At 43.2% G+C, this 64,405-nt stretch overlaps 3 protein-coding genes across 9 annotated transcripts; 1 reads left to right on the forward strand and 2 right to left on the reverse strand.

The window, feature by feature from the left end:
* The first annotated feature begins 4,968 nt into the window (after positions 1-4,968).
* CCND1 (cyclin D1) lies at positions 4,969-22,829 on the forward strand. 3 transcript variants are annotated; one of them, XM_013102661.5, is made up of 6 exons: positions 4,969-5,118; positions 5,551-5,910; positions 7,455-7,670; positions 8,184-8,343; positions 13,743-13,891; positions 19,384-22,829. In XM_013102661.5, exons 2-6 carry the CDS (start codon positions 5,713-5,715, stop codon positions 19,537-19,539), a joined length of 879 nt encoding a protein of 292 aa, XP_012958115.1. In that variant the 5' UTR covers positions 4,969-5,118; positions 5,551-5,712; the 3' UTR covers positions 19,540-22,829. The 3 variants fall into 3 exon arrangements, with proteins under 3 accessions (XP_012958115.1, XP_038036380.1, XP_038036381.1); XM_038180452.2 differs by lacking the exons at positions 4,969-5,118; positions 5,551-5,910 and adding an exon at positions 6,586-7,279; XM_038180453.2 differs by lacking the exons at positions 4,969-5,118; positions 5,551-5,910 and adding an exon at positions 6,586-7,279 and having other exon boundaries at positions 21,262-22,829.
* LTO1 (LTO1 maturation factor of ABCE1) lies at positions 16,484-38,524 on the reverse strand. 4 transcript variants are annotated; one of them, XR_011809772.1, is made up of 8 exons: positions 38,366-38,524; positions 38,172-38,277; positions 36,035-36,105; positions 34,599-34,716; positions 34,114-34,219; positions 31,318-31,460; positions 25,202-25,924; positions 16,484-17,488 (listed from the first exon to the last, which is right to left on the reverse strand). XR_011809772.1 is itself a non-coding variant. In XM_027459137.2 (5 exons), the coding sequence occupies exons 1-5, from the start codon at positions 38,431-38,433 to the stop codon at positions 34,229-34,231; spliced, it is 432 nt and encodes a 143-aa protein (XP_027314938.1). In that variant the 5' UTR covers positions 38,434-38,524; the 3' UTR covers positions 31,758-34,228. The 4 variants fall into 4 exon arrangements, 1 of the variants encoding a protein (XP_027314938.1); XR_011809773.1 differs by lacking the exon at positions 16,484-17,488 and having other exon boundaries at positions 21,363-25,924; positions 34,114-34,297; XR_011809774.1 differs by lacking the exons at positions 16,484-17,488; positions 31,318-31,460 and having other exon boundaries at positions 21,363-25,924; positions 34,114-34,297.
* Positions 38,525-41,281: 2,757 nt separating this feature from the next.
* FGF19 (fibroblast growth factor 19) lies at positions 41,282-58,309 on the reverse strand. 2 transcript variants are annotated; one of them, XM_038180520.2, is made up of 5 exons: positions 58,135-58,309; positions 48,167-48,251; positions 46,957-47,998; positions 46,764-46,867; positions 41,282-43,563 (listed from the first exon to the last, which is right to left on the reverse strand). In XM_038180520.2, the coding sequence occupies exons 3-5, from the start codon at positions 47,198-47,200 to the stop codon at positions 43,231-43,233; spliced, it is 681 nt and encodes a 226-aa protein (XP_038036448.1). In that variant the 5' UTR covers positions 47,201-47,998; positions 48,167-48,251; positions 58,135-58,309; the 3' UTR covers positions 41,282-43,230. The 2 variants fall into 2 exon arrangements, with proteins under 2 accessions (XP_038036448.1, XP_027315033.1); XM_027459232.3 differs by lacking the exon at positions 48,167-48,251.
* Positions 58,310-64,405: the final 6,096 nt, after the last annotated feature.

A 64,405-nucleotide genomic window follows, 5' to 3' on the forward strand; every position in this document is an offset into this window, starting at 1 on the left:
AACACCAGCGAAACAGAGCCGGGTGCATGGCAGGAACAAGGATACACGAGGCTGTGTGTCGAAGGCTGGATTGTCACCGAGCATCTGTAATCTGGTGGGTACAATCTATTAAAGCAAATGGAAACATTTGATTAGAAGTATGATGGAGTTTTGTAGGCAGCAGAGTGCTTGCTTGCAGCACAAACAACAGGAATCTGCAGGGCCCAGTCTTCTTCCTTCCACAAAAGTTTGCAAGAAGGATGTACTCCACTGCTTTTAAGTGTTTGTGTGAAGACACTCAGGTCTGACCACCCTAAAAAATGCAGAGAACTCCACAAGCACAATCTCACCAAGCCCACGACTTCCAGAGAACTGGTCCAGGAAGCCCCGACCTTCCCAAGGGCCCACCTTTGTGTCAGGCCCTCTGAACAGCCGTGAGTCTCATTCAGTCCAGAAAAAATTCTGTTGGTTTGCCAGGAGATAATGTGGTCCTCCTGCTCGCAGCAAAACCTTCATGGAGGGCCAAAGAGAAGTGGCAAAATCCTAATCTTTCTGTGCTTGTTTCAGTGAGGCCAAGAGCCCACCAGTGATGCTGCTGGGCCTACAATGTCCTCTGCCTCCTACCTTGAAGGAGAAGCACCTCAAAACACACTGTCTCTTCTTGCTGGTGTTGCAGCCATCTGGATTCTGGTGACATTCTTGGTTTTCTGCTTCCTCACCCCTTGCTATTGACAGGAGGATGTGGGAGCCCATAAGTGAAAGAAATAAATACATCTTAGCCAGCCTAGGAATGGTTCCTCTTAGCTCTTTCTCAAGCAGGCTGCAGCTTGTGAAATCAAATATGGACTACATGTTAGTACAGATGTCGACTCCAGCATATCTCCACTGATTTTTAGTATTAACTAAGACTTGTATTTTCCTGAGAAGATGAATACTTTTCAAAGTCACTGAGGAAGCAACCAGTGCTGTGAGGCACCAACACCACTTGACTCCAGCATGAGCCGCTTCAGAAAAGCAAACTAGAAGACTAATAAATGCTGGCAACAGATATCATCTAGACTAGTTCAACTTCAAACTGTACTCTCAGACTCTAGTTCGACAATGTGTTTAAATATGTATTTAATTTTTAAGCATATGGGTAGTTCTGGTGTTCTCATATTTTGATTTAAGCATGTGTTTAAATCTTTTACTGAAAGAGCTTCTAAATCATTTGCAATCCAGCCTCATTTCCATCTCTGAAAATCACAGTATTACATCACTGGATTGCTCCAGAAGTAGGAAAAAGTATTCTCAGTATTTCTCGAGACAGTTTTCCTGGTGTTATCCTACCATTTTGCTAGGATTCAGCTTCTCTAACCAACTCCAGCCCCAGCCTGAATTCAAAGCTGGTATTTGATGAAATGCCTTGGTTGTGGACAAAATATGCTCAAACTCTATACAGACTTTAAAGGGAAGATAAGGTTGGGGCTTTATTGTGCGTTTCAAGAAAAGATGTAGCCATTCCCCTTTTCCAGATCCTCCTGTTCTCACCACAATATTCCAGGAAATTGCCTGCCCATTTCAAGACATGCCACAATTAGTGCTTGTGCCATGGTACCCATGCACAGAACACAACTTGTGCCTAACGGAGATTCTGGGTGTATTTTGGGTTGGAAATAAATAGTAAGGTTTATTTCCCCACCCCTTCCCTCCCTTCAGGCATTTACAGTCTTGCTTTTGCCTGCTGTACCATTTTCCAGTGGAGAATGTGTCAGACGATCTCAACCTCACTGCGTCCATCCATACGTCTTCTTAGCCCAATGCAAGTGTAACTAGGGGATCCCGTAAGAACCAAAGTTTCAGCAACATGCCATTTCCCTGCCATCAAGTGCATGGAGGTGTTACACATGCTGAGTGACCCTTACCATTTGCTGAGTGACTGGTGGCCCTACCAACAGAGAGCTGCAGAGTTGGCACTTAGGTAAAACCACTTGGCTCTCCAACCAGGAATCAAGAAAATGCAAAGGACAGAGGCAATTTAGAGCGGAGTGCCATCACACTGTGATTTTGATTGTTCTTTACCTTAAAAGTGAGCAGTGGTGCTGCTACCTTTGTACAACCACTAGGCCAAGATAACGTTAATACCATAGGAAATTTTATATGCAGGAAACAAAGCATCTCTGATGCAGCAGCTAGTCAGTCATGTTGTATTTTGGCTTTTCACTTGAATCCCTCTGAAATGTAACCCATGGTCAGAATGACAATTCCTCCCCCAAAAGGACCAAGAAGAAGCATCCACAATTTAAGGTTGTAAATCTGAGCAATTTACTAAGTGATGTAAACCCAAATGAAAATTAGCCAACAAAAGACATTCAGTTGAGTTCAGTGGGAGGCTGTTATCATACCTTGCATTCTCTGCCTGTCGCTAGTGGGACAGGTAAGAAGTAACCACAGGGGACACACAGCTACCCTACAGATGGTAAATATAAGATAAATAGCACACAGAGATGTAACTGTAGGAGTGTGTGTTTCACGGAGTATCCCATATTCTTTTATTTTAAAATAAGCACGTACAGAATACCAGCTACCACAAGGAGATCAAATTAGGCATGAATATTCCTTAAGTGTTTGATAGGGCCATAATCTCATCTGTCAGGGCTTTCAGTTCTTCACTTCCCCTGCTGATTTATGGAAACACGCAGACGGGGTTCCCCGCGGCCTGTCGCCCCATGTTGGTGTCTGCATTTCTGTATTTTCCGCCGGGTTGGTGCAAAATGGCAGCACCCTGCATCCACCACAGAAAGGTGCTCACACGAGGCAAAAGGTAGCAGAGACCCAGGCGCTGCGGGTTTGTTTGGTTGTAGCCACTAGTTCGGTGTTACAGGCCCGATCCTGCTGCCTTTGGTGGTGGAGGTAATGCTCCCACTGAATTCGGGAAAAAAAAAAAAAGCCTGAGTTTTGCGAATTTATCATTTTGTCATCTGTGCTTCGGGTCAGAACTATCAGAACTACAACCCAGAATTACAGCCCTTGGGTCAGGGCCAAGCGATCCCTACGGGCTCCAGGAGCGCCCGCCCGCCCCTCGCAGCAGCGCCGGCCCCGGCGGTGCCGCCCGCCGGCAGGTGCGCGGGCCGGGAGGCGAAGCGCGCTCCCGGGGGCGAGGGGCGCGCGCCCGCGGCCCGGCGGCACGCCAGGAATGCGCGCGCCCGCGGCTTTGTCAGCGGCGGCGGCGGCGCGCGGGGCGGGGTGACGTCATGAGAAAGTGCCGGCGGGGGCGGGGCTGGGGAGGAGCGGGGCGGGGGCACCGGGACCGGCACCGGCACCGGCAGCGGGAGGGGGGCGGCACGGCACGGAGGGCACAGACTGACAGACAGACGGACAGACTGACTGACTGACGGACTGACTGACTGACTGACGGGCAGCCCCGGGCTCGGTCCCCCGGACCGGCCCCTGGCCGTTAAGAGGCCGTTAAGGGCCGTTAAGAGCCGTTAGAAAGCCGTTAAGAGGCCGTTAAGGCGCCGCCCCCGCCCCCCCCGGCAGGTAGCGGCGGGGCGGGCCCCGGCCGGGCAGGTGCGGGGCGGCTCCGTGCTGGGACGCGCCCCGGGGGCCGCCGAGCCCCTTGGGGGTCTCCCCCCCGTGTCCGGTGCCCTTTGTGCCGGCGGGCGCGGGCGGCCAGATCTGCCCGGTAACAGCGCGGCGCCGCCATTGGCCCGCGCTAATGGGCGCTTCCTGCGGCCGCGCCGCCCCGCAACGCGCCGGGGGCTCCCCCGGGCCCCGCGCCAGCGCCGCGCCCCGGCCCCGGCCCCGGCCCCGCTCCCGCCCCGCGTGCGAGCGCAGCGCCGGCACCTGAGGGGCGGCGGGGGGCTGGCAGCGGGAGCGCGCCCCGGGGCCGCCCCTCCCGGCTCCCCCAGCCGGCCGCTCCCCCAGTTGGGCCTCGTGTCTGCGGCTGCAGGGTCCCCACGTGCTGCCCGGCCTCGCTGCGCTGGGAGAGCACCAGGCAGGGGCACGGGCACGGGCATGGGCACGGGGAGCGGCCTCCTCGCCGAGAAGCCCTCCCTGGGCAGCCCCCCGGGCTGCTGAGCACAAGGGTTGCCGAGCTCCACGGGCGTCGCGTGCCCCGCGTGGGTGAAGACAAAATGGAGGCGAGCGGCCAGGCACGGCGCGGAGCTGGGCGTGCTGCGTGCGGGGAGGTTACGCAAGCACGCAGCCCTGCACCGACATGCCCTGAGAGCCCTGGCACCGCTCCCCCGAGGTCACGCACCAGGGATGCTGCGCGGCCCTGCAGCGAGCGTGCTGCGGCCACGAGACCCCGACACCAGCACTGCTTCGGCGATCCCATCCCGAGCTGGGAGCGGGCTGCAGCTGGTGGCTGTGCTCAGGGTGGGCCCACACGAGGCAGCGCCAGCCCTGCTGCTCGTGGCCTTCCCGCTCCGCTTCGGGCCCAGGCGTTTCTCCCGCGGAGCAGCCGCGTTGGCTTCGCCTCTGGTATTTTCCAGTGGGCCCCAAGCTCCCCTATCAGCCCGCGGAAAAGCGAGGAGTAGTTTAAAGGAGGCTTTCTACCAGAAACAAAGCCAAGCCGGGCGTTCTCAGGTACAGGCAGCCCGGCGGGGCTGGGGGCCGGGAGTTATTTACGGCAGGGCCGTGCGGCCACATGTCAGCGTGGACGGGCTGCCCTCGCCGCATGGCACCGTGCAGCACGGGTGGATGCTGGCACCTCCCCCGGCTCATCTCCCCGTAGGTGCGGGAGGAAGCCCTGGCCACCATTTTGCTGCTCTGCGGGGAGATTTTCCGCTGGGTGGCTGTGCGGTGGGGGCGGGGTGCTGAGGGCGGCCTGCCCGGCCTGCGCTGCCACTCGCCGTCGTGTCCCCCACCACCCCAGTGCCCCTTCGGGAGGGTAAAGCCTTGAAAGTGAAAGGGGAGGCGTGAAGGAAGGAAGGGAGGGAGATGCACCGTCTTTGCAGGAAGGGGGGGGGGACCCCAACTCTTTTACGTTTCTGTCCTGCAGCAAAATCATTGAGGGGCTGTGGAGTTAAAAAAAAAAAAAAAAAAAAGGAAAAAAAAAAGAATGAGGAAATGGGAGAAAGCTGCTCCCTTGGGATCGACTACAAAGGCTGCACGTCCAGGTCGGGAGCACGTGTGTTTAAAGGACAGATCTTCCAGGTACGCATCGCGGAGGGCAGGCACGGTAATTGATAAGGGAGAGCGAGGCGCTGGTGCTGCCCGGCTCCCCCTCCTTGGCGCCCCCAGTAAAATAATACCAACCGCGTCTCCCTGTATTTATATCCATGTGTGCCTGTGTGTGGCCTAGCCCCATTCATCATTTGGCTCCCACTGCAGAACTCTCTCCATTTTTAAAATTATGCATGATACACTGAAGAGACAATTTGGGTTTCCCCCACCTCTCCCTTGCCCTTGAAGAAAGCAAGCCCTTGTCTCATTTGCATTTGCATTAAACCCCTGCTCTCTATAAGCTAAGCAAAGGGGAAGGACTTGAAGCCTATGGGATGGCTTTAGGGCTCTGCCCCTTGCTTTTGGCTCTCTCTCTCTCTCTTTCTCATTCTCTCTCGTGCTTTGATCTCTGCTTAACAACAGTAACGTCACAGTTTTGTTGGAAGTTAGAAAGTTTTGCAGCCTCCAGAGGGCTGTAGCGGCAGTAGCAGAAGCAGCATCCAAGGGACTCCTGGAAGGGGAAGAGAGAGAGCGAGAGACTGACTCAGTCCTTGAGAAAACTGACTCGAGACGAAGGAGGCAGACATGGAACATCAGCTGCTGTGCTGCGAGGTGGAGACCATCCGACGAGCCTACCTGGATGCCAACCTCCTCAACGACAGGGTGCTGCAGACAATGCTCAAGGCGGAGGAGACCTGCTCGCCCTCGGTGTCCTACTTCAAGTGCGTGCAGAAGGAAATCTTGCCATATATGAGGAAAATAGTTGCCACTTGGATGCTGGAGGTCTGTATGCTCCGGGGGGTTCCGCGCCGCTCCCTCGCCCCCCGCGCTCAGCCCCGGCGCTGCCCGCCCGGCCCCGGCTCCGGCTGCGGCTGCGGGGCCGGGGCTGCCCGGAGCGGCCCCGGGCCCCCCCCCCCGGCGGGGCGGCCGCGCACCCCCTGCCCGCGAGGGCCCCGCTCCGGCGGCGGCCGTGCGAGGGGAGCCGGGGGCTGAGCGCGGCCGGAGGCGGCCCCCGCCCGGCTCCCTCCCGGCCCCGCCGGGCAGCCCCGGGCCGGCCCCGCCGCGCAGCCCCCGGGCGGCTGAGCGCTGCCGGGGGGTTTCTTTAAAATTAATATCCCTGTACACGTATGCAAGCGCTGCCCGTGCCAGTATTACGCGCCATCTTTGTTCTTTTATTGCAGAGCAAAAAAAAAAAAAAAAAAAAGTGTTTATTAATCGGCAGAAAATTAGAAAGTCCCGGGGAGCGCGCCAAGGGCGGCCGGGCGGGCGGGGGGGAGCGGGGCCGGGGCCGGGGGAGCGGGGCCGGGGGCCGGGGGGAGCCCGGCGGGGCTGCGGGCAGGGGCACGGCCGGAGGGGCTGCGGCGGCCCCCGGGGAGCGGCGGGGTGAAAGTTTCTTTGTTCGGCGCCGAGGGCGGCCGGAGCCGCGGTGCCCCCTCCGCGCCGCGCCTGTGCCGCGGCGGCGAGCCCGGCGGCGAGCCCGGCCGGGCAAAGCGAGGGGGAAAGGGCCTCGGGCAGGGGCGCGACGCGGCCGGGGGGGCTCCCGGCTGGAGCCCCAGAAGCCGGGCTACATTTTCGTGCCTTTTGGGCGGCCCTGGGCGCCCGCGATCTATTTTTAATTAATTTTTGAAAGCGCAGTGCCCTGCCTCGCTCTGCGAAGCGTCGCGCCCGGCCGCGCTGCGGGGCGGGAGAGGGAGGCGGTGGATTTCACTTCGGGGAGCCCCCCCGGAGCCCCCCCGGCGGACCCCCGGCACCGGGCTCGGTAAAGGACCCCCGCCGCTTCGTTTCGGCTTTTTTTCGGAGCCCGGGGGATTTTTTAAATATTTTTAAATATTTTTTGAAAAGATGACGTCTGGGGAAATGAGGCTGGACGCCACCTTTGTGTCTCGACCGGAGAGGGGGAATCGGCGGCACAAGGGCGAAGGGGATGGCGAACCCCACGCCGAATAAACGGGGCCGGGGGCCAGCCCTGCCCCGCAGCCCGCTGCCAGCCGGGGGGGCTCCCCTCGCCCTGCCCGAGCCCGTTTCTCCCTTTTTTCGTTGTTCCTTGCAGGGGCCGCCGAGACGGGGCCAAACCTCCCCGGCGCTTCCCCCCCTTTTTACCACGCATCGCCCGCGGCTTTCTATCGCCGCGTTTCCCCCCGCTTTGTCCCCGGTGACTTTCTCTTTCATTTTCCCTGATGCTCCCCCCGTGCCCCCGGTGCTCGCCGTGCCCGCCTCTCCTCCTCCAGCCTTGCCCTGCAGAGCCGGGGCCGGGGCAGGGAGGCAGAGGGCGCCTGGCTTTCGCCCCCGTTGCATTCAGCACTCAACGACCTCTCTCCCTCTTGCAGGTTTGCGAGGAGCAGAAGTGCGAAGAGGAAGTTTTCCCCTTGGCGATGAATTACTTGGACAGATTTTTGTCGTTCGAACCCCTCAAGAAAAGCCGCTTGCAATTGCTCGGAGCTACCTGCATGTTTGTGGCTTCCAAAATGAAGGAAACTATTCCTCTGACCGCAGAAAAACTGTGCATTTACACAGATAACTCCATCAGACCCGACGAATTACTGGTAATTGCACGCTCAGGCACTTCAGGCGCAAACGAAGCCCCCCCCCCCCGGGGCCGCCGGCCGGGACCCCCCTGCAGCGGGGCGGGCGGGAGGGGGCTGCCGGACCCCAGCGCCCCGGGGGGCCCGAGTGGCCCCCACCTCCCCCGACAGCCGCAGCCGGGGGACGCCGAGGCCCCGGCGGCCAAACGGGGCCGGGCCGGGCCGCCCCCCGCTCCCCCGGGCTGCGGCCCCCGGGGCTGCCCCGGCCGGAGCCGGAGCCGGAGCCGGGGCCGGGGCCGGGCTGGGCGCGGCGCGGGCGCCCCCTGGCGGCCCCGCGGGGTTCGGCGCTGCCCGGGGAGCGGCGGGGGGCGGCCGGGCCCCCCCTGGCCGCCAGCCCCGAGGGGGGCTCGGTCCCGGCCGGGCCGCGGCGTGGCGGGGGGCGGCCCCGGTGCGGTGCTGAGCGGAGCTAACCACGCTTTCCCCCTCTTCTTCTTCCTCCTCTCCTTCCCCCTCTCCTCCCTTTTGTTTTCGCAGCAAATGGAGCTGCTGCTGGTGAATAAGCTGAAATGGAATCTGGCTGCAATGACCCCCCACGATTTCATTGAACATTTCCTTACTAAAATGCCTCTGGCAGAGGACACCAAGCAGATCATCCGTAAACATGCTCAGACTTTTGTGGCTCTGTGCGCTACAGGTATGAGCCCTGCACGTTAAGCAAAGTGTGTCGCTCCCCTACACGTGCCCAGCCCCCGGCTCCTAACGCCTCCCGTAGCTATGGCCTACCGTGAGCCCCCAGGGCTGTGGGGAGGTAGTTTAAGCCCCGATTATTGCCCTTGTTGTTTGCAGAAGGTGGATTACTTTGCAGAGGTAAGCTTCTCAGAAGATACTTTTCTTCTGAGCTGAATGCGTTTGGCTGGCCGGGGTGAGAAGCGCCCCACTCTGTGTCCCAGCCACCGTGTGCAGCCCTGTGCCCCAGGATTCGTGCAGGGGCTGCAAAAGGCTTGCTGCCTGTGTGGGGAATCCCTCCGTGCAGATCCGTTCTCAGACGGCCTTTAAAAGAGGAGGGAGACTTTGCTTGTGAATAGCTCTGCGTGGGGGTTTTAAAACTTCCCTCTCCGAGTTGCCTCTTCCCCCTGCTCCGTGGCGGCGGGTTGGAGGAGGGCCACGCGGCACAGAGGCTTTCCTGGCACCAGACCCAGCCCCTGCCATCTGCACCCCTCTGACCACGTGCTGAGCTGGAGCCATGTGCAGGGGCGGCCTCCAGAGGAGCCAAAGACGCCGACCGCTCGCTAGGCCAGGTTTGCAGAGGCCTGATCTTTGGTTTCAAGGGCACCGTGCCTGCGCGCGCTGGTCCTTTGAAGTTCCGTGTTTGCATGCGAAGTGTGTGTGTGTGTTTGTACGTGTACCGGCTTTACCCGCTGAACCCTAGCAAAGTGGGAAGGAAAAGCGTTTTGGGAGAGCCGTTCTGATCGCCAGATCTCGCGCGTCCCGCAGGCCGGAGCGGAGGAGCAGGGACAAAAGAAGTCCTAGAGGGAAGATATTCTGTTTAAACAAAACGTGTTCGGTGCATTTGCTTTTCGTATGACAAGACAAATCCAGGAATGGCAAAGGAATAAGGAAGAAGAAGCAGCCAAAGCAAATGTTCTTTTGCAGTAGCACGTAAAGAGGAATGCCAGACACTCTGTTAACACTGATAAAAACGTAGTGTAAAGGAGATACAGCGCTGTATTAAATGTTAATGCTCAGTAGCAGCTGTGCTAAAAAAGAGACCGAGCCTGCATTCGGACATGCGGTGTCCGCACTGGAAAACCTTGTTGGGATATGTGTGGTTAGTGAACCCAATTAACGCTGCATAGTTTATTTTCCAGAGATGGATTTGGTTTAAAAAAAAAAAAAAAAGATTGAAGAAAGATTGCAGGCACTCGGAAGAAAAAAGTCGTTTTCACAGAATCAGCCCTCCTGCAAAGCCTAAAGATAGAACAACCAAACCCTAACGGAGACATCTGTAAACACTGGCATTGCTCTCCATCTTGGGGCTAACATCCGAGCAGCGGGCAGCTCCCAAGTTAGCTTGCCTGCAGTAATGCTCCGTGTTCGGAGCGCTGCAACCTTCAAACAGCCTTCAAACTACCTGCAGCAACGCTTTGGGAAAATCGGACCTACTCTCCGTGACAGATTCTACCAGATAAGGCCGCTGGGACTCTGAAGGTGCAACTTGCTAAGTTTGACACCACCTCGGCCGTTTGCTAAAAAGAACAGCTACCTGGCCTCCCCTTTGGATATGGGGATGTTTAACCTAGGTTGTTGTGCTGGCAATGACAGGGATGAAAACAAGAGTAGTTCAAAGGTTGGAGACTTGCTAAGAGTCCAGTACTTTGATCTACTGTCGGTGTTGTTATGTTTCTTTTAGGAAGCACATCCAGAGCCTTTATTTAACACTGCTACACACCACAGCTGGAGAATGGATCAGTAAATGAGAACCATGTTCTGGGAGTTTTACTGAGCTTTTAAAAAAACAGCGCTGAGCTCACCAGAATTGGGGCCCTCTTCAGCTCCCTACTGAAGTTGGGAATATTGCCTGGGGAAAGAGCGCTCAGGAAGGCTGCCACTAGGCTCTGTGTTTTTATTGTTATTTTTGGATGTCAGGATTCTCTCTACCTCTTGCTTTCCTCATATCTTCTTTGTTGGCTAGTGAAGATAACATGTGGCTTAAGTAGCATCTGGACTTTGCTTTGCTGTTGCTGGGTTGTGTTGTATCTCCCTTTGCCAAAACGAACCTAGATGGACTGCAAATGCGTTGTGCTGCCTGGATGCTGTGGGGCCCGATCCAAAGTCCACTGAAAACACCGTGAAACTCGCTGAAGTGGCCTCAGGGGCAAGCGCAGTGTATCCTCAGTGTGAAGTGTACAGCCTGCGTCCTCTACCAAAGGAGGGGCTCGTAAGAAGAGGCGGCGAAATAATGCTTGCTTAGAAAATAAAACCTCCGCCAGTTGGCTTAACAAGGCGAAGGCTGTGGAAGTGTTCGTGGATGAGTGTGCATGTGTGTTCGCTCCAGAAAGAGAAGGTTACGTTGCAAGGTGAAGTTGAGGGGAATTCCTTCTAAGCTCCCTCTTCAGTTGTCTGGCTAGTAGAAGTGGATTTGTTTGATTTGGTTTAGTTTTGAAAAATCCATTTTCACCAAAGGATGTCTTTGTGCTGTGGTAGGTTTGGGAGAAAAAAGAGAAAAAAAAATTACCAGGGGTTGTTTGAAGTTAACACATAATTGAGCTTAATGAATGGGGCTTTGGCATGGCCGAGCAAGGCAGGGAGAGCTCAAAAGGAAGCAGGCCTCTTTTGGCCCAAGTTAAGACCAGTGTTGAGGGAGAACTGCAGCTCTATACAAGCATAACAATGAATAGCAACAAATATTGGAGCTTCAGCATTTCATTATGTTCCTCTGGTTATCAAAACATACCGGGCTCCTTTTATATTATTATTATTGCTATTATTACTGTTGTTGCTTTCCTCCTTTCGGATGGAGAAAGAGAGATCTCCCTTTGAAACAACTGTGTTACAATTCTCCTATTCTCTGGCCTTTATAAAATTGGGAGTCTCAAGGTATGTGACCAGTTGGAACCTGTTGCATCTTGCAGCAAGTGATTTATGTTCGCAGTTTTGATTTGCCTCAATGAAAAGATTTTCATTCATAGCCCCCAGCTCTCCAGACGGATGGAATTGCTGCTCCATTTAAAAAGGAAAAGGGGTGACTCGCCTTGTTAGGAATTTTTTTTAAAGCGCTGCAGCGCCTATATGCCTGCTTTGTCCTCCCTTCAGGGTGGCTGGCATTCTTCTCTCTCCTCCCCCTCCCCTCTCTCTCTCTCTCTCTTTTTAACAACGCTGAAGTTGTTTATTCTTTTTGGATGAAGTCTCAGATAGGCTACTGGGGATGTGTGCTTCAATTGATGGGGCCCCCTACCCCATTGTGGCTGTGTCAGGTCTAATTCATCTCACCGAAGCCCCCTTGTTCCTGGGCGCTCAATAGCGCAAGATGAGGCGATGGAGGCTGACAATGATGCCACACTCTTCACTTGGGGGCATCCAATTACAGGCGAGAGGGGCCCCCTGATTAATATGCTGAAATTAGTGGCCTCTGCCACAAATAATTCCTTGTTGAGTTGCAACAAAAAGGCAGTCCATGCTGCTTGTCTGGAGTGGTTATAGGGACAGACACAAACTGGTCATTTAAACTTCATTATCACTTTTCCACCTTGGAAAGAATGAGGGTGTGACTATGAATTCATGTTCTTGTTTACTGCTCCATTTGAAAGAAGAACGCAAATATTAATGCCAAACGTGATCCTGCCAGGACAGACCCCTTAAACTGACACATCTTGGTCACCTTCTGTTTGTGGAAATCGGCAAATACCGGCATGAAGTCGCTGCCACTGCATCCCCTGGATCCTGAATCTTGGTGGCGTTCACAGTTGCCCACTGAAAGCCCTTAATGCTGAAGTCTACCTGCCGCTGTGTGTCAGTATTTCAGCTGGGGACCATCTCTGGAATGCTGGTGTTGTCAGTAACCGACCTGAACTATTTCGTTTTGGGCAACGATAGAAGCTTGCCAGGAGGTGTGTGTATTTGTGTCTGTCCGGAAATAGGCGGATTAGGAAAAAGGGGTAAATTACATTTGTTTTAAACACGGTAGCGTACACGAGATGGCTTTAGACCAAGCTTGCCTTGCAGCTTGCAGTACATCACAAGAGTTTGGCCACCATTAATTGTATTGGTTTTAATTTGGAAGGTTCATAGGACGCGGGGTGAAATGCCCTTTTGAAGGTGGGTATTGGTCTGAGCTGCAATGGAGCATCAGAGATGTCTGAACAGATTCAGAGAGAGGACTTCCACAGAGTCCCAAAGTCTTTAGTTTCACTGGTAAAACATTTACACAAAAGTTATTTTATCATAATAAAGGAGATGCATGATTTAATACTTAAACTGTTCCACTGAGCACTCTAAGCTGTCCATGCCTTTGATTTCATTCAAGGGTTTGACAGATGGTTTATATTTTTTCGACCCAGAGGAAGTTGTATTCTGATAAAAGCTGAAGGAATGTATCTCAGGTTCTTGTGTATAATGTGGCATTTCCCTTTCTTCCTCACAAAATTAGATGTTTACTCGTGCCACTTATTTCCTTTTGTTTCCGATTCTCTTCTAAGGTGTACGCTGCCACGGATCAAACGCATTCCTGTTCTGCAGAAAGAGTCTTAGCATTAAAATGTGGATTATTCTTATTAAAAACACACACACACACACACCAAAAACATGCTAAATGGCAGAGATAGCCCCTTAAGGAATCATGGGAGTGGCTTTGTGGAGAGACCTACAGCAATGCAGTCTGGAAGGGGGCCCAGCCTCTTGTCAGCATGGTGTCACATCAGAATGTAACTGATTGTCCGCCAATTCTTGGGACCCCCGTCACTTAGTTATGCCACATTTACATTAAATCCCTGTTGCCAGGATGGATGGCAGCCACTGACAAGAGGCTAGGTTGAGACAAAGCATTTTTAAGATGAAACCTTAATTTAAATATGGATTATCTGCCTCCTGACGGGGTTAAGCACTCTTTCTCTTTCTTTCTTTTTGTCGATGTTCATTAAGGCTATATTCCTTTGAATGTCAGTGCAAAGGTTTCTGCTTTAAAGGGCCCAAGGACTCCTGATTAGAGTGCACCTAGGGTCTGACCGCGCGAGCGCAGGTTCTCTCGGATGTATAGCGCTGTTGACCCCAGTGGCATTATCTGTATGAGTAACGTATTTTAACATTCGAAGAATGGGGGCCCTGCTTATGATAAAAATCCCTGAAGGTGAAGCCTCCCAGGCTTCGTGCTAAGCAGGGCTACTCACTCAGCACAGTTGCTCGCGTGGCTGAGTGTCTGCAGGTCGGGGCCTGTAGCGGTGCGGAGCAGGAGGCAGCTTCTGCTACCATTTCCCTTCCTCTGGATGCAACAGTTGGCAGCTGAAGCCACGCTGGTAGAGGAGAGTGTATGTGTATGGGCAGGCTTCTCCTAAAGCAATCATTTCAGTCTTTTTTTTTTTTCCTTCTTTCTTCATACAGATGTTAAATTTATTTCAAACCCACCTTCCATGATCGCAGCTGGCAGCGTGGTAGCAGCTGTACAAGGCCTGCATCTGGGGAACACTAACACTTTCCTCTCCTATCAATGCCTCACACATTTCCTATCACAAGTTATCAAATGTGATCCGGTAAGTGACTCTTCTCAGTTGATCTCCTGCCTTAGAGTTTAAGAATGAATGTCTGCTTGCTGCGTAGTAGCTAATCGGGCAGTAAATCTTGATAAAGGTCAAACCTCAGAGTGGGTTTTTTTTGAAGATGTTCGCTTGTGTTCGTCCTAGTTACTTAGCTGTCCTTATAGCCATTAATAATCAGTGATTACACTGCTGCAGGTCACTGATAGGAGTGCCACATCCAGCTCTGATGTTCGTGAGAGGTGTATCTGACAATGCCAAGGAAACCCTGATCTGATTTTGAACAATTGCAGAAGCTGTATTTGCTTGTAGGCAATGAAACCAGCGGTCTGTGTAAAACAAAACTTTTAAAATAAGGCAAGGAAATAGTTACTGAGATTGCAATAAATGGACCTCGTGGTATCTCTGACCTTATCTTTGACCATTCTTGAGGCCTTTTATTGTGCCAAGTGGTGTGAAAAAGCCCTTCTTAAAAGAGTTCTAATGATCTAATTTGGTTTATTACGTGCTAGACCTGCACAGTAGCTGGTATTGAATTCCTTTTTGGAACAAATGTTTGTCCCACGACTTTCTGACAAGGTAGATGGTCCTCACAGGACTCTCATTTTGCCCTGCAGCTTCCAGGAGATGCACATCAGTAACTAGTGAGCAATAAACCTTTCATGAGTGAATGGGCCAGGAAGGGAGCCTACAAGGAAGACCTAAAGTCAATGATCCATGTCATAATGGTGTGTGAAGTTGGGGCAGAGTTGAGCTTTGTTTTGTAACAATGTGGAAGACCAATAAATAGATGCTTTAAAAAGGTTCTTGTGAGGTCTCCAAGCGCTGGACAATGAGTCAAATAAAGACAACTCTGTGGTTAGCGGCAGAACCTTTGAGATGCTGTTAAATTATTTTACACGTTAATAATTTAAATACATGGAGAGCTGTATTAGTCCAGACCCTTCAAAACTAGTTTTGTGTAATTGGACTTCGTTGACAGGATTGAGTGATTTGTGGAAAGACAAATGCATCATAGTGAATTACTCACAAAAGAGTATTTTACGTTAGACTATGTGAAACAACTGCTGACAAATACCATATCACAGACTATTACTTTGATCACCTTTACCATGCTTCAGAAATTGGCATGTTATTTTTTGCTATTTAGATTACTGCAGCTAAAGTAGTAATGGATCCAGTGCTGGTATGTTAAATACTGTAGGAACTTCAAATGCTGAAATCATACGCTGTAAATATCCCGCTGCTCAGTTTGGTGGGCACATGTCATACTTTTAGTGAGTTTGTGAACAGAGTAGATACGTGAGTGTATGGTTGGCCTCTATCCAGTGCGAGATATTCGAAGCAGGTACTGGGGACAAATACTAGGCTTGCTATCAGTACTGATAGTACCTGATTCAAACAAAAATATTACTTAATCATTCCTGATAGAGAGCATTGAAATAAATTCTCTTACATCTTGGAGAACAACAGCATGTCCTTATGTGACTTGACTTAGTTGATGACAGAGCTCTTTTAAAAGAAAAAGAAGTTTTACCAAGAAGAGAATGAATGCTTACTGCTTTTTATTGTCCAGAGTCATTGTAAGGTCGCAATCTGTATGACCTGAACTTAAAACTAACAGCTTTGAAAGGAAGTAACTCCCTTCCAGCTTTTATTGCTAAATATATTTATGTGTTAGAGCAGCTAGAGTTAGAAGCGTAAGGGTTTTTGTATATGTTACTACAGAAAATAAGGAGCATAAATTTTTACCTTACGTACATGTATGTTGTCGTGTTTGTAACATAATAAGGGTAGAGCATCTTTCACTGCTGCTGATTGAAATAGAGAAAATTGTTCGGTTTCATACACAGTGCGATTCTGCTGCAAAGAAAATTCCCTGTGAGACCAGCCCCTGTAACCCTGCTATTGCTTGTACCTGTTCCGCTAGCACCTATGTGAAGTTTGTTATGTGATGGTTCCCCTTGTCAGACTGCACGATTGAATACGCTTTGTATTGCATTGTCTTGAAATATTAGGAGCATGCATTTATTAACAACATGGCTAACGTTCTCCCAGATTATCTATTAGCTAGAGCAGCTGTTTGATTTCAGGTTACATAATTACGCTTTTTTACCTTTAGTCTCAAAGAAAGCTGAATCTAAAGTAAAATGAATATCACCTGATTGGAATTCCTTTATGGTTCATGTTTACATTGGTAGGAGTCCAATTTCCCATTTTGCCTTTGATCAGGGGTAATTAGAAGTCAGATAATCACAATTAGAAGTCTTGGGCTGTCTTCCATCATTCTATTCTTGACCCCATCATCCAAACAGATTGAATTTTACCTGACATTCATTTCCAGGCCAGAAATTTGCTAAACTAGATTAGATTGGGTTTCCATGCTGTCTGTTAGTACATTGGAATTCGTCTCCTGCCTGCCCCTACTCAGAGGCACCTTCAGACATGTGCTTGTTATCCAGAACGGGTCAGGCAGTAACAAAGGATTTTCAAGCAGCTTCTTTTTTTGTTGTTGTTTGTTTCCTTTAGTGTATCTGACCCTGGAGTCTGATCATGTCTTGTGTGTTAAAGGTATTTGACCACTACTAAGTCTAGTCTTTTTTTTTTCCTTTTATTTTTTTTTTCCACTGAGGAGCTTAATTAATCCAGGAAGGGTTTATGACCTTGAACAAACTGTGGGCATTGAAAATTTGGGTAGTGAAGCAGAAAAGTTGTTGGGAGAAGTTATCAGAATAATGCACAAGTTCAGTATTTGCTTTTCTGTGTTAGGAAGTATTTTTGCTAAGAATGAAAAAAGCTTTCATTAAGTTGGTCACAGTGAATTTTATATTTTGCAGTTATTTTTGCTAGTTCTAAGATTCCTGTAGACAAACTACTCATCTAATAGTTATCTGAATAAAAAATGATTTGAACCAAAATGCCTAAATCACTTAAAAAAAAAAAAAAAAAGATTCAGTCATTTGTAACATAAGAGTACAGTTCATAATAAATTGTAAGGATTATGTTTTACAAAAATACAGATATAATAGGCTGTACTCTGAGAATCTCACAGGAAAAAAAAAGCTGTGGTCAAAAATTACCTTTAAATGATGTAGTCCTATGTAATTATTCATGATTGGAGTCCAGAGGGAGACGAATAGGTAATTTAAAGAAATCCTTTTGAATGGCTTGAATTTTCAGAGCTCAAACATGCTATAAGCAAATAGCATTAAAAACCAAACCAAAAATGGGATTTGCTTTGGTCTGAAAATAAATTGGCTTTCAATTTGGAAACACTACCTTGTTATAACACTGCCTGGCACGCTACCTTGTTGTCACAGAATTATCCACAAAAGTGTCTGGATTTGTAAAACTGAAAATCTCCCCAAACCTCTGTTCACCTACTATTTAACACACCCAAGTGCGGCTGAGGTACGTGCTGCAGGACACACGAGTAGGAGCCTTGCAGTCAGGCCTGGGCTGTTGCATCTTGCGACGGGGTGAAGGGACTTCATCGAGATCTTACTGTGGAGGCCAGAGGAATGTAGGGGCCAAAGGCATCATGACTCTAGGATATGAGGCGTTTCTTTTTGTCATTTAAAACGCTGTGTGTCTCTGTCAAGAGGAAATATTACACTAGGGTTTAAACCAGAAAAGGTCATAGGTTATGTGTTTTCAGTGAGCTGTAACTGATGGTCTGATCTGCTTAGAGGTAGGATTAACCTCCCTCTCTCTCAGAAAGGACTTGCAGAGAATTGTTTGCTTGGGTTTCTAATCTTATTTTACCCCAAATGCCATGTGCCCTTATTGGTGGCAGAGGAGATTCTTGTGGTAGTGGAATCAGTGAAAAGCTGGTAGATCACACAAGAAGCCTCTGAATGAAGGCAGAATTGAAACTGGGAAATAAAGAAAACAGCAGGCAGGTCACCCTCTCAGGAAAACAACATTCATTCTCAGTCATGCACATCCTAACACTTTTGACGGCAATTTATCATGGAAGACTGGGTTCACCGCAAGGGCTAACACATGTCATAGGTTAAATCAGAAAAGGCGATACTTAAAGGAAACTTCAAAGTCCTTAATACACAGAGTTAAATATGTTGGGAAAAAGCGTATGATGTTTGTTGTAAAGATAGGAGTAAACAGCATGCTGGAGGAATTTTGGCAAAATGTAGTGTGATTGTTTTGCCTGTTTGAGGCACCAGTTGTGTGTCCTTGCGATGGGTGTATGTGGCGCTGAGGAACACAGCTGTAATGTGCAGGAAGTTGGACAGGTTGAGCTCGCAGGCTTTCTCCAGATTTCCTTGCTGTGGACCAGTGGGTAGAATTGGCCATACCTACTCTGGGTATGCTTTAATGGTTGGGGAAGTTTTCCCTTTTCCCGCAGGAGAAGAGCACTTGGTGCTTTTAATTCAGGCTGAAGTGGGTGCAAAAGCGAGGCCCTTGCACCCTCCCGGGCACTTGGCAGGGTTGTGTAGACATTGAGGGCTGAGAAACTGGTTGTGAAATGAGGGGAAAAAAATCTCACCTGAATTGAGCTGTTAAGGTGACTGCAGGAGCAAACTGAAAGCTTGGCAGCACTTTATAATGCATGGTTACAAAGATGGTCAGTGGTGGTCGGTGATGTTCTGTTCAGATGCTTTCTGAGTCAGAAATCAGTTCACTAACCTGAGCTGCCCACTGCTGTAGCTAGTAGCGGTTGGCTGGCAACTTCAGGTGTGTATATCTAAATAGAAAAATATGGCACTTCTATCTAAGAACTTTGTATCATCAGACCTCAGCCTGGGGAAGCCACCATTTATGGCCATCCCTTGTAATAGAGTGCACTGCTGAAGTTTTTTTTTTTTTTTTGCGGTAAAAGTAGAAATCATGACGGCATCAGCAATACTTGGACCAGCCCTGACTCCAGCCCAGTTTTATGTCTTTTCCGTTACATTTAATTATGATTTGATTCACAGTGCTGTCCAGTCAGAGAGCTTGTGTTTTTGAAAGGTCTAAAAGACTGAGGTAAAAGATGGTACGGATGGATTTGCACGTAACTGCTGAAGTGTTAGCAGCCCAGGCAAGAAGCACTGCAGTAAAGCTCCAACAGGCAAGCTCCATCTTGCTGTGCCAAGGCCCTGCCAGGGAAGCGAGTGCCTGTGTGATGGTAGCGGAGCGCTCATCGTGTTCCTCCTGTAGTGCTGAGACTAAGAGCAAACTGAGAGCTGTCCTTTGTCCAGAGGTCCGTGTATGGAGAACGCTCGCATTGGCCATGAAATAGATGGCAGGAGTCAGTTACTAAGTGCGGGATCCAGGTTAGCACCCTGCAGCAATTTGGGTAGCTCATCCAGTGCTCTCACTAGTTAGTGTTCCTCTTGCTCTTCCTGCTCTCCTTTGAGTGTGCTGCCCTCCCAGATAACGTCATTGTATTTCTCTTGGCTTTTCAAGAGATGGTACGTGGTCTGTGGTCTTTGTATTTTTCTAAAGGACCCTGGGTCTTTTTTCTCCTTCCATTTAATCTTCTCTAGGATTGTTTACGAGCCTGCCAAGAACAGATCGAATCCCTCCTTGAATCCAGTCTACGCCAGGCACAGCAGCACAACGTATCTTCAGAAACAAAGACTGTAGAGGATGAAGCAGACCTTTCCTGCACACCTACTGATGTGCGAGATGTGAACATTTAAGAGGACTTCTTCTAATGGGTTTGCTTGGCAAGAGAAGCAGACAAAGAAAGGGCATCTGAGAAGGAATCAGCATCAGGATCTCCCCCCCAGAAACCCTTTTCTCCAGGACATTTTTATACCAGAAGGGAAAACCCGTCTTGTTATATTTTTTCTTGCTCTGTCTCCCTTCCATCTGTGACTTCAAACAAACAAATAAACAAAAAATACCCCAAAAACTGTCTTAAAAAAGAAAAAAATAGTATTTGCATTACCCCCAGGGGTTTGTGCTACAAAAATAGAGGATTTTATACAATAATAATCAACTAGTTTTTATATTAAAGTGTTCTTGTCTGTATGTTGTAAAAATAGGCATTAACACACAAAATGTCTCCAGGGGAGGTATTAGATTTGATTTCTTACATATAAAACAAACCAACCAACCATTTTTAAAGTAGAAGAGGGTTTTTTTAGATAGTAAATGAAATATTCTTTTTTTTTTCTTTAAAAAGCATAGCTTTAACGCAGTTCTAGGCTTTTCTGTATCTTGCTTGCTTATGCATTTAGTCACTTTATAATTCATCTGTAAATGTTTATTTTATTTCCTTAGGTTTTTTTTTTATCCTCTTCACCTTATAAATGGTTAACGTAACCCATAAGTTAGTGTATGTTAGTATACAGCATTATTATATGTTAATCTTTTTGTGTGTGTGTGTGTGTGCGTGCCTGTGGATTGCCTGTGCATTTGTAGGGTTCCAGCTTAGCATTGTTGGGAAAGGCCAATGTACTACTCATACGATACTCTATTATAAAGAGAAACCGAAATAGTGACATAATATATTATATTTTTGTAATCTTCATATTTTTGTAGTTACCTGTGTAAAAATGCTGGTCTGACCCCGCAGATATTCAGCCTAATTATGGTCAGGTTCAATCCACAGTTTAGTCTTTTTTTTGTTGTTGTTTGTAATATTCTAAAACCATTCCATTCAAAGCACTTTCAGTCCATTAGATATAGGAAATACATTCTTTTATTGTGTGGGAATTTTTTTTTTTAATGGAATGGTTTGGAAATATATTAAGTGCTTGTTCGCAAACTTGGAATTGCAAGGCAAGTGCATTTAACTATGGTGTTAGAGGAAAGGTGATTTTTTTTTTTTCGAAGGTTGCGTTCCAGTGAGAGAAATTGCATTCACAAATTGCCAGGATATCTTCCTATCCTTTTCTATAGAAAAGTTGAAGTTTAGAAATCCTTTGGTGCCAACACATCTTTATAAATTAGGGGCCTTAAAGGTTCACATATAGGACACATAGTTTAAGGATTTTCTTTAGATGTTTTACAGCTGAAGGTTTTTAAACACTAAAATATATAATTTATAGTTAAGGCTAAAAAGAATATTTATTGCAGAGGATGTTCGTAAGGCCAGTATGATTTGTAAAATAATGCAATCGCCCCTTTTTTAAAAAAAAATCTTTCTACCCTTGATGTTGCAGTTTTAACACAGCTTAGTAAAGAAAAAAAGGACACTTCAGAGACCAAACCCAAAACAAAGCAGTCTATTTGGCCCCTTACACATTTTCAGTAGCAGTCTAACCATGAAAAAAACGCCATAGTTAATAGATACGAAAATTGGAGTACTTGAAAGAAGTTCCTATTCCAGTATATGCCCCCCCCCTTTTTTTTAATTTAGCTACAAATAGAAAATTTGCACATCTTGGCTATGTATCTTTTTATTATTATTTTAGGAAGTAGCTGAAGGGACGTGGACATAGCTGTTGAAGTTGATGCTCGAGGAGAATGTGATGGTGAAATGTATGTGAGAAAACTGCCGCTAAGGTGTTGATTGTAAAAAAAAAAAAAAAAAAAGAAAAAAGAAAAAACAGAAAAAAGAAAAGGAAAAAAAAGAAAAAAAAAAGAAAGAAAAAAAGAAAAAGAGAAAAGAATAGGAGCGGATGCTCCATTTTTATTGAGCTGCTATGGATAAATTCCCAGCATGGTTTGAAAAAAAAATTAACATTGCTTTTCTGTATCTTTGTCATTGTGTTTTGCTGCTATTTTGTGGATCAGTTTTTTTTTTTTTTGTTATACAATGTCATATACTGCCATGTTATAGGTTTTAATTTTCTCATAGAAAATTATATTATTGACATCATTTTTTTGTAGATTTTTTATGTGATCAATTTTTACTTAATGTGATTACTGCTCTATTCCAAAAAGGTTCCTGTTTCACAATACCTCATACTTCAGTTAACCGTGTCTAGACCAGGTTTTAATGTTCGTACACAGTGCCTCATAGTTCTACTGCAAATGGAAATGCATCGAACGTTATTCTGAATGGGTCTCGCAATTTGCAACTAGGTTGCATTAATTTAAAATGGCAGACATTTCAGAAGATCAAGTAATGTCAGTTTTTATGGTGTTGCGCATTTTATAAAGCTGGATTCTTTGTCTGATCTGGGGTTTATTATCATAGTAGTTTTAAGCTGTGTTATTAGCCACAAGTGATATATGAAAGGTGCATTATAATATAACTCTTGTATGCCACCTGATGCGCTTACCCATCAATTGGGACACATCAGTTGGTATGATAGGTTATCTTCTGGAACTCTAAGTATTTTGTGTGTTTAATCTGTTATGATATACTAGTTTTGTTTTTTTTTTTTAATTATAGCATAATGCTAATTTAAAAAGCCTGTAAATCTCATAAATAAGCCAGCTAACAGAGTTGTATGCTGAAGAATAATCTAGCTGTTGCCTGTATGCTGCTAAACCAAAACAGAATTAGAACTCTTTGAGGCAAATGCAGTTAAGATCCTACATAGTGCATAAACAAAGCATTGCAATGCTACTAGCAGTCGCAGGACCCAGGAGGACTGGATACATTCTGTCCAAATTTCAGGAACATTTACTGCTTACCTCATAAAACACTTCTGTTCGTGGCATCTCTGTGTCTCTGAACCAAACATGATTACTGAGTTAGTGGTTGTCAGTTATATTATGTGTTACACTGAGTGGCAGTGTGTACTGCAAAATTCTTTAACTATTGTATGTACTAAAAGGCCAAATCCAGATAAGTGGGTTCATGTGCCAACAGAGATGCTTTATTTGTCACATTATTATAACAATCTGTAGTAAGCAAGCAATTCAGATTTGTACATTTTTATATTGTACTTATTGGCATCACTGGTCTGAAATGCACATTTTCACCAACAGACCTGTAACAGACAAGTTTCCAGCAAAAAAAAAAATCTTAAAAAAAAAAAACAAAAAAACCCAACAACCTAAAGTCTAGAAATAAAATTGGTAAAACCCAGTGTCTGCTTGTTGTGTCTTTTTATTACTTTCATGAATGCTGAATGGTAGTAACTACCTAATGTAATGAGTAAGCCACGAGACATTTTCTCATTTTGACTCTCCGTGCTTTAATAGTTGCAATGCTGAAAATTTTCTACTATTATTTTAGGAAAGTGTAGGCGTTTTTTAGAAATGGGTAGGTGACTGGCTGTCACGGTAATGTGTATTTTAAAAAAGCAAAACAAGTATTTGCTTAAGATTATTTTAAACATCTAAGGTAATTACTCAGAGTAAAATACCATTTGGTGGTTCTTTTTAATAAAAGGTGAAATAAAGTAGGTGTTTGGTACAGAATGCTTGTCTGTATTTATTTATCAGTGTAAGGTTTTGTGTCCTAGAATACATTAATAGAAAATAGTTTTAAAAGAAGTAAAGTTAAACAGCTTTATTTTCCTTCCCATTACCTCTTACAAAGCTTATGCATACTGTTGCATTGCTAAGATAATAAAAAATTAGGAGCTACTAAATCTAAGAACTGGACTTGAGAAGGACAAAAATGTAACAGTAATTACATGTGATTATTTATAAAACAAAACGAGAAAAACTTACAACTTGTGTCCCAGATGCGTAAATGGGATGCATGTTACCAATTGCTACAACTAGACACACCAGAAACAGCATATTCCTAGTGATGAATGGTCAAGCTTTTAACATATGTATTGACTATTTACTCTATGAAAACGTGATGTCATTACTGGCTTTAAAACAAATACATGTAAAATATCAAGTGCTTGTCTCTCAGATCAGATACCTGTTTATCTGCCTTCTGAATTTCCCACTGACTGAACTTCACAGAACAACTGATTCTATGCAATAGCTACAGTAAAGGAAGTGAAAAATGAAAACTCTTTAAGTTAACATGAGCGTGTTGGACACAGTCTAGTGCTAAATCAGCTCGTCCTACTGCAGTTACCAATAGATGGGAAGCCCCCTGTATCAGAAGAATCACAGCTGAGCCTGTATTAGCTTGATTTCCCAGCCACTTCAGACAGAAACCTCAACCACGTGGCCTACCGTAAGCTCACAGATGGGGAGGTTCCGATTTGTACATAGTGGGTCTGCAATTTTGTCCTTCAGAGATCAGGACCTCCTCTATATGGTCAAAAAAAAGGCTTTTGTATCACTGATGACCAACCCCTCTAATTTCAAATATTTTGAATGAAGACATACATACAATCTTGATTTGGGACAAAAAGCTTTTTGCTGAAAAAAATTATTAGAAATTTCAACCTGCATTTTGTTTAACATGTTAAACGTTTTTTGCCTTTTCTATGAGTATTTTTAATCTATTAAACTGACTGAGGTTATTCGGTGCTTTGAACAGGTTTAAGCCCACAGTCAGCTCTGTTAATTACATTTTCCTTCTCTTAAACACCATCTCTGAATGGAGCCTACTAAATTTGAATGTTGGGTGAGCTGTGCCAATATTATTCACATTGGAAAGGATGGGACAAGAATGTAGCAAGAAAAACAACTTACTATAGGCTGTAAAAAAATATGCACATTCAGCTAGACTATGCTCTAGCTCATTTAAAGGAAAAATGCTATAGCAACATCAGATTGAGAAACCTATGTAGAAAAATCTCCAAAAAGCATCCTCAATTCCACTGCTGCATTTAGACTGACAAAGCTTGTACCTTTACTAAACATTAAGTTCACGTATTCTTTACTAAACAAAAAAAAAGCTGTTAAATGTAAGAACTTTTAAATCTACTTACAGGCAAGTGTATTTGGCACTGTAAGTGATGGAAAACTTCAGAACGTAGGAGAGAAAATGAAGTTTCAAGCTACTAACTCAAAGGAGCATAGACGTGACCCAGGTGTGTGGGCTAGATACTCTGATACAGGCTTCTAGCAGTGGCATTGAAAAGCTACTATGGGACAAAGGCCATAAAGCTATAAATGATGGCACTATAATGAATTCACACCAACATAATTTTATGGGAAATTCATCTTTTCAGACAAACACGGTGTTTTTATGATCCCTCAAACATACCTGCTAATGGTAGTTACAGCAGCATGACAAATATAAGATTCCTATCTGGCTTTTGACTGAGTTCCCCCACAATATTCTTATATAATAATGAGAAAGGGATCGCAAAGTTTTTGACTGGATTGCACTGAAAACGTAAGGCTTGCCAGACTCCTCATTTTGCTCTTTACGTTAATGGAGTACAAATGTAGGAGCAAGACAGACATTACCCTTCTGCTTCTTTAATGCAATAGCCATTTAATAACAAAAAACAAATAATTTCTTGATGATCCCACTAGCATTTGCATAGCCATACCAAGAAATCACTAAGTAGCCATAATTTTCAGGAGCGCTCTTACCTGAAGAGGGAACTACTGGCAGAAAGACTGGGTGCTCGCAGTATATCAGGAATAAGGCACAGACACAGCATCTTAACTCTGCACGTGCCCTGCTGACGCAGAGGCACCACCCGCAGTGCATGGTCTGCTCCTGGGGCACACGCTGTGCACACTTCCACTGAACTCCTGTATTATATAAGAAAGGCTTTAATGTCATCTTCAGAGCACCAATTCCTACACAGAAGAGTCCCCAATTTTTTTTTTGGAGCAGTCACTACTGTACACAGATTAACACTAACAGCTTTACCTTTCAAAAAGTTGCATCTCTGGATGCAGGAAGTTGTATTTAGTAGCTGCTAGAGGTATTCCCTCTTACACGGTGTGAAAAAAAAATAAATCCATTTGTGTGGATTTAATCTCTCTTCTCACTTTACTTATGGCTCACACTACTTTCTCATTTATAATATCTTTGAAGAAATACAACTTATATTTATTTCAGGTAAATGAAACACACATGTAGCAACCCATCTCAAAAACCGAACATCAGTCTGCACACTCACTTGAAGACAGAAACAAAAGATCATACTCTCTCACGTTCACAATGCATACTAAGAGACAGTCAGTCAGTACAATCTTCCCTGCTAACACGTCTGTCGCATTCTGAAGCATACCTGAAAGCCAGAGACTGCCCAGTCAAGTAAGACTTGGACTACATCTGCTCAGCTCTGACTAAGCTGGCATGAACTGGAAAAGAAAGAAGCAAAATATGAATTCAATTAGGCAAATGTTTCTACATTCACACTTGGTAACAGATTTGGGGTGGGAGACTGTATGGTGATGGGAATCTCCTCCCCAGTAGTAAGATGCCTTCAACACAGGTAAAGCCAAACAGAGCAGCCTGGGACTGCTCGTGGTGACAATCAAACACAGGAAGAAACAACTGGTTACGAGGCTTGGGGCTGCACAGGGCTCCACACACGGATATCTAACACAACTGAGAAAGCAGAACCAAAGGTGGAGCCACCCCACACGTGGGCCAAGCTGCAAGCCAGGACCTGCCACGCTGACTGGTCTGGGCAGGAGTCCTCTTCCCTGGGCCCATGTGGTAAAGGCCGAGAGTTTGGATTTGTATGTGGGGTGTGTGCATATCACAGAAGAGAACTGCCATCTACTCACCATTCCCAACCCAAGCAACTAAATCTGAGGTTATATATTGCTGAGTGGTGTGGCTTTGTTATTTCTCCCACCCCAGCTGACTGCCCTGTGACACTTGCCTGAATCCACCCAAAGGCTGTACACCGCTGCTCGGCCTCTATGACAGCTGACAAGTCACCGTGGCCTGTGAGATGTTGCCTGCAATATCAGCATCGGTCTTCAAGAAGCCGGGCTGAGATGGGCAAATCATTTAACACAGGCCACTAAGTCACCACCAGAGCATTACGACAATTCGCCCGAGCCAGTGCAACACAAGTGACCTGGTGTCCTAAGTCACGGCTCTGATGGTAAACTGTCTGAAACAGACAATTGAGCATTTTGATGTTTTATTTCTCCTTTTATTAGATTTTATCACTGAAGATTGTTTGAAGATGTGGTATTATTGTGGTATTATTTTTGAACAGCTTTTTTGCTCCTTGAATACACACAGTCCACAGTTCTTTGCATTCGGTTGCTGGCCACGTTAACTACTGGAGACTGGTCTCTTCAGCAAATTCACGCTACTCGTTATAGGTATGTTCTCTCTACAAGCACAGGCGTAACATCTTTTAAGTTTTCCAGAAGGAATCAACAGCTTTTTACTCAAAAGTAAACATTATTTCTAATAAACCTACCACATTTATTTCATGTTTTCAACTTAATGTACCTGCAGCTGTTTCAGTCATTAAGTAGGATCACTTTGTTCCTTTTAGGCAACGCATTTACCAGCCATGTATTAATTCTGGTTTCTCTTTTCATGGCAGTCCTTGGACTGCAAAGGATCAAAAAGATTCCTCCCTTACAATATCTTTCTAATATAAGTGAAACTATTCACCTGCCTTCATTCCTGCATGATAATGCCCAACAGAGTTGTAGAGTCAAACAAGTATATGCCAACTCTTGCATGCCTGTGGGAACACAAGTGTTCTCTCATCTTCAAACAGTTCTCCAAACATCTAAATATAGTCCTTCATGTTTTTAAACCCCTCTGTAAACATGCTTCAGGTGTATTCAGGGGCTCTTTCCACATCTCCCATAATTCTGCCGAGGGAGCATCATTAGGCAAATTATAAGAAATTCTCATTGAAAACATCTCTCCAAATTTTTCTCTAATGTTGTTTCTCTCTCATTATTTCTCAAACTAATTGATGTTACTGGATTTTTTGCAGTTTGTCCTCATCTTATTGCATAAGAGAACTTAAGTATGACATACAAATATAATGGGCCAGATGCTCAACACACCGTTCCAGCTGTGTACCTACAGTGAAACTGGTTTATGAATTCCCAAGTTGTGCTCAAATCATTCTTCATCTTACTAAGCTGTCCTGGATATGACACAAAAATGATGCTCAAAGTCCATGTGGTTTTAGGATGACAATGTGCTTGACTAACTGCACCACAACCAAGGTGTCCTCAAGAAGAAAATACACTGCAGATACAACCTCTAGCTTTCCTATAAAAACAGAGTGGCATTATATTGATTCTTAATTCTAATATTCATTCATTTTCACTTGTATTTCAGAAACTAACAAGTGCTTATCAACTTTTTTTTTTTTTTAAGGTAAATGGGGGTCTCAAAAATTCAGTGTCTGCACATACGCTACAGGAAAAAAAAGCCAGTTTAGAGAACAATGTAGGCATGTGTTTTTAAACTACTGTTCGTGCAGTCTGGTCAGGACTATGTGACACAGTATACAGTGTTTTGTCATCCAAGGAATGTCTTTGATCAAGAGTTTATGCAAGAAGGAAAAAAAAGCCATGAAACCCTAATCCGTTCCCACAGTCCAGTAAACGTGAGCTGGACAAACAGTGGACAATAGCAGTAAAGCTTGCTGCTGGAACAATAGCTGCAACTAAAAAAATTAAAGGGTTGCTGACTCACAGTTCCTATAATCAAGAAAGATTCCATGCCTTGTTGATTATTCCACAGAATCCTGAAGATGCTGAAGGTTACAAATTGTAACTACGTATTACATGGAGATAAAGCAGCAAAATACGCTGCTAAACAATCAAAAAGAAAAAAAGACAAATACTGACGTTGATTCTGCCTAGTGCAGAGCTGAGATGCAAAAACTGAATAAGCAATCTTCTTTCTGCCTAAACAGGACTTTTGCTAAAAGTAAACTCCGTAATTTTATTACAAACTAAAGCAGTTTATTTCTTTCTGACAGTGCACTACTATTCTAGGTGCCATCCATACAAATTCTACACTACAATCAAACTTGCTGATGTTTCAGTACAAAAGCTACATGCTATTTCTTGTACTTATTCAGGAATCTTCTGCAGGTAATTTTGTCATGCCAAAAAAACAGCCACACAGAATTGTGGAGCTGGTTCATTACTTATGTATATGAAATACGATAGAACAATTAAAAATACTGTACAGCAAGCCACTTCACAATCAACTGACGCTTACTATGGCTTTAATGTATTTCATATGAGAGTGAACAGCCACTACTCTGTATTAATGAGGATTTCCAAAGCCTTGTATGTTGGCTATGTTCAGGGGCACTTAATGACCATGTTTCCATTTGCAGAGTACTACCTCATTTGGCAGAGCTGTGTGTTATTCAAGAGTTGCAAAGTACAGAATCTTAGGATGAAGAATGCTGCCAGAATATAATGATTACACTTCAGAAGTGAACACTCCTGTGATTAAGGAGGAATATCCAGCGTGAAGCTAAAGAGATACTCAAGTTAGTTCCAGATGAACTAACTAAGGACAGCGAAGTGCCTCAGTACCAGATTGCTCCAGTTACCCTTTGTATGTCGATTCTGGATACCAAAACTGGAAACCAACTGGAAACATGCCACAGGACTCCCAGATCTCCGTTCTCTCTGGTGATATATACATTTCTGTGGTAAAGCATACTGTCATAACTTTGTCCACATAAAAACAAACAAAAAACCTCTGGCAGACTGTAAAATGAGAATCTTTGTGGTTACTTGTCAAACTATGAAAGCTGAAGTTTTAGGCTGTAATTAGACCAGAAGCCATAGCTATGAGAGTTGCAAAGGGCAGTAATCAAAGGCACTAAAATTTATGCTGGGAAGCACCAAGAATATGAAGAATTGTAACATTAGAAGAAATATTAAACTTTTTATTATACACCAAAACCTTTCTCTTGGAGAAGGTCCTGATGAGATGTATCACACACGTTGTTCTACCTGCCTGGTTCAGCTTTTTACAACCTCCCCTGGAGTACCCTCCGAAATAAAGATTATAATCCAGATGAACTTCAGGTAATTCTAATATTTCAGGAGGTTTCAAACTATATGCCTAAGATCATTCAGAACACCAACACTGTCAAAAACATTTAGTGCTTCACATTGCTATCACTGCAGAAATCGTTTAAGAAAGCCCATGGGGGGTGGGAGGGGGTGGGTGGAACTGGATGGTCTTTAAGGTCCCTTTCAACACAAGCCATTCTATGATTTTGTGACTCTGAAAAGTTTTTAAACCAGCCTCTATTTTCTCTCCTCTAGACGTCATATACCCAGAAAGCTGACAACATGAGTTTGCACAGGTTCTACGCACAGACTAGAACGCACTATTGCTTACATACTTCATACCTCAGTAGCAATCGGATCATAACCATAACCAAACAAGATATGCCAAACTGGGAAGTCAGACTTTCCTTACAAATCCAGATGTAATATGTTGTAACCAGGAAAACATAATAGGATCCTACAAGGCTGATTTCTAAGTGAGAAATTGCATATACAGATATATACATATATATATATATGTTTCTGATTTCATGCATTTCTGTTCATTAGAGACATATCTTCAGAGCTGAAATTGATTCCATTCATATTACAGCTCATTACAAATGGAAAGAAAGCATGCCTACTTAATGAACGAGTGTTGCAACAATGAATTTAACTTGGAGACTTTAATCACCATCCCATTTTTTTGCCCTCCTTCTCTGTATCCATTCTAAAAATCTGTCCGTAGAAATGCAGCTTCAGTAAAGAGGCCTTTACTGTACTCACGTAGTACAATGACGCAGATAACACACAAAGTCAGATTTACACGTGCTGATAATGGTTGATTGGGTATTACCAGATGACGACCCCATTGCTGTAAGACAGCACTGAAATCAGCATGGAATTCCACAGGGAATTGATTCTCTGTAGTCAGAGCTCACCTTTCCACTGATGCCTCAGAACTCACTATCTCTTGTACTCATCACGTAACATGGCAATGAAAACTGCAAGTCTTCTGGACTGAAACAACTTCAGTATGTTAGTAATAGTTAGCTTTGCATCCATTTTTAAATGGAAACCTACATTCAACAGCCTGAGCTGAGAGAACACCATGAAGAAACAAAACAAGCTAGAACGCAGTCCAGACAAGTCAGAAATTTGAGAGTTAAATGTTTCAAGCATTCCTCCCTAACTGTAACTACTGAGCATACCTAGAGGTGGTAAATAAAGCAATATATTTTAATATATTTTAAAGACATAGTACCTTCAATAATTTTGGCAGAAATTTTCCATCCTGATTTTATCAGATCACGTACCTCCAGAAAAAATTAGACCTGTTTGACCATACAGCACAGAGCCACAATTTCCACATCCTACTTTATTAATAACCAATATAATAATCTACAAGATTAAATTTTTTTCCACACCTTCCCCTCCCAGAAATAAAAGCAATATTTAAGTTGCACAATCAAGCATTCAGACCAGGAAACGTCTGAATGACCATGTCCCGCAGCAGTTTTATTCGGCCTCTCCACACACAGATGATCTGATAGAGTTTTTAATTACAATTTAATAGTTGCTTCCACCAGAGTCCTGACAGGATGAGTAACCAGGATGTGGCATTAATGAAGCCATTTATATGTATTTTTTTTTAATTTGTTCCAGATTTCAGGAAAGTGTTAATAAAACAGCAAGGGCATGAAAAGAAGAGAAAACATATGCTTATGACTCACAAAACTGAATAATCCTTTGAAGAGTGGTTTTGCCAGATTTTGATGGATTTTTTTTTCAGTAGCGCTGTAGTTTGGTTAAGCACATGCTTTTCTTTCACACGTGTTTGCTAACTCTTACACTCCTCATTTTCCAGGTAACTCCCCTGAGGAACAGCCAAGAATACAAACATGTAAATAGCCACTCAGTGTTAACAAATAGCACGTTCTGAAGTATTCAAGCACTTAGAATGCAAAATTATTTGCAAGAAGTCCCACTGGTTAAGGCAAACCAATATTCCCAATGTAATCTGGGCTTTAGCTCCTTAGCTGTAAGTACAGCATAAAAAACCCTCTGTGGTATGCTGTTACAGCTCTAGACATCACAGAAAACCCCACAAATCTGTTGCAAAAACATTTTTAAAACTTTGCACTGAAGAAAGCACATGATTACATATCCAACAGAATTTTTAACTGTGGCTCATTTAATACACACCATCATGCCCATACAAGACTTGAGACAAAAGATACTCTGAAAAATACAGATGTTTGGAATAAAAGATTGCATTAGCATGAACACATAAGTAGCTCAAGGAAAGACCTAAGAGGCAACCCTAAAGATGTCACATCCCAGTTTGAAATCCTAGATGCTTCTACCATCTTTATGGTTAAATATATATTTTTATGTTTACGTTACAACTTTTCAAACAAAATTAATGTTTAAATATATGAAATAGTAAACCAATAGTAGAAATTTAGCCACCAAAACAATTTTCAAAGTAAGTAATTATCTGCTTGGTCTGCAAAGATCCTTTTAATCCTTAAGCCAACAAGAATAATTTTGTACTTGATACAATCTCTAGAATGGCGTTTTGCATATGACTTACATATCATACATTTCTAGTAATCAAATGCTTCACTAACTTTGAACTCTCACATCCCTACCCTTGTCTTTCCATAATTTGTGCAAACCATGTACAAAGATTCCACAAGCGGCCACATTATAAAACTGGAATACTTAGACCTCCAGCGTTTACTTCTCTTTGTACACTGAGAGGAACATCAAAAGTGCCTTTTTGAGACCAAGAACCAGCTTGCAGGGGGATTGCTATCGAAATCTCTGAATTACATTTTAAGCAAAAAACATTTTGAGTCAATCACAGACAAATAAGTAGTATCATTTCATTGCCTTAAAGTAAACAGGTAAAATACTTTGATTTGCAAAAATAAATTATGTTGTGGATCCTGAGACAACTTTTTCAAATCCGGATTTCTCTGAAATAATTATTAAGTCAAATTACGTTTCCCTAGTATATGGTCTTTTTGTGTTGTGTCTATTTATTTTACAGAGATTATAGGGTATGCTATTCTTTTGTGCTTTCACTTAAGTTTCAAGTACATGCACTTTTGAGCTTACTCTGGTTGCCCAATAGTTTTAAGTTACATACGAATTAAAAGTTGTACTTAAACTACCATAAATGAAGAGACCATAAAATGCTGTCATGTCACTTCCAAAGTCTCAAATGAAGAAACAGGCTACAAATAAATCCTACCTCAATACCACTTTATTTCAAAGATATTCACCACGTCATCAGAAGAGCTGTATTATGCATGGATATATTCTGTACTCTTTACTTGAGCAACTTCATTTATATAAATATTTGCGAACTATTGCAAGAAGCATTACTTACAGGCCATTTTTATGCACTATAAAAACCTCCTCCGCTAGATGGCTCTGGCACTACGTGCATCAGAGCTAAAACAAGCACACCAGCAGCTAGTTATTAAGAAAGGCATCTGATATTGGCAAAGTAATATACTCAAGAACAACAGCAACAAGATGATTTTGAAATAAAATCTATATATATACGCACACGTATTTAACAAAACATTTTTACCTTTGAGTTAAAAAAAAAAAAAGGCAGAACATATGGCCTTCACATCCCAGATTCAAACACACGATAAACATTTTGAAAATTCAAATTGCTTATTTTCTTGTATAATAAAAAAAAACACTATACAAGTAAAACAGACATGAGGTCTACATGGCACCATGAACCATTCAAGAATATGGCAATACTAACACATTTCCTTCATCTGAGAGTGTTTGCTGTGCATATAGCTTCCAATATGCATGCTAGTCAAATTTCTCATCATGAAGCTAAACTGTGCCATGTAAACTTAGCCAAATAGGCATACACTACAGCTGATGAAAGGCCTTCTAGAATTCATTATACGACTGTATTGCAAATGGTATGCAAAGACATCTAACAGCCCAACCTAAAACAACTTTCAGGTAAAATACTTTTCTCAAACTAATATAGTTGAATAAATAGAGACTAAACAGCATATTTAAGCATAGAAAATAGTGCAAATTTCAAGTTCAGAATTGCAGCTACTTTATTAACTGGTATCTTAAAGGCTTCTTCCTTCGCATTCTGACTTCACTTGTCATTCTACTCTTTACTCATAGAACTGGTTGCTACTGCAAAGTCTGCAGGCAACTGATTATATTTTACTTCACCTAAAATACCTACACATTGTGTAAACGGAATGATCTATATACATAGATCATATATATATATGATATGTATATATATACATATATACATTTTTTTTTTTTAAATAACATACATCCTTTAAGTAAGGAAACTTCGCAAATGCATGTTTTCCTTTTCAGGAAAGGGCTAGTGACGAATTAAAGTAGACACTTCCATTTAACAGGTTTTTAGAGTTTCCATGATCTCTAAAGCCTGGAGAGAATAAATGATAAAGGACATATGAGGAAGAACTATTAAAAGATCACTGCTTTTCCCTTACCACTTTTATATTTAGCAGATCTTCGCTTTGTTTAAAATGAGTAAACACTTTTCCAGTTATCTGTTCTTTTAATATTTCTTCTTTGTTCATCCATGTTTATCTTCATCTGTTATATTCAAAATGTTAGTGAAGATCTTTCAGTACTGACTCTAAAATCAGACTGAATATTTAGCATTGAACAAACCTAAAAAAGAATACATGAAAGTGTTTCAATGTGTCTGTTTTCCAAAAGAATGCTCAATAAAACTACCGATTCCTCCGTTTCTCTTTTTTTGGTCCTACTTGTAATTCATTGTCAAATAATGTCTATGTTTTTCCTTTAATTTCTTTCCTTTAAAAAAAATAAAATGTTGCATTTGCTATCATTTGGGGAATTTCCTATTCTAAGTATTTTTATACTGCGTCTGCTTTTTGAACAGATTTAGAGATTTCTTGCAAAAATTAATACTATTTTGTTCTAAAAATACCAACTTGATCTTACAAACCTGTTTAAATTTTCCTCTGATTTTTTCCAGATCTTCTTGAAGCTTTTCATAAGTGGGGTCTTCATACGGGAACTTCTGAATCATTCCTATTAATGAATCCAGAGCCTTTCTCTTTTTACTACAAAACAAAACACAATAATAAAAATTAGCCTGCTATAGAAGTTCTCTGTCAGTATGAAAATGATACCAGTATTTTATAATTCAGGGCATAGAATCCAGTCTTCCATCCTTCTTTCAACCTCCCTCATTTAACTCAGAAATTAAACTGTAGCACAACTGACAAATGTAATGTTTTGTTTTTAACTTACCTGCCAAAAATGAAGATATATTCAAGAAACATGACTGAGTGAAATAAAGAAATGCAATAAAAAAGTTCACCAGAATACATGTCAAGATAGCTGAAAGCATGGTGGCAATTCTTTCAAATAAATTAATCAAATCTGGACATAAAATAAAAGATTAGGTTATTCTAAAGGAAAGTAATCAATGCATGGAAGTATATGCACCTGTGCAGCAAAACACAGAGGTAATGAAAAAAAAATGAGGGGAGAAGATGGGAGCAAAAGAAATGTAGCAAGATCTATTTGTGATACACCTCTAAAACATACACTACCTTCAGGTATATAAACCACACAGTAAAAGCGCAGTGCAAGATAACTTGATTTTGTATGATCTCAATACTTCCACCCCGAAGAAGAATTCTAATTTTTAATCAATAATATTGTTTAGCTATTAACATGTCACCCTTTTAACAATTATCATACCTTTTTAGTTAGAAAAGGTCTATGAGTGGTCAGTACACTTGATTCTTTCTGATGCTGAAGTGGTGTTACTAACATTTCATAAGCTCATATTACTTTCCATACAGATAACAGAATGGATGTCATAGAAAAATATAGGTTGGAAAGGAAGTCTAGCCTAGGTCATCTAGCCTACCTTCCGCCCAAGGCAGGACTAACTTTAAGGCCAGAGAAAGTTGCTTGGTACCATCTCCAAACATACTTTGAAAAATCTACAACGATGGAACTTCTGTTGTCAACTTGGTCAACCTGTCAAACTGCTTAGCTGCTCACACTGGTAAGGGTTTTCTCTTTACACCCTATCAGAAATTCAATAGTTTCAGCTTGTGAAAGGTGCTTATTATCCTTTGCACACTACTGCAAAGAATAAGTCTCTAGGACTTCCCTTTATGTAGTACAATTAGCTATCTCCTTTGTTTTTTCTTCTTTAGCGTGAAGAAACCAAGTTCCCTTATCCTCTTTTCAGTATCACATGGTCCAGAATAGGATATAATCCCAACAAATCTCTGCTCACCCTTCTGGTTTTCAATATATATATTTTTTTAACTTGGGAGAAGGCAAAACTGAACAATATAATTTGAATAATCTGAAAAACTATTGAAGGAACCTTTTTTTTTTTTTTTTTTTAAACCTTACCTGTTCTTTTCATCTGTGCATTTGCTGAGCAGACACTGCCAGGTCAGTGCAAAGCCAAGGTAGCTGCCGATCTAGGAATTTATAAGAATACCATGAAAAAAATAAACATATGCATACAAATCATTAAACAAATGTATACAAACAGTACTACATTATATCCCACTCTTCAGGAAACAATTTATTGCCTATACAAACACATTTCATGTTGAAAAGCTCAATAAATTAGGGTAAGATGAATGAGGGATATCTGTGTTACCCAGTACAACAGTCAGAACACTTCTTGTAAGAAATCTGTTTAGCATCAGATGAAAACAGTATTTAAAATGCAGCATGAACAGCAGTCCTGCAAAACACTATCCATATTGACACCCTCTGAACCTCAAAATTTATGAAACTGATGTATGGCAGTAGGGAAATAATTCAGAAACAACCTATTTAAGATGCTTTGGTAAGTATGTGTTTTTGCAGCAGTGTCAGCTTAAGCAGCTCCTGTACAGCCCCAGAAAAAGCTGTACCAGCTTGGCTGAGGGAGCAGCCAAGTCAACCAAACAGGAAAACACATTTTTTCTGAGTTAATATGCAAAGAATGTTACTAGCCTAACTCATGAGGGTAGCACAGAATCAGAAAGAAGCACAGGAAGCTGACTAAGCCAGTCTTGCTGCCAGAGAGCTTTTCATTACAACTGTAATCAAATAGGAATATACTGGAATATAATAAGAATATGTTCTTCAATGCACCAGCTTGTAAGTCAGCTGGAGTCTCTTTCTAAAATGATTTAGCATTCTCAGAAAAACAACACAGACACTTAAAACATAAGTGAGCTGACTTCAAGGTAGTTAAGTCCAAAATTATAGCCTAATCCCACTTCAGTCCACATGTGCATACACCTGCCATTTAAACGTAGTAAACATAGTTTAACTTGGAAGTTCCCATAACCTTAAAACCACTTCAGAGTAAAGCAAGAATGTTTGGGAATACCAGTCTCCTGGCAGTTATGTTTGATATGGTACACAGATCAACTTTTGTTACTTCGTGTATTTTATTTATTTATTTTAAGGCTCAAACGTGGGTTTGGGACTTAACATTTCATTTAGTGCTTAAGCATATTTGAAGTGAGGCAATTTCACCTGCGTGCACCAAAACTGCTTGGAGTCTCCAGGTAGGTGGAGACAACCCACAGACTTGGTACCTAGCTGCACCAAGCTGCTGCGGGCTGGAGACATGTGCCCTTGGACGCTTCACAGCGGTATGCTCAGCAGAATTAGCAGCGCCCTACCACAGGGGCACAATCTTCTGCTTGAGCCCTAGTGGATACTGTGTCCAATACCGCCTAAAAGATATGATGGATAACAAACGTTTTATTTGTAACATCTTAATTTAATTCTCTATCAAGCAAGGCCCCTGTCAGATCAGTACTGTAGTTCTGCTCACGGCTGACAGTTCAAAAACTGCCCAATTCATCCCTTCACATGACTCCCTATCTACAATTTTAGTCTCTTCAGGAACTTCCCAACATAAGTAGATCAGTGCACTTCTCCTATATCATGGCCTACACAGGACAGTTTTGCATACAGCCATCTGTATTTAGAAGCTGCTGTTCAATGCTGTTTTCTTAGAACTTCAGAGCTGTAGCATCACTAGGAAAATATTTCATCACTATATATCTCTGTATCACACCAAGTGTAAACCAAAATTTTATAATAACCATCCTTTCAGAATTTGGGTTTACCGATTTCACTTCATAATGGATTAACATAATTGCTGCTGTTCTGCCAGTAGCAATATTCACCTGACAAACTCTCCCAATGTTAGAAGTAGCAGAGAGTAAAACACAGACAACCAGAATTGTCCTGTTGGAGGAAAGTGACTTGGGTGAAGAGCCAACACCGCATGGTTTTCCCTAATGCTGAACCACAGAGGATGGTCCGGGGGTTAAATTTTGGGTTAAAGAAATCAACATATACAATTTGTCTCGAGCATGTTTATTTGATTTCTCTCTTATCCTTCCTTTCAGGAGAAAAAAAAATAAATCAAAATGGGATCAAATAAACTTTAAAAAAAAAAAAAAAAGCCTATTTAACAGTTTCCTCGCGACACAGCCCCCAGCCCCGCGACCTGAGGCGCCTTCCCCCTTACCTCGGCGCCCACCCTGGCCCCGTGGCGCGCCCCGTGCCTCCTCCCCTCAGCAGCCCCAGCCTGGCGGCCTTCGGCGTAGCCCTCCTGATAGCCCTCGCCGTGGAACCTGCGGACACACACACACACGGACGGTTTCTGACGCTGGTTCCCACTTCACTTTCTGCCGTTCAGACGCCAGGCAGGGGCTGCCCTACCTGTGCTCGGCCATCACGATCTCCTCGAACATGTCCGGGCCGGGCCCCGGGGCCGCGGCGGCCGCCATGACGCCGCCAGAGCCCTCCCTCAGCGCGGCCCCGCGGCGCGCGGCAGGCCGGGAGCGGACGGCGAGCCGTTGGGGCCGCGCGCGGGAAGCGCACGGTTAACGGCCGCCGCCAGCACCAACGGCCCGCGCCGGCCCTGAGGCGGCAGGGGGCGGCAGCGCGCCGCTGACAGAGCGGGGTGGGACGGGGAAAGGGAATAGGGAGCTGTGGGCGAGCTGCGCCTCCCTCCCGTGACAATAGCGGGATGGATCCTTACTGTGCGTTAAGTTATGCCAGCAGCCTGGTTTCTGGATGGCGCAGCTTGCGTTTGTTTTCCTGTCAGCCTGGCTGGCGGTTGGCAAACACCAAGTCATGCACCCAGCGACCAGTACGGCTAACTCCTGACAGAAGGAGTTGTGGAAACTACCACAAGCCCCTTTTGTTTGGATCCGAGACGCTTTCGACTTTCAATTAGTGTATTTTTTATGTAGTTAGATGGCCAACCGTTAGTATGCCGGTCTATTACAACATTCACTTATTGTTACAAATGAACACTGGTAAAACAAAACATTTGTCCTTATTTATAAATACATACGCTAACTTATTGGTTCTTCAGGTAATTAGACTTGAGACATTTCATGAAATGTGTGGCTCTGCGGACACCAATCCACACAGCGGTACAGCCGGTCTGTTAGCCTCTGAGACAAACACAGGCAGGGGATTGAATAGACGGCTCCGAGGTCCTGAGACGTGTCTACAGAATAAATAAAACCACTAGAGCAAAATCAAATTCATACTAGTAAAGGTTTAGCTAACGAGATGCACCAATCACTGTTCATTAAAAATGCTCCATCGCAACAGGCTATATTGATTTGTAAGGAGTGACTGCAGTCAGTCAGCCAGCTCGTTTTCTGCATTAATTTAATGCTTAGGTGTCGATGGACATTACGTGAAATTAAATCACTGAAGGTTTGCAAGGTGTGTATCTACTGTACTGTCTCACAATCACAAACACGTATTGTTCACTAACCATATGATGCCAGTGGAAATATAAAGTAACTCCAAAGCTAATGACTACAATTTATATCTTTGGAAGTTAATGCAAAGCAAGGGCTTTGATCTCAGTAGGTAGGTGGATTGATTCATTATGTTGCAAATATAACAGTATTCTAGCAAGAAGTCTACCAAACACTGCTCTCATTTTGGGGTATTCTTACGTGTTCTCAGCAATCCATTTCATCTGTCAGGGTTCCTGAGAAACTTGCTGTATGCCTGGACAGTCACAAAGTCACCCGTAATTCAGAGTCTAAATGATGTGTTTTTCCCACTTCCAGTTGCTTCCAAGGCAAACGTATCTCTGCTTTCATCACATCTGATGCCGCCTGAAAGGAGGGTTGGCTATCATACATTTTTGGAGAAAAGAAAGTACATTTATTTTATTATTATTAAACGAACAAGTCCTTCTCCTTGTCCCAGGGTTTCCATGAACATAGTTTCAGTACTTGGAGCAGGGGTAACACTGATACTTCGGTTCCTGAATAAAGGTTTTACAGCTCTTCACACTTCCCCAGAGTGGAAATGGAGATGCCCAGTATCTCCTTTTCTATAGCTTTCTCACTACTCTTACAACTCGTATTTACACATCATAGCTTCTAATTGAGACTTCACAAGGAGACATTTGACACCTGACCTTTTAAAACCCTTTACAGCTGTAAAACCTACTCCTGCAAAGGAAAGCCTGGCAATTGCCTTACTGTCTTTGAGAGATGGTGGCCAGCCAAGGCTCACATAGCGCAGAGCAAAAACGTGCGCGGTGGTGGTGCTGTTTGCATTCCCACAGAACCGAAGACAATGGTGTTCAAAGGTTTTGCACACCAAGTTCCTGACCGAGTCAGGTGTCTAATGGCAGGGAAAGCATTTTCCAGTAATCGTTCCACCTCACACAGGGATCTTGTCACTTTTCATAAGCAAAGCAGCCAGGCCTGGTCAGAGCTTGGATGGGAAACCTCCAAGGGAAACTAAAGTGCTTCAGGAAGTGGTGTGGGTAATTTAGCTCCTGGCATTCTTCCCCCTGTCTGAATAAATATTGAACCAACCTCTAACCATGCTGTTACAGTAAGGAACACCGTGCTGGTGGTGGAAGATGCAGACCCAAAGGTGTCAGCAAATAGGGTCACAAGATGCTATTCACATATGTAAGGATGCTCGACTTTGTGCTCTTGACAATATTCACAATAATGTTAAATCTACTTTAAAATCTCTCACTGGTTAATGTAAACAGTGTGCCCCCTGAATTCTGTCATTTGTTGTGTTTCCCATCAAGACTGTCTTAGTTTGCTTGTTTTCTGTTTTTTGATTTTTATGAAAGGGTCTTGACACATACCTGATGTTCAAAAATAATATAGTGTCTGATCAAAAACAGAAATGAAAAAGAAAAAAACAAAACAAAACAAAAACAAAACAAAAAAAAAAAAACAACCAACCAACCAACCAAACAAACAAAACAGAATACCCAAAGCACAAAAACTTTTGAAATAAAACAACTAGAAAGTCAGGACTGTGTCTCCCAACACATGAAGAGTAGGAACCCTCCGGATGTGCGGCAGTGGCTTAGCACAAAGGAGAATATGAAACACCATGGGAGATGTTCTGCAGCCAAGAAATCTGCAATTCCTGTGAGTCACCCTTGCAGCATTTCCAAACTGAAATGTTCAGTCCCTCTTTTCCTGCCAGAAATAAAGATCTTTTTCAGGCAACACGGCCATTTCCCCCCCCCCCCCCAGGTGCACTGATAAGTATGGTGCCATTCTGTAAAAGAGATCAGCCTTCTACCTACATCGCTTTTGTGTTTTGCAGGTGGATGGTTGATGTATTAATATAAAAATCCACTCATGGAGCATGTAGTGTGGTTCAAGTCTGGTTGGAAATTGCTACCTTTAGTGCCCACAATGTGCAGATGCTGGCGTACCAGCATGCAGCTTTGCCTGTGCTGGAAATTTGCTCTGGCTGCAGCCATCCGCAAATCCTCGCTGAAGAAGGAGCCATTTCCAAAACCCTTCCATGACAAAGATACTTTTCTTAGACTTGCAGTTTCATGTGAAGCTCAGCAGCAACTGGCGGCAGACGGACTTGAAGTCCAGCATTGGCCCTAACTGGCTTTGGGAAACTCACTCTGTGTTGTACTTCAGCTGCACCTCTCCACACAGGTGCTGTGGACCCAGACTCCATGGTTTGATAAAGCTCCTTGAAGTGTCTACTTCACAGTTACAAAAGAGTCAGATACATTTCCATGTTGAAGATGATTTTTTATTGCAAATGTACACATTACACTACTGATAATGCACAGAAAAAAGCTATTGTTTCCTAAAATTTCATGATTACAAAACTTCACAAAATTTGTTACAACTAAAAAACCCACCTTCAGGAGTATATAAATAGAATTTCGCGCATAAATAACAGTAACAAAATAAACAGATGTATGTATTCAATAAATTAATTATAAATATTGCATTGGCAATGAAGTGCTAGGTCAGAAAAAACACCAGTATTTCCAGTAGAGCTTTTGTACAGAAATCTCTATTATAAGTAAACCTTTAGAAATGAGTGGAATCCTGAAGTTTTTGTTTTTGTTTTTGTTTTTTTCCCTTTGGTTTCAGTTCGTTTATTCCTTTATCAAATTGTTATATGGGGAGAACAGAACTGAAGACATCAGCCATATGTTTTTTAGCCACAAAGTAGCCATGATCCCTTCCTGCAAGAAGAATGGCATGGCTGTCCCAGTTCTCGTTTATGTCACTATATTGTCTCTCCACTGATTTCAACTGATGCAGAATCAAGCCTGAAAGGACTTAAAAGAATTGCTGATGGCTACATATAAAACATGAAAAATCCGCTTTGCAATTGATGTGACCTATGCATTATCCATTTTCAGTCTTTCTCTCCATTTGCTCATGACATACATTTGTATATACAACAGAATCTGTATTTGAACACAGATTTGAACTGCTTATTCCCTACGTGAAAACCAGAAATGCTAGTTCTGTACACACTTCAACCCCCATGCTGAATTCCCACTAATGTTAATGAGAAATCTATGCTGGATGATGCAGATCCCACAGTGAACATAAATTAGCCTATACAAAAATCAAAGATCCAGTTTTCTGAAGTACCCCTTAGCAATAAGGGAAGGAAGAAATATTTCCCTTTCGTCCCTTCTTTCCTAAGGGAAGAAAAAGCACAATATACAGGCGGAATTGTTTTTCAGTGGTATGCTTTCAATAGAAAGTTTTCCCAGAACCTTGTCAGCAGCTTTTCAAGAGACAGCATTAACTCTAGTTCACATAACCACATTTGCTAGGTCTTCCTTAATCATATTTTGTTCCGAATGTTTGTCTTTAGCCTCTGAAGCTACCAGATTTTGAAGCCTCTGAAGCTACCAGATTGTGAACCTTCCCGTGAACTGCAAAAAGGTTTTCTGCATTTGCTCCTGTGAGCAGAAATAACAGGTGAACATAGGTGGCAATGAATTGGATGTACAAAAACTGTAATTATTTCATCATCACCACGTTAATGGAGGAACTCCAATGAATGCATTAAGCTTTTCTTATTTAATCCTTCTTTCTCAAAAAAAACCCTACGGATAGGCAATTCTTTAGAAGATAGCCTCTGAGCACTCATCTCTTACCGGTACAACACACTGTATGGAAAAGACTGGCTCCATACTGAAATATATAAAAAAAAGTTTGAAACATCACTACACGAGAAGCTAACCACCTGCAATATTCTGCAACATTTCTTTAAAACCGTGTGTGTAATCAGCATCATTTCTGAAAGCTGGGGCTCTTCACTGGAGACAGTTTGGAGGTGATCCCAAAGGGATCCATGCTGTCCGTTTCAAGAGGCGATGAGTATACCTCTGGTTCAAAAGCCTGGCTATAATCACCGTATTCACCAAAGTCTGTTGACTCCACTGGCACCGTGTTGATCATAGGTAAGAAGTGAGATAGTGGAAGAAAATCTTTTCCTTTGAACTGTTGTCTTTGCTTGGCGCTACTCAAAGACACCGATATCCCGTATTTCTTTGATTTATATACGTTGTAGCCGTCTGGACGAATCTCCTCTTCAAAGGAACAATCTTCAGTGGAATACCTGAGCTGAACAGCAAGGAGTAAAGAGGATTACAAATGTGCTCACCAGATTCACTGTATTTGCTGTACAAATTCACTATACTCAACCACACCGTACACTGTACTCAGCCACAGCCTAAACCTCTGGCACCAGTCCTCCTCCCTCTCTGCCTGCCTGCTGTAGGGACACAGGCGGGACCTGTGGTGCTCACCATGGCTCTGATGGCTGCTCTTTGAGTTATGGACCAAGACCCACACTATAAGTCTAAAGCTCCCCGTGCTGCACATAGCATGTCTGCTAGGGGTCAAGGCCATTAGAAGACCTAATGCAGAACTCCTGAAGCTTGTGCATGTCTGTCACACCAGATACGCTTTGAACCAGGATGTGTGTGTACTTCTCCACAGCTACCAATGACCCTGTCCTGAGCAAAGGGAAAAAGAACCTCAGTTGGCAATGCTTATTTAAATAAACTGTCCTTATTTGCTGACAGTTCTTGTCTGAGACCTAATCCAACAGCCCTATGGTACAAAACTCCAGTGCTGTTAGAGATTCGCCTGTGTAAGGGCTTTGGGATCAGGACAGTAGAAAGGCAGTACTGTCAAAGCCAGCATTTACACAAATGTGGCCAGAGATTAAAATAATACTAAAAAGGTAACTGCCTTTTTTTTTTTTTTTTTTTTTTTCACAGCATTTATTGAAATAACAAAGGAACAATTCATGCAATGTTATTTTCTCATTAGACTTAAGTTAGAACTGTCAATTTAATAGCAGTGCAAGTTAAGATCTTGTATAGGAGAATATTTTTTCTTAAGGATGAATTTGTAGAAATACACTTGTGACATATTGTGCAGATATCAGGATTTAGTATCACCAGGTTAGATCATTTCATAAGCACTGCATTTCTCACAGCTTTGGTGTTATTTCAGGCTCAGCCACCACAGGTGATTGAACTCACGGTCAATAAAAGACAATTGCTGACAATGGCTCAGTCTTCAGTGATAAGTGTTTGTCCACGAATGCTCTGCCTGTCTAAATATAGAACATCTGATACTTCTCAGTCATCCCTCAAACATCATCAAGAATATGGAGTACAAGTAAATGCTTGCATTTGGCTGTCATTTAAAAGCCCTTTTTAAACTAATCAATTTTTTTTTTTTTTAAAAAAGGCATTTTCTCCAATATAAATTACACAGTATATGTCCTTCCACACACAATATATCTCAGAAAAGCATACATATATGGCACGTAATTATGGCTGAATTGTTGCCTGTCCTTATTCCTACGAGTGGTCAGCCTCACTAACGAGGATGATGAAATAGCAGAGCTTTTTGAGCAAGTGCACATAACAAACCATGACGGTTATTGATTGAGCCCCCTGTGTCTCAACTGGATCGTCCCCTCTTGACTACGTTAGGATCGTCTCTAGAATTATTTTTAATAAGTATCAAATGCATTTTAGGTATTTCCATTTTTTTTTCCATAGGAGGAATTCATAATATGTTAATATATCAAGCAGTTTTAACAGATTTCTGCTAAACTACAGAATTCCTGAGACAGGCTACAGCACACTGCACATTCAAAACCAGCCCCAGTGACTAATTTTCCATGGTGTTGGAAAGGGGCACGTCTCAGGAGGGCACGCGGTCACTGAGTTCAGTCCCCAGACACTGCATCTGCCCTTTCGTTCTTCCACTGCTGAAGACAGTGCTGATAAGGCAAAGGCTTCCCTGCAGAGCTTGTCTGCCCCAGCTGATAGCAGAGAGGTGATAGCAGGTGTCATGAACGACCTGATTTCTCACCTTCAGTCTGAGCTGGGCACGGTCTCAGCAGTGTTTCTTTGGCAATCGGAGGAATACAGCTGGCATATGCTAGAAACCATCTATTTCTACCTTCCGAATAAATACACCCCTAGAGCAGAGTGGCTATAGGAGAGAGGGATGCGTCTCTTAAGAGAAATCTCTCTGTGTGTAAAATCCTATTCCTTTCACTTCTGTGATTATTGTTGCTGAAGCCAATAAAACTATTTCCCAGAATATGGCAATAAAATTGGTCCATGACACAAGGATGTGATGGTAATGTCAAAAAAATGCCAACAACCTGCAATGGATATTATACAGCAACAAACCCAGTCAAGGGATATTCATTAGGTTTCAAAATGGTATTATTGAAAACTATTTTAAAATTCTGTGACTGCTAAAGTCCAGCCGGCAGCTCCAGTGGGTGCAGGACCCGGACTCTGTTTTGCTTTCATCGATCATTTTGCTTTGGATTTACATTAAAACTTTAAGCTAATAATTGACCCACCAGATGATCTGAGCCTATACACCTTATCACTGCATCGATTGTCTGATTCTAGCCCAGAAAAGCAAGGAAATTGAGACAGAAAGGCTAAATCCTGTGTTGCCCATTCAGTCCATAACTTTATCTGTCTTGCTCTCATAAAAGACACCGGGAGTTCTGACAATGGGCCAGGTCCTTGCCCTACTGAAATCAGCAGAAATTTTGCCAGAGTTATCAAAGCAGAACCGAGCTGTATCTTAACTACAGCACAGTAAAAACCATCGCTCCGTGCAGCTCAGGCTCCTGTAGAGCAGTTACACAAAGACTGACTCTGAGCTCACACCCTAGCAGCTCATGCATATGGCTTACCAACCCGAGTTTATATCGCTGATAATGTCCAGCAGACATGCTAGCATACAGAGATAAAGAGCACGAGCTAACAGTGTGGGACCAGAGTCACTAAACTCCTCAGCCACCAAGAGTCCTGCAGGTGTGCTGTTATCCCAAGACAGAAGTGGGACAACAGGGATGAGCCCTTCCTGCCCCCAAAGTCCCATTTCTGTTTGGTACCACCTAGAGGGTCAGCAATCCCGTGTGGTGGTTATCTGGGTGCATCTCCCTTCCAAAGGAGGCATCTTATATAGATATATTTTGGGATATCTGAGCTGAACAGCAAGAAATTGTTCAGATCCGATGGCCTGACTTAATCTGTTTCTGGGGCAGAAACGCAGCCTCCAACCGATGAGACTTATAAACGCCCCCAATTCTGGTCTATACTATATTTTCTGTATACAACAGATTCGCTGCATTGGGAACGCTGTTCCCGTGTCGCCTCCTTCTAGTAACCCCTTCCAGGCGACGCGAATCGCCCGCCGGTCCTACAGCGAAAAGGGGGCTCCTGGGGAGGGGATGGGGGGGAGCTGGCAGAGCCGGGGTCGCAGCTCACCTGCCCGTGCAGCCGCCCCGCCTCGTCCATGCAGAGGTAGCGGGAGCTCCGCACGCCCTTGATGGCCACGGTGCGCACTGCCACGGCGCGGATCTCCAGCAGACCTGCGGGGCAGAGGCGAGAGAGCGGCGTGAGCCCAGCCCGTCCCGTCCCGTCCCGTCCCGCCCCGTCCCCGCAGCGCCCCGCTACTCACTGTGCGGGCTCTGGCTGCCGGCCGCGTCCACCCGGCCGTCGGCGCCGATCCTGAGGAAGCAGCTGAAGAGCCCGTGCTTGCTGGCGGTGTAGAGGTGCCGCAGCCGGATGGGCTCCCCCCAGCCGTAGTTAACGTGCGGGCCGGCGTCGGGCAGCGGCAGCGAGCGGGCGGCGGCGGCGGCGACGGCGGCGGCGAGCCCCAGCAGCGCCAGGGCGGCGCGGCGGGCGGCGGGGCGCGGCCCCATCGCGGGCGGCTCTGGAGGGGCGCGGAGAGGGGAGGGGGGAGGCCGGGCGCTCGGCTCGGCTGGCGGTGCGGCGGGATGTAGCTGGGGCGAAGCCGGCCCCCCGGCCTTTTATAGGCCTCCGTTATCAGCCCGATCGATTCGGCCGCATCCAGCTCCAATATAGAGCCCGTTTCATAGCGGGAATTGGCCGGGGCGGGCACTCCCCCCGAAAATATTGATCGGGTGACATCATGGCGCAGGGGACACCCTGAAGGCGCTCCCTCCCCATCCGCACCTCCAAGCTTCGCCGTCGGGGCTCCGGCCGCGCCCCTCCCCGCCACCCGGGGCTGCCCCGACGGGCCGTGCCGGGCCGTGCCATGCCGTGCCGGGCCGGGCCAGGCCGGGCGGTCCCGCAGCCCGGCCCTGAACTGAGCCTCGGAGCACACGGGGTCGGGGGTGCGCGACCCGCAGGCGTGGAGGTGCCCCGGGGCACCCTCCGGAGCCGAGCCTCGGCTCTGCCGCTTGCCCGTCCCCCGTTTCTCCGGTCAGAAACCAGGCGGCTGCGCCCCCGGGGATGCTGGTGCGAGCAGGCTGGGAGAGGGAGCCGGGGCTCCGCGGCCGCCGCCTGGCACCGCAGGGCTCGGGCAGGGCGGGGGGCGCCGCCTCCGCTCCCCCCCGGCTGCTCCGGGCCGTATTGCCGCCCGGCCATCCCCCGCCGGGTCGCTAGATGGAGCCTGGCACCCGGCGTGCGGGCTGGCCTCGCCGTCGGGGAGCTGCTGCTTGGGGGGCTCTCCAGCTCCTCTCCTTCCCTGTTCGTACCTAGAAATAGGGAGAAAAAAAAAATAAAAAAAAAAAGCGTGTGTAGTCAAACTGTATCGCCCCCGGCCAGGAGCCCGGCATAAGCATGAAGCAGATTTTGTCCCTGACCGTGTACCAGCAGCTTTTCCCAGGTGGGCTCTTTTCATGGAAAGAAGCAGACACACGCACCTCTTGTTTGCTCGGTGCTTTCTGCATCTCAGGGGCACGCCAGGGGATCATTGCTGACTCTTCTGTTGTCCATCCAACCTAAGCACTAAAGGAATTTTCTCAGATACCAAGAGAGAAAATATGCATTGATGGGATTTCATAAAGAAAGAAAAAATCTTTCCCCCACAGGATACATAAACTAACAGTTAAGCAAAAACATAACCTTGCCCCAGCAACTTCTCTGAAGCAAGCAAACAAAATCTTCCTGTCAGCTCCCAAATATTGTTTTACTACCTGCTTAGTTTCATCTTTTTGTCTGAACGCTTGCATCTCTGTCCTGTAAACACTCATACAAATAACTTTACTTTATGACTAATCCTAGCTCAGAGAGGCTGTGCATTTAGACAAGGCCATGCAAAATCATGGAGGTTTGAAGGACGATGACTTGCATGTGCATACATGCTTATATGGTGCATAATCACCACATGTACCTTACGGCACTGAAGTTACCACGTTGGTTATTTAGTGTTTGAATGTTCAGGGCCTTGCATCACCAGCTCCCTGGAGCAAGGGATTATATGTCACCAGCCATTTCAAAAGCAACCACTGCTTTTGACTACTTCTTTTTCCTTTTTGCTGGTCAGATTGAGGAACCCAGAAAGAAGCCCAGATTTCTCTGCATGGGTGATGAGTAATTAACAAAAATCAGGATGGCATCACCTTCAGGTGTCTCCTGCTGCATCCTCCAAATTACAGGCTGATTTGAGAAATTATGTCCTTTCAAACATCACACAAGTTCACAATATTATGAAAACAGCAAATAATAGCAAGGAGTCTGGGACCATATATATATAAACATTTATTTTTTTCCCTCTGCACAATTCTGCAACATTATTACATGGCTGCTACAGAGGCAGTTCATAACCCCGGGCCCCACAGCACTTGTGCACGTAACTCATCCTGGCTGCATGTGCATTCTTCAAGGTATCGAGCACCCACCACACACACAGACATTATGGTCGGAAATGAATCTGAAAGGCTTTGGTCCATTTTGTTGTGCATCCCAGTGAATAGAAACTATTTTATGTGTACTGATGATCTCATACTGTAGTGTTAATAATATTCACCATCATAAATATACACTGGTTTCTTCATCAAAATGTCAAATTTCTTTCAAGCAGCAAAGAATTGATGCTTGACTTGCTTATTCATTTTAATGGTATTATTCCTTAATGAGGATCAAAAACTGAGGTGGGAAGGACAAATCATTTGCACTAAATGATGCTTCAAATCAGTGAAAAAGCTGGCTATAGGTGAGAATTGCCTACTGATTAAGAGCTTTTAAAAGTTATTTTAATTGTTACTGTTCCTGATGTTACATGGACTGATTTTTAAAGTCTCAAATCAGATCAAATGAAAATGAAGTGCTTAACTCTCTCTCTCTCTCTCTCTGGAATTACCTCTCTTAACTCTCTGGAATTACCTCTCTTAATATAGGAATCTTTCAATCTAATTCATTTGTCCAAGTTCCTCTGGAGCTAGTAACCGAGGTTAAGAGCCTCCATCTACTTATCTGGATTGGATAGTACCAATCCTACCTCAAAACAGCTTTTTAAGAAATAAGGGTTAAATAATCTCTTGAAGTAGTTATTCCTTTATTGGCTCTGGAAAACAAACAAACAAACAAACAAACAAAGCCTTAGTGATTAAGCCCTATTCAGTACCTTATTTTAAACTAGAGCTAAATGAGCTGACAAATCTCACCATTTTCAACATACAATAGCTGTAGTGTGATTTTCATGTCAGTTCCTATATGTATCACTGAGCTTTATCATTTATTGGCATTCTTTTCCTAAAGTTCTACAGAAATACATGTCTTTGTGTGTTTCTACAGATGTATTTGCAGAGACATTATAGGGGAAATCAGACCATCACTTCCAGTGCTGTATCTGCTCCCTACATAAACAGAGCAAGGAAACCTGGTAGTGTAGGACTTTTCATTTTTCTGGGGACAGAAAAAAAAAGGAAAAAAAGTCTTGTAGAATAAAAATACCTCTAGAATAGTACAAAATAGTACACAACTGAAAAAGCATTTTCACCTGTTGTAATGAATCATTTATTTCCACTGCTGTTTTCAGTGGCCCTATGTAATTTCAGCAGAACAAAAACTTCATCTTTGTGTAACACTAAAGCTGAACTGCATGTGGTTTGTAAGGACATGACTGCCTATGTTTTAAAACTCAAACATTCAGAGATCCTGGAGCATGCCAAAACGATAACAGAGGGTTTATGCCTTTGTAGGCAATAGCATTACTGGAACTAAGTGAAACAAATCCAAAGAAGATTGCTACATACTGGTCAGACATAGGGCATGAAACCACCCCTGAGTAGAGGCTACCTTGTGATGGAGATCAAAGGAAAAATTACATAGGAGAGTCACTCAATGCTGAGTGAGGGTCAAAATGTGATGAATTAGATCTGTCCAGAATGAAAAGGCATCTGTTCAAAAGTAGAATAACTTTAGAATATCTACAGAAGATAATGGTGAAAACTTTCTGTATACAAGTCATTGTAGAAAAAAGCAAACAGTACAGGAATTTTAAAGACGTTTTGCTTCTGATGAGGTATCTTTGGGATCTTCCACAGATTCAGGAGCAGGCATTACATGAATGTGATTCAGTATTACTTCTGAGTAGAGATCTGTAAGTCTTTTCCCCTTTTTGCTGAACTCAGAATTACAGAGGCTGTAAGTACTCTGAGGGGAGTAAGGTCCCAAGAAGAGCTGGAGGTGTCAGTGCTAATTCCTTTAGTTCTGAGTTCTGCTACCGTTCCTGCATGCTGTCCCATAAGTGACAGCAAAAAGACAGCCTTTACTTGCCCCAGTGGCAGAGGGATGGCAGGACAGAGTCTGTCAGGCAATGAGGGACGGCAGAAGTGAAGACACAGTACACTGTGATATGCAGTCATTTGAGCACGGGGTTGTTCTATAAAGAGCCTTATCCACACAGCACAAGTTAAAAAACCTGCCTAAGAAGGAGAGGTTACTCCACCATATGTCAAGGACTGCTCTGCTTCCCAGCTGCTTCTGCAATCCAAGAGGCATAAAGGTGACAATATTTCTCCCTGGGCTGCAAATGAGCACAGAATTAAGATTCCACAGTTCCTGCTGCATGCATCCACTGACAGGATGTCTTGCAGGCGTTCACAAAGGCTCTCCCCAGATATCATGAGGATTGCAGTCCCCAGTGAATTAGCAGGATCCAAATGCATCAGATACTTGAAGATTTTCACATAATCAACTTCTGGAGGGGTCCCTGTTCTAAAACTGCTCTACCAAGTGGTCACCGCACTGGAGAGATTGTTGCTACTGTAATTGGTAGTGGCATGCGTTGTCGCCGGTTCTTTCTAATGAATACAGCCAGACAACTAATTCAAACATGTCTCACTGTTCTGTTATCTAATGCTTTCTTAACTATTGCTATCAGTCAATGCATTCCTGAGAGCAATATTTAGTCTGGAATTGATTTGAAACTTCCACGGTCAAATGATATCTTGCGATTAAGTCTACTGTAAAGCTCACCAAAGTTTCATCAGATTCAAGTGACCTGGAAACATTTCTTTTTCCCTCACTCTAAACAGTTATTGCATGGGAGAAAAATAATCATTTCCTACAAAAGTGAGGCTTCAAACTCACAAAAATATGTAGTCAGAGCTGTGGTCCTGTTCAAATAGATCCAAAACCCTACAGAGCCAGAATTAATCAGGTGATCTTAATCAGTCCTGTTCAATGATACTTGCCATGAAATTACTGCTGAAGAATACTTTTTTTTTTTTTTCTTTCTCTATGAGAATCCCACTCTTGCTAATACATAGGAAAGATCTGCAGACACTTGCTACAATAAGTTTCTTGGTGGACAGACATGGAGTAGTGCATGGCTTCTGATTTTTCCTATAAAAGTTAGTTTCAGATTGCTCAGTCCTGTTCAGACTGAGCATGTGGATGTGGAAGGTTAGAATTATACATGGCTGGGGAACTCTTGCTAATATTCCACTGTAGATAGCTGTGGGGTTCTGGGATCTGGGCTTCAAACATTTGTACAAGGTCAGGCAAAAAGTATTCTGAGGTATGTGCTGAGTACATTACAACAATTTACCACATTGTGGAGTAAGAGAGAAGGGGAGTTAAGAAGTCAGCAAAAACTTAGTTTTCTTGCTACCTATTATTTCATGTTACTCTGCTGCTTATCATTCCTAGGAATTGCAAGTCACCAACAGAACTGGATAAACACAGAAATGTAAATGATTAGTGAATGCTGGTGAACATAGTGTCAAAGTTTCAATTTATTCTACAAGCTGGAGGTTTGTATAATGCTTATTCATCTACTGTCATCACTTTTAATTATTACGATACTGCAGGAAGGACTCTTCATGAAATGATGAAGCCCTTTGTGAAACAGTTCTGAACAAATGCAAACTTAAAAAACATATAAGGTTTCCTGGTGGCGTCTTTTAAGACTGTTAAGAATATTTTACACACAGACATATCCTCAGCTTCTGGAAAACAAAGTGATTAGGATGAATCAGTAGATACCTTCCTTTCATTTCAGCTGTTAATCTGTACCTAAAAGTAAGGAGGAACATCTTAAAAGGAAGTAATAAAATTCTTGTATGACTCCTTCAAAGCCTGTTTAGTAGATAGTTACTTCACTTGTTTTTTTATTTTGTTTTTTAAAAGTGTGATATCTTCCCTCTTTCTTCACAAGACACCCAGACTCGATCTTTAATGTAGTTGACACTACTCATGTAGAAAGTTGTGAGAAAGGCTTTGCAAAAGAGGAAGGGGATGAAGAATATTAGTAACTGTTCTTCCACTTGGATACCATAGGAAATAATTTTCTACTGAAAGACAGCCTATATACCACAGCTGTGGAGTAGCTGCATGATTTGCCAAGGATCTGGAAACTGAATTTATAGTAAGTAACTTTCCCTGACGTTCCTTATTGCAGCTTCTTAACTAGGCAGATTTGCTACCACGAAACATGGCTGGGGGACATTTGGGGTCAAGAACTGAAGGGCAAAGGTTACTGAAGCATCCTGCCAATGCAGCTAAAATTGACCTTTATTTGACAAAGCAGAAGTAACATGGGATCTAAAAGAATGGTATTCAAATAGCTAGTCCATCCAAAACATTGCATTTGGATTGATCCTAATCAGCCATAATTTCCTAGTTTAATGGCCAATTAAAAGGCCATTTGAAAGTAAGAGAAGCAGAACAAATCAGCATGGAAAAAGCATGTCTGGTCTTTAGAAAGTAATTCACGTTTGTTTAGGTTTTACACATCTGACTCCTGATAAAACTAGTAGGTAGCACATTCAGATTCTAAAAGTAATTCAGGTTCATTAAATAACTTGTTCCAGTATGAGACAAAATCTGAAACATTGCTGAAAAGTGAAGTGAAATACCTGCATTGAGACAAGGGATTTATCTTTCTAAACGTCACATCAAATATTAAATGGAATGTGAAATCCCCCACTACCCAGCTGTTGTGCATGTTATGTACCTTGACCTGATGTAAGAAGCAGAATTACACTCAGTATTTCTTTTATATGTATTTACAACTTTGATCAGACATATAATGGTCAGAAGGAACTTACCATCTTTAAATCCCAAGTGTTTTATTTTATTTTATTATTATTATTTTTAATTTTTTCCTGGAAACAACGTTTTTTAAACATTACTGTCCAAAGCAAGAGCCAAAATGCCCCTGGTTCTTTCACGGCTAAAGGTACAAGGAAGACCCTTGTATGACAGGGACACCACAGTTCTTGAAGTGAACAAAGCTGACCAAAGTACTGAGGATGAAAAAGTGAAATCATGATGCCTCTTTCACATGGTTTGGTCCAAATTTACTGGCTTACAGAAAGGTGTGACTTACATTCCACTAGTCACAGGGAGGCAGGACTGGGCCTCTGGTCCACGTACATTTGAACATGGGTGTGTTGATTCGGGAACTCATTTTGCAAAGGGGATTATAAAGATAGGTCTCCCAACTAATTCAGAGTTTAGCCCATTTCAGAAGACTTCTGGAAGTCCCTCTCACAGCTCTGTGCGGGGCACCAAAGCTTCATTCAACAGTGCAGTCTTCCCTAGACCAGTGTATTACTCTTTCTCAGAGGTCTCTAGCAGATAAAGCCTGTAAAAACACAGCTACCGATCTCTGTTACTGTAGCCTCGTTCTGCTGAAGAGCTGCTGTTGCTGGACAATAGGTTGCCCTTTTTCCATTCTCTTGACTAATAGGTCACATATTGCCATCAGCGTGACTTGGATTCGGTTAGGCAGACATGGCATTGATTGCATAATACTGTAGAAAAAAATAGCCGATGCTAATGGAATTGTCTCACATTTTACATGCATGCACAAATAAGCAATGAGGTAATGTTTTACCCTAGGCTTCCTAGCATAACATTGCACAGACAGTGAATGGATTTGATCGTCTCCCAGTCTGTACATTTATTCCTAGAGAGTTTTGCTTTTTATGTACGTGAACATGCACGGCTACAGCTTTTCCAACTTTAGATCAATGAGCCACACAGCAAATAGCACCGACTTGGCAGGTCCCCTGCATTCATCTGAATGAAATGAAAGGGAGCTCAGTTCTTGGCTCCAGTTTTCTGTCACACCATTGTCATTCAACAAAACGGACCAAAGAGACAAGCGATCAATCCATAAACTCGTGAAGCCTCGGTCTCCAGCTGTCATCAGCTTTGAGCTCTCTCCACTGATCTTATCTGTTGCAGAGTGATTGAAAGTAATTTGTTTTGGTTGAAAGTAATTTGTTTTGGAGAGTAATTAGATTATCTCTTGGGGGGCTTCCTACCTGGTGACCCAGTGTTTCTCCTTGGCTTGCTGCTCATTAACATCAATTACCATAGAGACACTCTTCAAAGGAAGGCTTGCACTGCCCAGGGTAGGGAACCTATTAAGAAATATGCTTCTCATTCCTGCTTGGAGATAATAAACCTTCTGATGTCAAACAATTACTTGTGGGTCAGACACATATGATCCCGCTGGGGCTCAAGCCTTTCATTTGCCATCCAGTGTGAAATGCTTAGTAATTAGGAAATGAGCTAGATCTTTCTATAACAGTGTGTATATTGACGTGAATATAATGGCCTCAAACAAACTCCTGCATGCTATTTGTGAGCATTTACTGGCACTGCCAAAGCAGTGTGCTAGGCAGGGTGGACTGGTAGGCAGCAGGCTACTCTGGAAAAACACAAGCAGACACGCTCCATCCCCGCTCACAGAGATATGCGAAGAGTGAGCAGGATAAACCCTTGTAGGGAAAAGTGCTGAAGGGCTCAAAAGTTCATGCTTTGACTCTTGGCCCCAGAATCAACTGCTTTTAATTGAGATAATTAATATAGTTATGTATATGACACAGCACTGATAAGCATTATAACAACACCAGTATCTATTTTTTCTGTAATCATGTGAGCTCTAAATGACTCCTTGCCTGACTGTGACATTTACTGGTAGTGATTACATCATTACTACTGTATGATAGCACAGAAAGTTACAAAACAAACAGGAAATATTATACCCTACCTTTTGAACCACGTCTCTTTTCAGACACAGCAAATCTGCATTAACTGCAGGCAGTTAGTTTACAAATTAATTTACAAACGTTCAGGCTAAGATTTCCCCTTGTTACATCTGATCTTTGTGCTGCTTGGACAGCAGAGTGAGATGGCAAACCAGAAACAGCCTGTAAAGGCAAGGCAGGGTTGTGGGGTTTCCTTGGCCCCCTAGAGCTCCTAGTGTCACCAACAGCCCCTGGGAGTGCAGGATGAGCTGGGGCTGACCACAGGGAAGCTGGGGGCAAGGCGGTGAAAACGTCCTCGTTCTGCAGCTGTTCACGGCTCCCTGCAGCTGTTGTGGTCCGCAGGGAGCGGGATGTGCTCTGGGGCAGCCTGGGGGGGTCAGGCTGGGAAGGACGCATCCTCAGTGCTTTCTGTCATCAAAATCTGCCCTGTTAGGTGATGCTCACTCTTCCATTTCAAATATGCGGCACAAGCCCTTTAAATATGTTTTCTGAAGAGCTGCTAAATGCTAACATCTGAAGTAAATAGCTGCTGTTTTTTTCCCCATTTGACTTGTTTGAGTAATTATGTCATTATATATGAAAGTGATTGTTTTATGTGTGCCAAGAAAGAATAAAGAAGACCTTTGATGAATACAGTGAGCAGCATGTAAATGTGGTGAAAGAATGCAGAGGCAAATGAATGACCTTTCTGAAACAGAATTTTTCCCTGCACCACCATTTTCGTCCACATTAAATTCAGTTAATGCGTTTACTTTTTCCTGCTGTGTATATTATAGCTGATTCCTCAGTGCTTCCTTTTCCTAATAAAATGCACATTGTCTAAAGTGTTTGCAATGTTCTTCAAACAAGCTACTGTGGGCCTGTCTATGAGCCAGACAGCGGCTGCTTGTACAAAGCAAAACATTTCCTCTTTCCAGAGTTCTCACAGAGTGTTTCTAACTTTAGGATTTCATCAGACTGTGTTTCTGTGATTTTTTTTTTTTTAATTAATGCTGAGCTATGGATGGTCTTTAGTCACCTCTCCCAACCCCTACAAACTTAAGTTAAATGAAAGTAAAAAACAAAAACAATCAACCAAAAACAATCATCCAACAACAAAAACACACTAGTTTAATTACTAATTATTTATTAAAGACTGAACAAGCAATGGAAAATAAATAACTTTTTGTTTCTCAGGGCTGAGGGCCTACGGAACCAGATTAGACTCCCTGAACCTATCCTTCTTTAACTGTGTACAGCATGGATGCTAGGTCTCAGCACCTAGGAAATTATGGGACAATTCATAATATTCACACCTTTTTACTTCTTAACTACCTCTTTTTTTTTCCTTTTTTTTTTTTTTCTTTTTTCTTTCTTTCTGTGCATGACAGATAGTTTACCCAGTAATTACAAATCTTGATGTGGCATTTGATAAACTCTGCTACAACATTCATTTTTTTTGCTTTGCAAGAAACATGATATTGTTTTATTTTGCACTTCAGATGCTTTGATTCCATCCTTTATCTCCTGATTCACCACCCTGACAGCTTAGACTAATGAGAAGAGTGTGAACCAAAACTCAATGAGTTCCTACACCTGAGCTTTTGTATCAGGCTGCCTGCTCCTAGTAGGTGCCGATTTCTGTTTACAAGGTGATTTCTGTCTCTTTATTCTAAAATTTCTGAAGTGTAGATACAAGGAATTATGGAGGGGATTATCACTGGCTTCCTATTTACTTGGGAGAAAGCTACCAAGGTAGCTATGCAAAGCAGGTTGCTAGATTAAAAAAAAAAAAAAAAAGGATCAAAAAGTATGAAGTCCATAACACAAATGCTGAATTTCCTCTTGGGAAAATGCCAGCTTATACAACCAGAAAACTGCAAATTGTACCAAGTCATAATGGGGAACCAAGGCAGGTCACATATCTCAGGAATACTGTGGGTAGATGCTTCTCTCTACAGCTGGCTTACAGTCCTGAGTGCCACATCCCATCCCCACCAAATGTATTGAAGATAGATAGAATCAGAGCCCAGAAGATTTGCCTCACATCTGGAGTGCTAATTCTGAGATGAACTTCCACAGGATCACAGAATAAGAGACTACTTCAATGGCTCTGTTAAATGATGTGACTCATGCGGGCCTTAAACACCCTACAGGAAAACTGTGTTCCTTCTTGGTTCTGTGCCACAGTACAGAAGAGAGGGTGAGATGGATAAAGTGGCAAAGAGGTATCCATTAATTTCTCTTTTTTTGGCCACTGAGTTATTCACTGTTACACATGTAATTGCCAAATCGCTTTTCTGTGAACAGTACATAGGAAAAAAAATGTTCATTTGGACAGTTGATCACAAAAGCTTTAGAAGCACACATCTTAGACAGTTTTAAATGTGAGAGTTACTTACCCAAAGCACAGCAATGCCAGGATATGAATGATGGAGCAGGTCACCTAGCATGGTAGGAAATGCCAAACACTTGGACATCCTAAACACAGGAAATGCAAGTTTTTCTCTTTGAAAAGAGTACCAGCGACAATCCTAGATTTGTATTAGAAGGTGTCTGCTGCCTCAGCTTGTATGAGCAACCAGCTGAAAAACTGATCACAGGTTAATTAATTAATGAGAGTCATCACCTGTTTGACGGCAATTCATTAACTCACATTTGTTACTGTCACAGTATATTTGACCACCCCAAGCTAAGAAGTGGCTTCTTAAGCTCCAGAAAGTGAAGTTACCAAGGTACAAAATACCAGATGCAGTTGTGAGGGGTTATGAGCTCATGTTTCCTCTTACCCCCAGGTTGGAGCTCAGGCTTCTTCCAACACTTCCAGTGTATGACCACAAATTTTGCCCTTTCTACCTCTCAAAGCTTTGCTCAGTCTGCTGTTTCCCACCTTGTGCTGCTGTGTAATCCTATTCAGTCCCCATACAAACAGCAGGGCCATGATGGATGCTGGGGACATGAGCAATGCTTCGCAGGAGAAAAGAAAACACCAGCACCCTCCTTATTTCACTGACACTGCGATCCTGTGCTGGCTGGTTCCCCCCATCCATTAAAGGGTTGTCGCAGGATAGTGATTACAGGGAAAGCTCCACTGGTTTCGCTTTGAAATACATAAAGGTGGTGTTCAGGTAATGCTTTTGACTGTTAGCCCTTTTGATGTCCACAGGCTTTATACTTGCACATCTGGAAGCCTGTGCACCTAGCTATAAGCAGGCATCGCAGCTATGTTTCACAGCTGGCTTTACAAAAGAGCAGCAAGACACACACCACTTACAAGTGACACTTTTTTTCCCTCAGCTTGCTTGAAATTGTACATCATTAGTTGTAACTTGCTTTGTTGACTGCATCATGCATTTTCCTTTCACTCACCTTCAAAGAGCCCCGCAGAATTCATGGTGGAGCCGGAGCTCAGGCGGCATTTGCTCTCAGGAGCTGGCCTTGAGACCCGCTGAGAAGCACATGAAGGCTTTGCTATGGGTGCTGAGAACCCCAGCCCTCCATGAGAGAGCGGGGATAACCTGCGAGTCAAGGGAGACATCGCGGGGTCTGTTTGGACACAAGTCTTACTAATTTCAGTCACACTAGCCTTTATTTAGTTATCTTTTACACAGCGATTCAACTTAAGTCCATATGAGCAATGCCAAAATGTCATTGCCATTCAAAAACTGCTTTGTGGTCTATGAAAAACTTGGTGTCAGCTCAAAACCAGTACTTTCTTACCCAGAAATTGAAGGTACCATCATTTCTTTTTGACAGACTTGGCTAAAATACTGTTGCACCTGAGCTGCTGTCCAGTTTGGAGAGCTGGCTCTGTCTTGCCAGGTGAGCGCTGTATTGGCCACCTTCCTACTACCAGCTGCCTACCTTACACTTACCACACTGCACAGCCCACCTACGTCCTTCTTTTGAGACCAAACACAAGCACAGTGTTCAATCATGACCTGACAGTATAAAAAAGACAAAATTAGCAAGTGGAGTAATGTTTTACTTGCTCGGCACTCATTAAAGTGTTGATATATCCAGGCAGCAGGAGTTCCAAGACTTCCCTCTTATCCCATGGCAGTATTGGGCAAGGGGGCTTGTCCAAAACTACAAAGTATCACCTTCTGTAAAATTTTTGTGGCATCCTGACCATTGTTTTGTCTTTATCCCCCTGGCTACTAATAATTTTTCATAATTGCTTCTGAAAAGACACCCATTGCAAACTATTTACTGATTTCTAGTTGTATTGATTTTCCCTTGAGTCTCTCAAAAGCAGTCATCGCTTTTGCTATCTTTCTTTTCTCTGATACTAAGGCTGATTTTAGCAGTAAGTTACACATCCCAGTTAGTAGTTCAATGAACCCATATCAGAGCTCGTGTAAACTCTGATACCATTTGGTGGATATCACAGGTAAATATCCTGTGGTTAATTACCCTGTTGTATTTTCCACAGCACAGAAGTTGAAAGAAAACGCAATGGACGGACACTTACACAATTAAAACATTATCTATAGAGCTTTCAGTATAAACTGTCAAAATGTATGGTAATGATTCACCAACTCATCTCTCTGTTGTAGTCAGTATGATGTAAAAATGCCATCTAAACAATTATTTAAATACATAAGTGCTCATCCATTGCTATTTCTTTAAATGATAAACACAAAAATAAAGAAATCTCCAATGTTATTCTTTAATTTCTGAAAAGCACTGTAAAGGATGAACAAAAAGTGCTGGATCTTAGGCACGATATATTTTCAAACAGCCAGTTTCCATCCATGTGTGTCAGTCTTTCCTTCTTCTCACACATTTGTACTGAACTGTAGTGAAATCACTTTGTTATTTTCAGGGTGTGCTGCCAGTTTGCAGCCCATGCCATGACACAGCATTCCTCCTGCTTTGTTTTGGCTGCTATTCTTTTTGAACTGACATTTAGCAACATTACATTAATGCCTGCCTAATACAAGACTCCTTGTTGAATGCCATTAGCTGAAGTTGCAAGTTTTAGGCACAGGCATGAGTGGGGTGTGGGTTAACCCTAGAAGGGAGTTCCCCCCTTCCTTTGGGATGTATGGCTTGTTTTGCCACAGAGCTTCACTTCACACCACTGAGGTCAAGGGAAACTTCCTTACTCAATTGGGTAGACCTGAATCAGAATTGCAGTATAACGTATACTGCAAGTATAAAACTGGATGTTTGTTACTTGATCAATGAGGATACATCTTTAAATTATCAGCTAATGCTCTTTTAAAGTCATCTCAGTAAAAAGTTTTTCACAACAAACAATCCACTGCACCAAAGGAGGCAGCTTTTGCTAGTAGAGGCTTATAGCTGTTAGCTGGATAGGTGAGCTAAATAGTGAATGTTTGTTTTCTACTTAGCGAATGTCTGTCATAGCTCTGTTAAGTAGCCAGAAACAAATTACGTGTGAAAGTCAGCATCCCTCTCCCTCTCTCCTGTGATTTGTATTGATTTATGCAGCTCATGTCCTTAATTTAATTATCAGGAATATGCTTATTTTACAAATGATAACCTTGTAATCTCCCCAGCAGCAAAAAAAAAAAAAAAAAAAAAAAAAAAAAAAAAAAAAAAAAAAAACAACATTTTTAACATCCCTCTGGCTACTAATGCTATTGGAAGTATGCTATTCTTTGTTGCACATAATTTTATTACCAATGTTGTAGTGGACCTCCATTTATTAAAAACTAGATTAGTCTTTCTGATTATTTCTATTAACTTAAAAGTGGATTTTATTTACATAAAATAAATAGGAAAGCCACAGAAATATCCTGAAGTTGTGTGTCACTAAACAGCCTTCTTTGGTAGCTAATTTTTGAGTGCTTCTATCAATTATAAAACAAAGTAATGTTGAACGTTTTTAATGTATTTTTTTTTTAACAGACTAACTGCATGGGTTCTCCCCCAGCATCACTGTTTTGAACTAAATTGTAAACTGTCTGCTTCAGTGAAATTTCATAGATGTCTCAAAAGTGAATGGATATTGATAGTTAGCAGAGGTATGTTTAAAAACACACATATATATATATATTTATATATATACACACTTGTGTAGGCTGCTCTAGAGCTGTGGATGTTGTATTTTCTCTGATTCTCCAGCACAGCATATAGAGAACCCATGCTCATTCTGCCTAAAATGGGTATTTATATAAAATGGGGTGAGTTCATGCCCTCTTCCTTTTTATCATATATATATATCCTTTAGTGCACTCTCCCCACCAACATAAAGGCATATATTTATGGATGGTCAGATGCAACGACAATTCTGTTAATGCAGCAGCTTGTATAGGTTGGTGCCCGGCCATGTCCCTGTGAAGTCAGTAGACATCTGTAGAGCTAGAGGGGCTTTCCACAGTATCAAAGGTGTGACAGCGTGTTTGATAATCCTATGAATAGAACCAGAATAAATTGGAAAGCAGATGCATATTTGCTTCCATTTTTTTTTTCTTAATTAACTTTGGAGAGTGTAAACAATGAACAAATGCATATTTATACTGCATCATCTTTCCAAATTCTAAAGGAAAGAAACCTCAGATTTATATCACCAGGAGGAGTGAATTTCTGACCTGCCACTGTGGTACTCTGGGAAGTGGGTAGCTAGAGCAACCCACATGAACAGCTTTTTTACTAAATGCATGTATGTTGCTTGCTAGTGCATCTGTTGCTTTTCTTTAAGTGTCACAAGGTGATTACAGTAGAATATTTTTGTGACTATTCATCTAAAATTCACTGTGGTTTATTTGATGACTGCACTGGTAGCCTTATATATTTTCTGTGATTGTTCTGCAGAAGAACAATTGTTTAAATAGTGAGCCTTAAACTAATAATGTAGCATGCACTTCCAAGCACATGTATACCCCATTTCTGAAAGGTCACTCATTCGAACTCACCTGACTTGCAAGCAGCAAGTACCAGGAGAGCCTTTTTCTACCAGTAAAAACCCAGAAAGGCATTTGTTGATATTTCAGCCTTTATTCACAAAATATTTTAACTAATCTATTTTTCCGTTCTTACTTTTGCTGATTACATATGATTACAAATAAGCTGAAGCTTACAGGGTCCTAATAAGTCATAATAATATGTGTTAATTATTCTACTTAGGTCACCCAGGTATGCATAGAAGGACTTTCTTTAGGAGAATGGTACTTACAGTCAGATTTCCAGTGTGAACATTGCCATAGTGATTTTTATTTGGTAAAATAAAATGTAAAAGCCCCAGACCGAAAGGAAATGTCTTCATTTTCACCCTCAGGGAAAGAATTTTTGATAGACAAAAATTTTTGATAGATTTTCAACACATAAATTGCTGTGGTTGCATTTACTTTTCTCTCCTATATTTTGGTTTAAGATGTATTCCAAAACTATAACATTTACTGAACAAGCTCTAATCTGGCACAGCTAGAGGGGCAATCAAATGAAGTGCATGATTCCATGAAGTCATATTCTTTGCTATTTACTAACCATTAATCCAAATATTTACCCCAGGAGCTCTTTGCCAAGGCATGAAATAAAATGGTATTTTATAGCTAGAACACCTATTCTATAATTCAAATATTTATATAAATATTAAAATAAGCAGAAAAATAACAAGAATTATTTTAAAGTAAGCAACTGTCTTGTATGTGACTAGTAGTATCAGAAAAAAGTTTTTTTTCTGTCAGAAGACAGTAAATGTCTGAACTTCAAGGTCAAAGAGTTTGAATTATCATACTATGTAATTTCTTACTTATTTATTTTTTAAATAGATCTGACTTCAGCAGTGTTTCTGTATTCAAGTCATTTAAAATACAAGTGCTATTTAACATGAGAGAGGTAGAGATGACCATCTATATAGATATTTTTCTGCCTAAAACATACTTTGCTTATTTATTTCTTTTGTGGCATACCTTCTCTGCACGGCATGAGACTATCATAGCTATAACTTCAATAGTTCTATAAATACATAAGTGCCTTTCCTTGATCATCCTAAGCTTGTTAAAAATCCTGCACTGAATTGCCTACGCTGTGATTGCCAAAACAGATATGATCCACTGAATCACATCTGATAACGTATCAGTGGGCACAAAGGACTTGTTCTTTATGCTTTTCTCAGAGGTAAACAGACTCTTGATGGTCCAATTCTGCTTCCATTGCAGCCTGTGGCTGGTACAACTTGCTCTTCAGAGGGATGCGTGTGATAACCCTTCACTTCTGTGGCTGGCTGGAAGCTGGTTCAGTTCCCTCTGCAACCCCGGGGCATTCGGGAAAGAAGCTGCACAGAACTGAGGGAAATGAGGTGTGTGGATGAGAGTAAAGCACAGGGAAGCGAGAAGGTCTGCGCTCACCTGGAAAGGGTTTTGGACTTCATGCAAAAGATGAAAACCAAGGGTGGGTTTCACCCAACAAGTGAGAAAATAAACCCACCCTGACAAGCGTGTAGCAGATAGTCTGTGCACGTTGCCATTGCCATAACAAGTTTCAGAGAAAGACAAAGAGCAGGAAAGAAGGCAGAAAATGTGAGGATGGTTGGGGTAACACAACAACAGGGGAACAGAAAATCAAGTAGGAGTTTGAGGGTAAAGAAGAAATAAGGAACCAAGAGGAAAGGTGTCAAACACCGGGAGGAGGAGGCCGCACACGGGCAGGGCCGCCGGGGACAGGCAGTGCCAGTCACCCAGCCCGCCACAGGAAGGTCAA

The sequence above is a fragment of the Anas platyrhynchos genome, chromosome 5 (assembly GCF_047663525.1).
Source record: "Anas platyrhynchos isolate ZD024472 breed Pekin duck chromosome 5, IASCAAS_PekinDuck_T2T, whole genome shotgun sequence".
Classification (NCBI taxonomy): domain Eukaryota; kingdom Metazoa; phylum Chordata; class Aves; order Anseriformes; family Anatidae; genus Anas; species Anas platyrhynchos.

Excerpts from the sequence above, each read along its gene's own strand:
- CCND1 (XM_038180452.2), top strand. The coding sequence starts at position 7,052 with ATGGCGAACCCCACGCCGAATAAACGGGGCCGGGGGCCAGCCCTGCCC. Across the intron at positions 8,344-13,742 it reads TGTGGCTCTGTGCGCTACAG|ATGTTAAATTTATTTCAAAC; the intron begins GTATGAGCCCTG and ends TTCTTCATACAG. Across the intron at positions 13,892-19,383 it reads AAGTTATCAAATGTGATCCG|GATTGTTTACGAGCCTGCCA; the intron begins GTAAGTGACTCT and ends AATCTTCTCTAG.
- LTO1 (XM_027459137.2), bottom strand. The coding sequence starts at position 38,433 with ATGGCGGCCGCCGCGGCCCCGGGGCCCGGCCCGGACATGTTCGAGGAG. Across the intron at positions 38,278-38,365 it reads ATCGTGATGGCCGAGCACAG|GTTCCACGGCGAGGGCTATC; the intron begins GTAGGGCAGCCC and ends GTGTGTCCGCAG. Across the intron at positions 34,717-36,034 it reads TGCACAGATGAAAAGAACAG|TAAAAAGAGAAAGGCTCTGG; the intron begins GTAAGGTTTAAA and ends TTTGTTTTGTAG.
- FGF19 (XM_027459232.3), bottom strand. The coding sequence starts at position 47,200 with ATGGGGCCGCGCCCCGCCGCCCGCCGCGCCGCCCTGGCGCTGCTGGGG. Across the intron at positions 46,868-46,956 it reads CGGCAGCCAGAGCCCGCACA|GTCTGCTGGAGATCCGCGCC; the intron begins GTGAGTAGCGGG and ends TCTGCCCCGCAG. Across the intron at positions 43,564-46,763 it reads CGGGGCGGCTGCACGGGCAG|CTCAGGTATTCCACTGAAGA; the intron begins GTGAGCTGCGAC and ends CTTGCTGTTCAG.